Raw genomic sequence first — 71,779 nt, forward strand, 5'->3', positions numbered from 1 at the left:
GCTAAGCGAAACTCCGCTAGCGGAACCTCTCACTTGTCATCTTCCAAGTGACGAAGCCTCCGCTAAGTGAAACTCCGCTAGCGGAACCTCCCACTTGTCATCTTCCCAGTGACGAAGTCCCCGCTAAGCGAAACTCCGCTAGCGGAACTTCCCAGGCACGTTGCTGAGCACAAACGCCGCTCAATTGGAACACCACCAGGCACGTCTCCGCAACGATGCCTCCTGCTACAAACAGCGGGGGGACTTCCGCCAGCGGCGAATCCCGAGGCTACGCCTCACTGACAACGACCGCCACGCGGCGTTACTGTCAGCTCGTCCCTACGGGACACGGGGACTTGTCAACAGTCTACGACGGCCCTGATCAGGCACTTTGACCCCCGTCACTTGGGTACTAAGATTGGGCTCGCTACCCAACACCCTCTGCTCAGCGCAGCTCCCCCTCAACAAACAATTTACCGACCATCCGGAGGTCCATCTTAGCCGGGGAGTGGGGGACTCCCTGGGGGGCCTAGCAGGGGCCCACCCGAAAGGGTATAAAGCGTTTGCTCAGTAAATCCATGGTTGACAACGCACTGACGCTAATTATGCTGTTACAAGTCTAGCGGAAGATAACGCTTCTAAACCGCCGAACAACTCCCCAACCAAGATTGCCCTCCTTGACTGGGGACTTGGGGGACTTGTACATACATGTACATTGACAAGCATAATTAGCTATAATGAGCTACGCTCATTGTACCGCCAAAGGTACTGGTTCCCGCCAATGGGGTAACCCACGGATACATTGCCAGGCGAGCTACCGCCTGAGCCTCGGATCACCCCCAGATCACCGCCGACGCGCCGCCATGCGCCGTGTCAAGATAGCATCAGAAGCTCCTGAAGCTGGGAACTGAAGCACGTCAGTCCCACATCGAAAACATGGAAGAGCTCGGCCTCTTTCCCACCTATAAAAGGTTCTCTCCTCTCTCCTCATTAATTACGCATTCAATACTTACCTACTGTTACTTTGTCAACATAAATACATTGACTAACTTAGGCATCGGAGAGTTGAAGGCCGCCCAGCGCGGTCTCCCTCTGACGCCCTTTGTATTTCACTTGACAGGTAGCGGAGGCTTTGGGAATACAACAAGTATCGATCCGCCTCTCGGATCAGCGTTAGTAAGGGTTTGGCTACCGCCAGACTGAGTACTAAACAGTTTGGCCACCGCCCGACTGTGAGTACTAGCGGTTTGGCTACCGCCAGACTTTGAGCATTAACATTAGTTGTTCGCTTGAACTATTTACGTGATTTAGGATTGGTCGAAATTGGTATATAGGTGAAGGATAAAATATTTGGTCTAAGGAAGTTACTAACTTAGAATTGTCGAGTTTAGGATTCCAGTGACCCACGGCTTGACAAACGACGGTGAGAGCTCAGAGATTGTCAAAGCACGGATTCCAGGTAGGGGGGACTCACCTACGCCTCGCTAGAGTAGAGTTTTCTATATATATTCGTTTTAAGTATTGCATGACTTAGGCACGGTTTCGGTTTATTTTATTATATTATAGGATTAAATACTTGTTACTCCTCAAACTTTTCTCTGAAAAACAGTTTTGTCCCTCGTCTTTCAAATTAAACTGGATAGTCCTTATTCTTTCTAATTCTCACACAACAGGTCCAAAACAGGTCTAAAATGACTATTCTACCCCCAAGATCCTTTTTTTATATTTTTCTCTCTCTTTTTCTAATTTTTCTCTCTTTTTTATTTATTTTTTCTGCTTTTCTCTCTCTCTCTCTCTCTTTTCTCCTTCTTTCTTCGTTCTTCTCTTCTATTTTTTTTTCATGAGCCCAACTAGTTTAGCTTCTTTCTTCGTTCTTCTCTGCTCTTCCACGAGCCCAACAACTTTCATACCTGCAAGAATGTCCAATTCCAAACAAAAAGGCCGGAAAGCAGCCCAAGTAAAAGGATTTCCGGCGAGCTACTGTTCACCTTCGAATTTCTCCTCTACCGGTCGATTCAAGCTGCAATAAGCATACCCACAAGATCAGTGTTCTTCTAAAAACAAGATTCACCAAGGTTTCCAGCCGAAAAATCACCGGAAACCAAAAACCCAACTAAGAAATCGAAAATTTTCGGTTTTTCTCTCCTCCTCTTCGATTTGCTTCAATCCAAGCCTAATCACCTAAAATCTTTACCAGAGATGGAGGAGGAGGAAGAGAGGAAGCTTCGATGGCTGGCGACGAGTCCAACTGGGGTCCGGCTGCGGTGATTTCGCCGGAATTTGGGTCCGGTCCGAGGAGAAGAGAAAAGAAAGGGGGAGGGGGCTGGAGGTGAATTTGGGTATGGGGTTACTCTTGGATTTGGGAGTGTGAATTTGGAGAGGTGGAGGAATTTTGTGGGGAGGATTGGCTCTAGATTAAATTAAATTGGAATATGGAGTAAAGTAAGAAGGGGAAAAAAAATAGCAGAGAAGAACGAAGAACGAAGAACGAAGAAAGAAGGAGAAGAGAGAGAGAAAAGCAGAAAAAATAAATAAAAAAAGAGAGAAAAATTAGAAAAAGAGAGAGAAAAAAAATAAAAAAAGGATCTTGGGGGTAGAATAGTCATTTTAGACCTGTTTTGGACCTGTTGTGTGAGAATTAGAAAGAATAAGGACTATCCAGTTTAATTTGAAAGGCGAGGGACTAAACTGTTTTTCAGGGAAAAGTTAGAGGAGTAACAAGTATTTAATCCTATATTATATTTTATCTTTTTTTATCGACACGGAAAATTATTAATAACGTGTCGAGGCCGTGCCATGCGGTTGAGTAAGTTAGATGACATGAGAGCGAAGGGTTGTTAGATCATACTATGTGTAATCAATACAAATCACATAAACTGAAACCTATACTAGATCAAAACATGTATATGAATTACTGCAAATTACCAGAATGTGCAATTGAAGTCGGGATTGAAAACAGCCTATCAATCCTGATCTGCAGAAACTAAGAACATAAGAACATGAACCCAGAAAATTTACACGATGCACTCTCACTGTCAATGATAGCCTTCTCCTGATTTCACCTTTATGTTCTCTTAGTATATGGGACTAAAAACAAGAACAACTCGTGCATCAGAAGGGACCAATCTGACATTTTTCGCAACCTTGCAAATCAGTTTCATCCATAAAGAAACTGCTGCAATACCTTAACTGCTTATCAAACCTCAACTGCTCTTTCAACTGCAATATTATTTGAATTCAAATAATGCATAAGCTTATCTGCAGAATTAATTCAAAGCTTATACATATGTATTTTAAACTCGGGTCACACTTCATGTACTTGTACTGCATTTACACAGCATATAAATTCCCAAGTGTTGTCAAGTTCCATAAGCTGCAATGCTTACAATCTCCCACTGAACTTGACACTACCTGAATAGATATATTACAATACAAATATATGAGAATGACCAACTGAAATGTGCACTGTGAGTTTAAAATCTACTTAAGTCATTCAAACTCAATTGATTAATAATCCTGTCAATTATGCCTGCTTCAAGGAACCAAAGAACAACATGGTGAATGAGGATAGACACCGGTATTCCAAGATCACCTTGTAACAAACTATAATCACATGAATTTCATCCATAGCAGTATAAACATACCTGTGTTATGAATGCATTCATCCACACATATGTATGTTTAAAGTCCTACCAAAATTTCTAAATTAATAGAATTGGCAACCAAATTATATTTCACACTACTTAATATTGTCAATCTGCAAGATTTGCTATACATTGATAGCCAACTGGATTTGTACAACTTGAGTATGCAGATAGACAATAAGGTGAAATTGCATAAATGTAGATGAACTACACATACTGATCAATTTTCTCCAGAACAATGAAAACCACTCTATAGAATGATAAAGGAATGGCAAACATCCAACTGACCTTGTATAAGTGATATTTTCCATGCTTTTCTTCAAAAAGGCATTCTTGGGGCACTAATCTTCATGAAACTCATTTGCCTTAGACACTGTTAACTTTCCTATTGTTTACTCCAACAAATAAATGTTGCTGCTAAAAGTAACATATCATCAACATTCATGATCAGAAAAATGAAGTTTCTCCCACTGGTCTTTAGAGATATACACTCATCCAACTTGTTTTTCAGAGAACCAAACTTAGTGATCATCTTCCACAAAACCTTCAAGGTGCAGCATTTAAATTTCTGCACTTTTCATTATTCATAGAATGCATTGCTTCTAAAACTGAAATGGGATCATTCTTTTCTTCTAAATCAGTCACCATGACGATCGGATACATGTAATTATCATCTGATGTGGCTGGTTTTCTTGCTCTTAAGGATTTTCTCAAGATTATAGCTTGTGATGCTTCTGCAATTTTCATGGTTTGTATTGACCACCTGCAATCTGCTCATTTTGAGCATTTGTTCCAGTAATAACATTATCCATAATTGAATCACGTTGTGCTGCACACTTAGATTTTTCTCCATTGTCTAGGATTGATATATTGCTGCAATCCTAATCTAGTAATCTGGGAGTGATATGTTGCTGCAGTATCCTCCACCAAACTTTCATCAGCCCAAGAGTAAAGATTTTGATATTCTTTGTGGAAAATCTCTTGTAGAATTTCCATTTAATAAGGATCTTTTACCACTCTTGTTTCTCTGCCAAAGATACAACATGTACAGAAAAGAGGAACATAGATGAGAAGGTTTGCTCAGAACCTCATTATTCTTCAGTACATTCACCTTCTAGTTCTTGTTTTTCTACTTCCCTGTATCCAATCTAATCTCTTCAAAGTATTTTTCCATCAAGCGTTTCTCCTGCACAAATTTCACATTGGATAGAATCTTTGATGACAAGTCAATAGCCTGATCGAAACCATTCTCTCCTCCACAGCGAACACTCACCACATTTAGTATTTTAGCCTGCAGACATTGATCGAACTTTTCTGACCCCCAAGCACAGTTTTGAAGTTCGCTGATCCTGTCGGTATTAATCCTGCAACATTGACATTTTCTGCTGCCTTAGCAATATAGTTGTGACGTGCCTCCTCTCTATGATGATCAAAACAAAGAGATGATTGCCCCTTCTTCCATGTTTCTTTGGGAGATCAACATAAGAACCTTATAGAATATCTGTTGATATATTTATCTTTTCCTCATCACTGGTTCCACCACTCCCACGTGAATCAAGGGGTTGATCAATTATCAATTTCAATTTACAACTCTGACTATCAATATGGTCATCTTTAGTTCACATGTTGTTTACCTTACCATCATGACCCAGGGATATAGCAACTATCTTACTGCTTTGATTAGCTTCCTGAGTCAGCTTTCCACTAGAGTCTCTTGAATGGTTTATCACATCTTGAGTCAGTAAACTTTGTTGAATAAGAAGGCTTTCAGGCAGCGCTCTTTACTAATGCCAATGGAATCATCATTGAGAAGGGCATAAAGGTCATTGCCAATGTTAATCTCATCACCATCTTCTTACTTATATTCCTTGAAAACACATAACGACAACAACGATGTTCCTGGAAAAGTCAGAGTATCTGGTACTATCTTAATTAACATTTCATTTATGAAAACAACACCAAAGAGTGAACTAGCAAAGACAGCTCTAGAGAACATAAACAAGGATACACAACAGTCTTGATGGTTGTCATGAAAGTTGCTTCGCCCTGATGCTTAGAGTTAAGTTCAAAACCAACTATATGAAGCCTTGAAAATACTAAGTAACCACCAATTCAAAGCCAAAATAGTATGTGTATTCCCCATTTCTATTCTAAAATCCAAGCTCTCAAGAACAAGTACTGAAATCCAACACCGCCATTGAAAATGGACGAGACTATTCGCTAACTTGAAAAGCCTAGATAACTTGCTGGAACATGAACTCCTTTTGTTGACTTCATAAACATACTGAGCAAAAGCACCACAAGAAGAATTATGTCTAGGAAATTATTAACGCATGATTAATGCATGAAGAAGGAGGAGTCAAAAACTGAAAACTGGAACTCTCAAACTCCTGATTTCCTATAAAATCTGGTCCGTAAATCCTCCATCATTCAGTTACTCTAGACCTCTAGTGCTCTTCTTACTCAAACTTTAGACCCATCCAATGGTGTCATGATGAACTGCACTAACATTGCCTTGTCCGTTGAAGCTATACATGAACATTAACATTTCTGTGCAAATATAACTAGGACAGATACTGCACTTGCAATCCCAGAATTCCAGAAAACAAAACTTGAAGAACAACAAACTTACTTGAGGAACTGGATTCGTTCATTTTAATGCTTCTCCTTGCCTTTATTTGCTGTCAATTCTCAGATAGAATTCCTTTAACTCATGATCATAATCTTGTACCCCCAAGTTTAACTCAATGTTCCTCTACCATTTTCTAAAATTTGAGTCATCCTGTAGTTCAACCTGATTGATGCTCAAATGAAAATGAATAGATGTATATGAAATTGATCAGTAAAATCATTCTAGTTTATCATAATACTAGAATTGTCTGTATGTCCCAAATAAAATGAAAATTCATGATTTGAACATTCATTTCACACCAGATGCATATGTTCAGAAAATAAAACTCAATCATTTTCAAGATTTTGACATCCTTTGGGGTGTACTAATCTCCAATGATATCTGAATGTTCAATTTTCACCATATACAAAATCAAGAACCAAATGTTTGATACCAGACTTCTTTGGAAATAAGGTTCAAATTAAATTTTAAGTTGCTTGATTTTATTGTTGAAAACCAAACAAGACAATTAATCTCCTTTACACTAAGCCATTTTGACAGCATGTAGCACTTGAGAGATTAACTGATTTTATATCAACAATGTGATCATGACTAATTTGAAAGTCATTTAACTGAAATATGTATGTATATATGCAGAAAATGAACTCTTCTATTTTCGAGATTTGACGTCCTTTGTGGAGTACTATACTCTAATAGTTCTGAATGCTCATTCAGCTAATATATACAAGATTATGAAACCAAATGTTTGATGCAGAATTCCTTTGGAAATTAGGATCAAATTTAATTTTAAGTTTCATAATCTCTCTTTTCTGATGAAATTGAAGACAGTTTCATTGCTATCTACATGAGACTATTTTGATAGCATTTTCATATGCAAAATGCAACTGAATTCATTCTACACATTTCATCAGTGTATTTGATCCTTTAGCATCTTCATATATGAGACCACTTTGGCAGCACACCACATATGAAGTTTTCAAAATCAATATCAGAAACTTTAAACATGCATATCCATCATTTAGCATTTCAAAATAACATGAAAAACATAAATATGCACTTAGATGAATATAATGTAGTCTTCATATAAAACAGGTCCTGTAATAAACTTAGGTGTTATAGGAGTCTGCTTTTGCCTAAAGTAAGCAGATATCAGAAATTTCTGTGACTGACTCCTGACTTTGGAAATTCATAACTAATCCCAGAAAATTCCGTTTTGTGTGATTCCAGTTCCAAATGACTCTTTAAGATGTCTACTAAAACTCTTTAGAAGGAACTGACCTCAAATTCCCAGTAGATCAGTACAGTTTTGCAAATGCAAGTGATTGGCTTGAAATTGCAGAAAATCTGAAAATGGCTAAAATCTCTTTTCTTTGGCCAAAAAAACTTTTCATCACCCAATTTTGCAACCAAGAAAAGAATTGTGATTTCTAAGCAATGCTCTAAGTCTATTGCTCGGATTGAAAGCACATCAATTAAACATGATACAATGCTCAATATGTAATGTATGAAAGACAAAGCCAAATATGAGATTGTAAATCAACAGCAACATGAATCAAGGCCAAACTACAATCTGCAGCAAATTAAATATTAAAACTAGAAAACAAAACTGATAAGAGTATATGATACTAACACAATGCAGTTCCAGAATCCAATGATGTTTCTCCAAGATCCACTCATCAATTATAATCCAAGTAATACATAAACACATGCTAATTAACTTAGCCACACACTAACAATGTAAGCAGCATACATTAATATCAATAACCAAATAAAATTACAGTTTCACTATAATACCTTAAGGGAACTCACCAAATCGAAAACTGATATTTTGGATACATATCTTATCTGCTTATAAAGCAAGACCTGGATCGACACCAACTTGGTAGAAGCTGCACTATTTGGTGATCAACAAAAGTGATAGAATTTGGTAATTGCCTTAATTGCTCTTTGGTCGTTTTCTTCTCCTCTCAATGAATGAGGGTAATGGATAATAAATTTGGGAGAACCCAATTTTATTTACATCAATCCAGAGCAAAATGGATTTGCAAAGGTGAGAGCGTGCATGTGTGGATAGATGCATCAGATATGCAATATACATGTAGATAACTGTATGCGGATTATATGAACAAAAATTCCCAGAATTCACAATTTACTGCAGTTAGTTTCTTCAACATGTAATTGATCTATGTATGGCTGCTCTGATACCAATTGTTAGATCATACTATGTGTAATCAATACAAATCACATAAACTGAAACCTATACTAGATCAAAACATGTATATGAATTACTGCAAATTACCAGAATGTGCAATTGAAGTCGGGATTGAAAACAGCCTATCAATCCTGATCTGCAGAAACTAAGAACATAAGAACATGAACCCAGAAAATTTACACGATGCACTCTCACTGTCAATGATAGCCTTCTCCTGATTTCACCTTTATGTTCTCTTAGTATATGGGACTAAAAACAAGAACAACTCGTGCATCAGAAGGGACCAATCTGACATTTTTCGCAACCTTGCAAATCAGTTTCATCCATAAAGAAACTGCTGCAATACCTTAACTGCTTATCAAACCTCAACTGCTCTTTCAACTGCAATATTATTTGAATTCAAATAATGCATAAGCTTATCTGCAGAATTAATTCAAAGCTTATACATATGTATTTTAAACTCGGGTCACACTTCATGTACTTGTACTGCATTTACACAGCATATAAATTCCCAAGTGTTGTCAAGTTCCATAAGCTGCAATGCTTACAAGGGTGGCACTGACTTCCTTGGGTTCGATCCCCTTAACCTCCGGAGGGTTAGTTACGCCGGTCGTTCGGGTATCCCGGTCATAATGACGGGCTCGGTACGTGTGTGTAACTAGGTAGTGGACACTCTCGCTACGCTTACCTGGTAATCATTCTAATTAAGGTAAGGCCGTGTAGTGGGTCCGTGGGACCGGTCATCTGGTTATAGAGATACTGGGATCCCGTCTATGAGTCGTATGTTTTATAATTTTACGTACCGTACTTATACGTTATAAGGTATATGCATTTCTTATTTTATATCACGTTTTACTACATGCTATTTATAAAACCTAGTGGGGTTGAGCTCCTCTACTGGGCGATGAACGTATGTGATGCTCACCCCTACTTTCCCTCCAGGAACTGAGCAGGAGCCAGCTGAGGACCAGACTTAAGACACTTGGGTGTTGGCATCGTCAAGTTGTGAATAGCTTCTTTTGGACTTGACTGTTGGTCTGGCAGGTGTTGATTAGTCTCCCTTCTTTTGAAATTGTGAATGTGACTTTGTTTTGTTGTGGGAACCTTGTAAATTTGTTATTATCTGCCTGCCTATCTTTTGGTGTGTGTTACTTTGCGTGAACTTGAAACCCGAACCTTGGACTCGTGACTTTGTGGAATGTAAATAAAGTACTCTTTTGTTGTAAAATCTTTACGCTTCCGAATCGTACTCTCAACCTCAATTGTAAACATTTTTCTCACCACAATTCTAAAAGGCCTTGCAAGCTTTTGTGGCATGGGGTTGTAGCACAAGCTGCAGTCTCGTGTTCAGAGGCTTGCGGCGCTGTAACGTGATCCTTCCGGGGCGTTACAGAGACCATGCTAATACATCGGCATTTCGTTGGAGGCAGCCAATTATATCCTCTCGTACGTGACCGTCGAGTTCGGCACCAATCTTCACTACTCTTTCGGGATGATCATTTGAAAGGACAACAACGAGCAACTTTTCCACTGGCTCGGGTTTTAGCTTTCTTTTCTCTTCACACGTCTCTTGGGCCGGGATCACCTCATTAGTTAATTGACTGGCCTCTGATGATACCATCATGGTGTCCATCATTTCAGGTCCCACACTTTGCTTGGAGTTTGTAGCATAGCAAGCTCGTGCTAGTGCCTGGTCTCCTCTAACTCTTCCTATACTGCTTGACGTAGGGAAATTCAATGTTAGGTGACAGTATGAGAATCTAGCCATCAGGTCCCCGAGTGCTGGTCGTCCGAGAAGGACATTATAAGCTGACGGGCAGTCGTTTATCACAAACAAGGTTGTGCAGGTCCCAACATTGGGCCAAGTCCCTAAAGAAAGTGTCAACCACATGTGACCGATAGGTTGGATCTTCGCACCTCCGTATGCGGTCAGTGAGGCAGTTCCTCGTGTCAGCATTCCGGGCTCGACCCCTAGCTTTGCAAACGCTACAGCCGAGATAATGTTTACCGCACTACCGCCGTCAACCAGGACACGAGCTACCTCGCAGTCCGTAATCAAGGCCGTAATGATGATTGGGTCGCTATGTGGGTAAATCAGTCCTTCCCCGTCTTCATCAGTGAAGGTGATGGGCTCTGGTACTAGTCGTCTCATCTTGGTGGGTCTAGCATCCACCGAAAAAATGTCTGCGTTAATCGATCGAGCATATGCCTTGCGAGACCTATTGGAGTTTCCGGCCAGGGTTAGGCCTCCGGAAATCGTGTTGATGACTATCCAGGGGTTGTTGGGGCGTGCCTCCTGACCAACGGGCCTTGGATTACCAGCTTGGTTTCCTTCTTTTTTGATGAAGCGTTGTATGCTCGGGGCACCCCTATCTATCAAAGCTTGGTATGCGTCTGCCAAATGCATGCATTTCTCTAAGGTGTGTCCGTATTCCCTGTGGTATTTGCAATAGTGAGACTCATCTATTCTTCCTTTCGTCGGAGGTCTGATCTTCTTAGGTTCCGGAAGGTCTCGTGAGACGACAGCAAAGATCTCCGTTTTCTAGCCAACTAGCAGAGTGTATTTCCCATATCGCGACAGCGGTACTTTTGGCTTAGTTCCTGGGTCTCCTCCAGTGGTGGTGGGCTTGGGCTTCTTGTTGTCGTTGGTTTGGGTTCTCACTCCAAAAGAAGTATCATTGGTTCTCTTTGTTCCCATGGCAGGTTGAGGGTCCATGATCATGTCTCTTGCGCAATTAAGGTTCTCCGCCCGAGAGTAATTCGTTGCCTCGCGCATGAGTGCTTTGAAAGAACCTGGTGGGTCTTGCATGATCTTAAACAAGAATGGACAGGAACGAAATCCTCCCATAAGGGCAGCATATGCTATCTTCTCGTCTGCCCCCTCACATCGGTGGTAATCTCCTTGAAAGCGGATTACGTAATCTCTCAGATTTTCCTCGGGGAGTTGACGTATCTAGGTGAGGTCGTTTGGAGTGTAGACCCGGTTGGAGACTATCATGAACTCATCGAGGAATGCCCTACGCATATCCCCGAAACTTCGGATCGTGCCAGCTGGAATGCGACGAAACCAGTTAAGGGCTGAACCCTTGAGTGTTTGGGGAAAGGCTTTGCACCGGTCAGCCTCCGTCGCATCTTTTCCGTCCATGGTCAACCGGAAGTTGTCCAAGTGGTCATAGGGGTCAGTTGAGCCATCATAAAGATCAATCTTTTGGAACTTGGTATGCTTGGAAGTTTTGCCCAGCATTATGGACTCCGTGTATGGAAGTGGAAGTTCCTCTGAGCCAAGATCGGGAATGTAGGGTAACTTCCCTTTGTCCATTTGATCCATACGTCTATACACGGTCCCGAGCTCTCCAACTACAGCTTGCCTAACTAAGGTTGCCATGGATTCTGCCATCAAGGGCACTTGTGTTGCCAATACTGGTTTGACAACCTTCTTACGCCGACCACTGGATGTTAGAGCCCTCCGAGTCTGGCGCCCCAACTTTCTCATTCCTGGGCACCTTTGATCTTCATCGGAGTATAATTCTCCGTCTTCAAATGCATTATCATCAGATCCACTCGTCCGCTCATCGTCACCGTCCAGCCCTTCCTCAGATTCTGAGGATTTCTCGTGATCCTTGTTTCTGTTGAAGTTGTTCTCGATACGTCGAGTCCTTTCTTGCTGCGCAAGAAGTTCTTCTTTAGCCTCCTCCAACTGCCTCGTCAAGCGCTCATTAGTGACTGCCTGGCTTTCACAATTCTGGTTGATCAAGGTTGTCTGTGCTTGGACGTCATTCAAGACACGGGCAAAGGCTCCGAGCCTGTCTTTGATGGCTTTCGTGCGACGGATCTTTATCTTGGACTTTCGAGCTTGATGTGCAAGCCTCTTGTGGGGGGTTTCTGGGCCAACATCCTTGGCTTCCTCTTCGGAATCTGTCTGTTGGTCCGACTTCGGCTCGTGTTTGTACTCAATGTCGTGATCAGACTCTGGGTCTGGTTCCGAGTCGTAGGTCACCATCTTTGATGTGGTAAAAAGAGAACAAATGTGAGTAAGCAAATGGACTCTACGAAAAAGGAAAATAAGGATTTCAACCGTGGAGGGGGAGAAGGTGGAGACACGTGCTAAGCGTCCAGCCTTCCCACACACGGCGCCATTTTGTTGATGCAAAATTTCGTTTGCATCAAGTCAACAGGGTTCCGTTGAAATCCGAGGTGGGGTAGTGGGGTAGGATCTTGGATGTGGGGTTTATCTTCTCTCCATAGGGTTGACTGGTCGATTCAACATGGTGCTGGCCTGTCAGGCTCCGATGATCAAATCAGAAAGTGAGAAGGAGGAGAAGTTTTTTTGGTATTTTTTGGAAAGTGATCAAGAGACCCCGAATGAAGGAAGAGTCCTTCTTTTTATAGGGCTTGGAGGTAGTTGAGGTACACTGTTGGAGTATGGGCTTGGCCCCGAAAATAAGGGTGTCAGCTCCTTTTTTGACATGCCATCAGCATGGGTTTGGTCGAGTGGGTGACAGATGTCACCATTTTGTGGTCTCTTCTAATCACATCATCTTCAACCCACGTTCATGGCCATGCTGGTCATGGGATTGTGACACTTGTCCAATTAGGTGAGATTTGCTCCTTGATTTGAGTAAATCAAGCCCTTGTGATTTGTGAGAAATCTCATGTAGAGGGAGGCTTTGACAGTCCAACTGAGCAGTGCTGGTCGATCATGACATTGCAGGCTTGGGTGATGACCGAGCTATAAGAGTGACCTTCCAGTTCTAAGACCCATGGCATTCGAGTAACGAGGGTTGGAAGTCGAGGCTGAGATTTATTTAGTTGTAATGTATGATTGAACATTTTTGTTCGACATTTATTATTTTGTTGTCGTTGAAAAGTCAGAATCCCTCGTGGACACTTTGACTTTTCAACGCATCTTACGTGTACAAGGTTTGAAAAGTCATAGACATTACCCTGTCCAAATTCCGACACGAACACATATAACAACATAAATTCACATTAGAGCCAAGAATAGTAAAATAAACATTGAATGGTGATACTAATTCTATTGAATGCATGTTTGTCTGCAACTCTACAAGTGAGATTCTCACTACCTTGTTAAGGACCTACAAACATGAAGATTCAAGCCATAGTCTTTCGAGGCATAGAAGAGATCCAAAAGGTTGCTCATCCACTCCAAAAGATCCTGGCATTAAGCATAGGCGTAGAAAGATTTGGAAATTTTGTTTTTTTCTTGTACTGTAAGATATATATGCAAACAATTTGATTCATTTGACCCTCTAAACAATGAACTTTGGTGCCCAATAGCTTACAACACTCAATATTTCTAGTATTTCAATCTTTCTCTTCTTATTCATGCTTAATATTCTTCTGTGGATGGATTGAAATTTAGAATCACAAACATAGTAGAGCTACCAAACATAGTAGAGTTGCTACGACATTATGGAACAATGTTATGTAACAAAAGAGTTCATTTGAGTTACTGATATGCAAATAGTTGATTTTTCTCGACACATGCGAGGGCCAGCTACCTAAAGGAAAATGGGACCTGTCAACTTTGTACGATGGCGCCGAGTGTGTTATGGTTTCGCTCTGCGTGTTTGCTCTGGAGTCTGGAGGATGACACCTACTTATTTGATGTGCACAAAGAGAAAGAGTTAAGAGAGAGGGAGTTGATGGGTTCTGCTTATTTGGCCCACCGCATCCATCCGTCTGTTTTGGTAGTTGGTTTACCCGAAAGCGAATGTTGAAAGCTGAAGAATCTCTTCTTTAAAATTTGAGAGATTAATCTCCCAATTGTTCCCTGACACCCAGTAAGACTTCAATTTTGGGTTTGTTTTGAAGGACTGTGTGTGAATTAATTTCGGGTTTTCAGGGTCCAATGGCTGCTAACAAAGTTTCAGTGGGTTTGGACAAGGAACTGATACATACCCTTTTCTTCATTGCTTTGACTTCGCAAATGTATGAATGTGGAAAGGAATTCAGGTGTGCCAAAGATTGGATTTTGGGTAAGTTTTGGGATTTTGTGATTGAAATTCTTAGTGGGTATTTGGAACCTGTGTTTTCTGTGAATTTGGCTGCAATCAATTTTGGCATATTGTCTAATTGGTCAGTCATGAGTGTTTGCTCTTATACCTTTGTTTCATTTTCCTGCGATTTTTTTTTATTTTTTTTTTTATTTATGGTCGAAAGAGAGACTTGCATTAAGTAAAGGCAAAAGCCCAAACAAGAGCCAGACAAACGTCTACAGCCCATCAACATGAGGAAATAGAAAGTCGAATTCTCCTACTGACACCAGACTGATACAACAAAGGAGGGAAATGACTCAAAATGGAAATACACAGCAGCTGGCTAATCGAAACTGGAGGACAGGGAAGACCATCGTTCCGGAGTACAAGAGTCATAGACGGTGGTGGCCTATTGGCCCATCTGATTAGACCCACCGCCTGCATTCCAAGCGAGGCTGCCGTATGTGCTGCCATGTTCGCTTCACGGGGAACCCATTCCCACGAGATTCGATTGAAGAAGCGGCTCCTCCATCGAATCTCTTCAATAATAGAGGTAATTTTCCAGTTTCTATTCGTAACATTAGATTTCAAGGCTGATATTACCTCTAACGAATCAGATTCAACTCGAACAATCCTCAGGTTTTGGTCGATAGCCATTTCAATCCCCGAAAGGATTGCCTTAGCTTCTGCTGCCTCAACCGATCCCTCATAGCAGCACTGTGCTCCACCCGCCACCACTGAGCAATTTTGATCACGAATCACAAAACCCAGACCCCCATTTGAAGAATTGATCCGAGACGCATCGCAATTGATTGTCATCCAATCCGGAGGAGGGGGTTTCCATCTTGTAATGCACTCAGAAGCTGAAGCCGGAGGGGGTGTAGTTGCATTCATAAATTCAGTAGCTAGGTTCATTCCAGCATCAAGAACAATGGCAGGAGAGGGAATCCGATGCTGGTAAACAAACTGACATCGAGCCTTCCAGATTGCCCAGCTCAAGAAGCAAATTAAGGTAAGCACCCATCTTTTCTCATTGGTTTTTGTGAATACCCCAGCAATTCGTAGTAACCAATTGTCAATAGAAGTAATCTTCTGTTTGTCAATTTTTAGTCCTAAAGGGGAACCAAACCAGATGGAATCAACCCAAGGACAAAGCAGAAGGATATGCTCCATAGATTCTTCAAATTCTCCACATATGGGGCAGGTAGGATTAGTTGTTAGCCTCCTCCGAACTAGGTTCTGGAAAGTAGGGATAGTAGCATTCAAAACCCTCCAGAAGAACAACTTAATCTTAGGTAGAGTAGGGAGTTTCCAAATTAGTTTCCAGCATTTCGGGTCCACAACATGGGAAGATCCAGTGCTTGAACAAGAAGAGGTTGATTCATGTGAATGAATCCAGTGATACCCCGATTTGACAGTATAGCTTCCCGATTTATTCCATGGCCAGAGAAGACGATCAGGTCCCTCCCCTCTGCCAATAGGAATTGCTAAAATGTGGTTGATAGCTCCCGGTTGGAGTAAATGAAGAATCTGGTCCAAATCCTAGTTTCTAGTCTCCCAATCAATAATTTCACTGACCAAACTAGGAGCACTACTTGGAAGAGCCCCCATAGTTTGTACCTGCCCAAAATTTGGAGGGGGGATCCAGCGATCCAACCAAATATTGATAGAAGAGTCATTGATGACTTGCCAGCAAAAACCATTTAGGAAGGCATCTCTAGCATCAATTAGGCTAGACCAACCCCATGATGCCCGGTACCCTTTCACCGCCTTCGAAAAATCACAGTCAGGAAAGTATCTTGCCTTCATCACTTTAGCCCATAATGTATCTGGGCTCTGCAATAGACGCCAGCACTGTTTAGAAAGTAATGCAAGATTGAAGTTGTGAAGGTCCCTGAACCCGAGTCCACCCTCAACCTTCGGCCTACCCATGTAGTTCCAGTTCTTCCAATGAATCTTTGGACCTGACTCCGTAGAACCCCACCAAAAATTGCTCAAGGCTGAGTTAATATCATCACAAATTCCTTTAGGGAATTTAAAACAGGTCATGGGGTACGAAGGGATAGCCAAAGCTACATACTTGAGCAGAATTTCTTTCCCGGCAAGAGAGAGGGAATTCTGCTTCCATCCCTCCAATCTCCTAGAAATCCTCTCCTTGATAAAAACAAGAGCTTCTTTTTTTTATCTGCCCCATATAGTTGGAAACCCAAGATAGGTGCCTGGGTTCTCGACAACATCAATCTTTAGTAACATGCACATTAACCTCTTCATCTGATCCGGGGTGTTCGGAGAGAAGAAAATGCTAGATTTCTCATGGTTTATTTGCTGCCCTGAAGCTAAGCAATACTCAGTGAATAAACGAGAGAGTTGACTACAATTCATAAGGGTTGCTTTCAAGAAAAAGAGTGCATCATCGGCAAAGAAGAGGTGGGAGAGGGTAGGACAAGACCTGGTTAGTTTAATCCCAATAAGACTGCCTTCATTCACAGCTTTAGTCAGCCTAAGTGATAGTACTTCACTAACAATGAGGAAGAGATAGGGGGATAAAGGGTCCCCTTGCCTCAAACCCCTACTAGGGAGGAAGGCCTTTCCTGGATTCCCATTCAAAACAATAGAGAAGGAGACCGTTGTTACACAAGCCATGACAAGATTGATCCAACTTTGAGAGAAGCCAAACCGGATTAAAGCTGCTTCTAGGAAATCCCATTCGACTCGATCATAAGCTTTATTCATATCTAGCTTAAGCCCCAATTCATGATTGCCACCCTCTCGTATAAGTCTCTCAGGAACAAAGGCATTTTGATTTAGAGTGATTAGATCTGTGAGCAGGGGCTTCAAGCGATTAGCTAGCAGCTTTGATAAAATCTTGTAGGAGTTGTTGCACAGGCTAATAGGCCGAAAATGGGTAGTTCTTTCCGGGTTCGGGATCTTTGGGATTAGCACAATATGTGTTTGGTTAATGCTCTTGAGATTTAGTTGGCCTGCCAAGAAGTCACTGGAAGTACCCGACACCACCTCATTCACAATTTTCCAATACTTGAGATAAAATAAACCCGGAAATCCATCAGGTCCAGGGGATTTCAACGCCCCCAGCTGAAAGGCTGCTTCTTTTACTTCATCAAGAGAGAAAGGAGTTACAAGACTATTGTTCATTTCCCTTGTCACAACAGGGTTAACCCCTCTAAACACGTCACCCCATTGCCTCGGCCCGGCACTCTTGAAAATTTGCTGGAATTGAGTTTCAAACTCCCTTCGAATATGGGTTTCCCCCACTACCCAAAAACCAGAATCATTTTGGATTTTTAGGATTCGATTCCTTTGCCTTCGATGAAGGGTAGAAAGATGGAAGAATCTAGAATTTGAATCACCCGCTTTCAGCCAATTCACTCGAGAGCGTTGATGCCAATACTTCTCTTCTTTAACCCACAAAGTCCCCAATTTATTTGTTAGGGCCTTTTGCTGTTCCGTGCTTGTAAAGGGAGATAACGCTTGAAGCTCCTCCAGTTCCTCCAAACATACCTTGATTTCAGCTTTGTTGCATCTAGGAAACCGGTTCTTACTCCAAACCTTTAGTTTTGACCGACAACGATCAAGATTTGAAGTCCACTGGGAAATATTTGCTAATGAAGGAGTCTTGCGCCAGCACTCTTTAATGATTGAATAGGAATCAGCCTCGTCTACCCAAGTAGCTTCAAATTTGAAAGAAGGTTTTGGTTTTGCTAGAGTAGGGTTGGTGTCCAGAAAAATAGGATTGTGATCTGACCCAATCCTAGCAAGATGGGTTAGACTAGTATTGGGCCACCTTAGTAACCAATTCTCCGAGACCAAACACCGATCAAGCCTTTCTTGTAACACCACCACCTCATTTTCTTTTCTAGCCCAAGTAAATGACTGACCCTTAAAGCCAATATCCAATAACAGATTGGCCGAGATGAAATTATTAAGGTACTGTCTGCGGTTTGTGTTCCAGGGAGCGCCACCTTCCTTTTCAAAGTGAAATGCAATCTCATTCAAGTCACCAATTACCAGCCAAGGTTTCCCATCAGACCGACCCTTTCGACACCATGATTCCCAGAATAGGGCCTTGTCCACTCCATAAGGGGGACCATACATCCAAGTCACCCTAATAGAGTCAGAAAATCCTGGGATATATAGTAATATCAGTATCGATAAAAAACTTAGAAAAATATGTAACATCAACCATGAAATCCGAATTCCACCATAAGCTTAAACAACCTGCAGAGTTAATCGGGTCCACATTGAAACCCATATTGTAGCCCATCTGTTTTCTTATTTTGTCAACGTAGGAATTACTTTGGTGCGTTTCAGAGAGAAAAACAAAACCAGTACTGTGGGAGTGGGTGATCTCCCTTAGTGTCTGTACTGTCAAGGGCCTCCCCAAGCCCTGACAGTTCCATGCAATGCAATTCATTGAGATCTTGCAGCTGATTTCGGCCAGCCGCCACAGCCCTGGAGGTGGGTTAAATCCTCCATACCATTCGATTCAAAAGTAGGGATAGTAGAATCGCCTACATTTTTGCAAACCAACAAACTTGCACTATTACCACTTAGATCATCAAATTGGGACCCAAGATTACGATCAGTAGCATTGGGGTCTCTTACATCCTCACTTCCAGCTCCAGATCGCCCTTTCCCTCTTCCTCTTCTTCCTCTTCCCCTTTCTCTGCCAGTCCCATTAGAGAGACGAAGCCCCGGACTATGAGCAATCTTAGTCCTCTTCACAGCACTCTTGGGTATGGTCAGATCCTCATTCTTCTTTTTCTTCCTCTTATTCGAGGATTGATCCATGAGCAAGGCATAATTTTGTTGGCTTGTTGAAGGAGGGTCGAGCTCTATAATCTTGACTGTTGATTGCTGACTCACTGGTTTGAAGGGGTCAGTAGCCAGAGGAACTGGGAAAAAAGGGTTAGCATTAAAGTACTCTTCCTTTTTCTTAAAAGCCCATGGAGGAATGCATTCCGGGTCAGCTCAAGACCCATGATGAAGCCTGAGCCCATCCATAGCCCGTGTTATACTCCCATTTCTAAACATAGCCCCATGTGCATCAGTATCAAACAAGTTGGGACCCAGATTGAGTGCTTGCTTAGTCAACCTTGGTCTCTGTATCACCATGGGGGACATTGAGTCGTCAGCTTGCACAGTGGAATAGTCACTTTCATTCCTAGTACCTTGAGCCATCCTTGTGTTGTCACTTTCAGTCACACCCTTCGAGTCTAAATTCAAAAATTGACCAATTCCTCCTCCCCTTGATTTCCTGCTGAATATTCTGGTGGTCGGAGCATAGGGGAACTCCGGTGGAAAGGTTTTTTGTGTGAATACGGCTCTTTGGGGAGGATCTGCAATTAAGGAGTTATCATACTTTACCCCTAATTTGATGAGTATAGGGTTTACTTGATGCCTGCAAGCTGTGATCATATGTCCAAGCCTCCCACAATGAAAACAGAAGTTCCGAAGTTTTTCATACTGTAATCGGACTTTAGAAACAGATGCATTACGTCTGGGTAATTGCACAAACGTAGCCAATGGCTTCCTTGTATCAAAATCAATCCTCATCCTCAAGTACCCTCGATTTCCAGCAACGAGGGGGCCTTCCACTTCGACTACTGACCCAAGCAGACCACCAAATTTCCTTCCATTGTTGACAGTAATCTGGTCCAAAGGAATCCCATGAGCCTGGATCCAGTAAGTGGCTCGATGGGGTTCAATTTCATCAATGGACTGATATCTAGACCAGTGCCGAATAGAAAAGCAATAACCCTTGACTATCCAGGGGCTATCCTCCAACAACTTACTGGCAAGTTTCTCCGATCCAACGGTTAAGCAATAAGTGTTGCTCTTAACCCGGATGATTCTGATCTGGCAAAGAGTTTTCCAAATTCCCATGAGATTAGCCTTGACACCCCCCAATCCTGGCTCTTCATCAGCTACTAAGATACCAAGCAGATTGATACCATCCTCAATATCTAGGAAATCAACACTGGACTCAAAGTTGATTAACATGGCCTCAATGATACCTTCGTCCTCATGAGGGATTTCATTTTGAAGGTGAGATGAAGAAGCCATCTGGTCAGTAGAGAAAGTGCACCGAAGTATGCTCTATAAAATAAATTGTAGAGACAAAGCTCTTAAAGCCACATAAAGTGGAAAGTTCCTAACTCAAAGCGAGTAGGTGAGCAATAATTATATTTGAGAGAAATCACTTTTCCACACAGTGAAAGCAAACAGTGCCACGAAGTGGTTCTAGTTTTTAATAGATAACAGTATCATAGCTCAGGGTCAAGAATCATTCTCTTTTGTAGGCTCTTATCTCACAAAGGAGCAGAACCAAAGCGCAGAGTAGATAGCTTCCCTTCTTGGTAAACAAGGAGGGCTCGACCCTATGAATCAACTGTTTGCTGCTAAAAACCAAACTGGTACTTACCTGTGAGAGGATTGATGTAAATAGCACAACAACTAGTCACCGGAGAACAGGCCGGAAAGAGGGTGTGTTTTTAGAGAGAAGGAAGACAGTCTCTCTCATCTTCGGTGGGAAAGATATCTAGTTCAACAAACCATTCCTGAGAGTTTAGTAGGCAACAAGATGGTCCATTTTTACTCTTTGAGATGGATTAGTTCTTTTTTGCTATTGAGTTGTTGTCCTGGAACTCATGCTTTTTAAATAATTGTGCGCAGATTTTTGGTATGGCAGAGGAGGAAATGGAGTACAGGGTTGAGTTGTTTAACAAGCAAGTTTTCTGCATTGTATTTTAGATGAGTAATGGGGTTTTTGCGAGGTAGTATTTGAATCCAATTTCTTTTCAATCTCAGCTCCAATAGTTTGAGCAATTAGTTCCAATTTCTTTTGAATCTCAGCTCCAATAGTTTGAGCAATTAGTTCCAATTTCTTTTCAATCTCACCTCCAATAGTTTGAGAAATTAGTTCGGGTGCTTCTTTGCCATGCACATTGTCTTCTATTCATTCATTTATTTTGGCTTTTCACATATGCTTTTTTCTATTTACAGTAGATTTCATACTGTATTTGATGAGCATATCTGATCATTCTATAAGTAAATGTGCTTCAATAATACTTTCTGCACCTACACTTCTAGCTGGTTATAATAATGCTGGCTTTTGTTCTGTGCAGAGAGAAAACCCCTCATGATTTTTATAATTTGGACAATCATATACATCAGTTTAAGGGAAGTAGCGCGAGGTAAACATCTCAATCTCAATATATGGTTTATTCCAAAAGAACCGATTAGAATATATTCTGTATTGGCTTTTAAGAGAACATGATTTAATCTCACAATTTCTTTTGCCAATTGGTGCAGCATCGGAGCCAAAAAGGTGAAAGCTGAATGTCAACAGTTCAGGGAATATTGTAGGGCAGGAAATGGAGAAGGGTACGTTATCCATTGATATATATCTTCCACTATAAAGAATCACAGCTGGGCTTCATATCCTATAACTAAAGCATATAAGCAGAGAAAGATATTTTACAGCAAACAAGCTTACTGAAACTATACCTGGATGGGTCTTCAAACGAATTAAGACAGTGTATGAAATACTAAAATGTAGCTTCTATTTTGTTTTACTTATAAGATTACTGTTTTGTTATGATTAGTTAGTTGAAATTTGGTATGCAGCCATGCAGGGATTCCTCTTACAACAACTTCACTGGGAAAGCTCAAGCTCACTTCCTACTGAATGTGATAGAGGGAGTTTGTGAGTATGATATATGCTATACATGCATATCTTTCTCTTCAATCTTAGCCAATCACTTTGTAGAGTGTGATCAAGACTGCCTTGGTACTTTATTGCAGAAAAGCATGAACTGGAAAAATGATTTTGGGAGTTGTGAATATTTGGTTCTTTGATTAAATAGATAGTTCTTAGACTTACTCAAATATTAAAATGATGGAGCTGATGTTTTGTTAAGAATTCTCTCTGATTCTCTCTATAATTCATATAATTGAACTTTGTGTATTGATTTGACTGGTTTAATCAATGGCAGTGTTGGACAATGGGAATCAGACCTAGGAGAACAGTTTCATATATGTGAGCTTTGATTTTCGATTGTATTGTTTATTAGGTTTTTTGTTTTCGCAAGTGTTTCTTTCTGATTCTACATTTTGTAGTCAGTTTCTGTTCATCTGTGGTGTTACATTATTTAGCTGTTGAGATCTTTAGCTAATCTGCCTAATCACTTCGGAATGAAACTGCTGTGTGATAGCTTATAGTTTTGGAAGGATTTGAACTTTTTAGACATGCCAAATGTTAGTGTAAATGAGTAAAGTAATGACAAAAAGAGAGCACATGAAGAAGGTTATTGGAAGTTTGTGGCTGCATAAGGTTGTTATGTTGTTTGATTTGTATAATTGTTGTTTACCTCCAAGGGGAAGGACACCACAATCAGAGACCATGGTACGGTGCTATGAACCTGCAACTATGAAATACTTGGGAGATTACCCTGCATTGACACCTGATGAGGTTAGTTTGTTGTGTACATTTGGACGTCGGGTTGTGGATTGGTGTAGTGAACGTGTAGTAAGCTATTATAGAGTCTTTGCTAACTTCTAAATGGATGGGTTCATTTGATGATGTTAAGGTGATGAAATTGATGTAGTTCTCATTTTTGTGCCTGATTTGATATATACTCAAGAGTTTAGATGATAGAAGAGATGGAACTCAGCATATCCCAACTATTGGGAAATTCATGGTGTAAATCTTTATTTCAGGTCAAGGAGCGGGTAGCACTAGCAAGGAAGACACAAAAAACATGAGCAAAGAGTAGCTTCAAGCAAAGACGCCTGTTTCTTCGTATTATTCTCAAATATATGATAGAACACCAAGACCTTATAGTGAGTTCAGTTAGAAAGAAAACAATTGATAATTCTCTTGAATGCAGTTATACTACCCGCAACAAAGCGCGGGCTCTCTAATGAGAAATTTTGATAAATGACCTCCTTTAGGAGCTTGAATTGATTTTTAACCATGTTTTTACAAGGAGTTGAAAAATGACCATGTGAATGAATCAAAAGTCTTAACTGCCCTTATTTTTGTTGAAGGAAAATCAGCTTTGTGTGCCTAATCAAACTAGGAGTAGTAATAGGAGAGAATGTTCTAGAATTCCTTGTCCTATTCGAAATAGTATTCCTTGTATCATTAGAACATGTACTTTGTAATCCCTATATATAGGGCTCCTATTCTTAATAATGAAATACAATTCTCTCATCAATCTCTCTCGAATCCTTTATCCTTAAACACGTTATCAGCACGAGCCCTAACCTTGAGATCAAAAATCCAAAACCAGAAAATTCTTCAACATCACCTTCTCCACCGTTGCACCTAGCCCGTGCTAGACTTGCCGATGCTACCCACCTGCGCGCCCCTGCGCTGCACGCTGCCCCTGCAGCCCTTACGCACCCGTGTGCCGCCTACTTCCCCTGCAGCATCGCCGCACGCCTGCTGCCCCTACAGCACAGCAGGACGCTCGTTCCTGTGCAGATCAGCCTGCTTGCAAGAACCAAAACATCTTGATCGGGATCTCAGATCAAAATCCTTCCTTCATCAAAGTTGTTCGCCTCTGTCTCTTCTATCTGACCTCCGAATTTCAGCCATATCGGAGTTGTTTTGAGACCTGTACACCAATCGAAGTGAAATCTGTTCAAAGGCAAATCTGCTCCAAATTTCAACAAAAATCCTTGAAAACCGCCGCTGCCACCTTCAAGCATCACTGCAGCAGCTGCTAGCCCACGCTAGCCTAATATGGGTGCCTGCCCCTGCAGCGCCTACGCACCCCTGCGCACCCATCCGTCGGCCAGCTCCTCGGCTTACCTCGGCCAGACCTGTATCGACCACACAGCAGGGATTGAAAGATAGTTTGCAATTCCCGACCCAGGATTGATAGCACATCTGCAATCCTACACGCCTGCATCAACACACGCGTGTATTGAGAATTTCAAGTTCCGAAATTCATGAGTAAGTTTTCACAAGTAAGTTGTTCCCGTTTTTGAAATTTAAATTTACTTTTCTTCGGGGACTTACAAAACCCCTTCTTCTACATCCCACCTTTCTGTAACGTGGGTTCGATTTGCTAAAAGCGGAATCGTGGGGATTCACGCTACATACGAACTAAGAGAGTTCGTGATCTTCGGACTATAACAATGCGATCCAGGCTGAATTAGATTCTCTAGCAAAGAGACATGTATTTGGGCCTATAACGCAGACACCCCCAAATGTAAAACCTGTTGGCCATAAATGGGTCTTTGTTAGAAAGCGTAATGAGAAAAATGATGTGGTAAGATATAAAGCCCGCCTTGTGGCGCAAAGTTTCTCACAATGCCCTGGAATCGACTACGATGAGACATATTCTCCCGTAATGGACGTTATAACGTTCCGCTACCTTGTCAGTTTGGTAGTTTCTGAAAAACTTGACATGCAGCTTATGGATGTAGTTACAGCATATCTCTATGGGGATCTAGATTCAGAGATATTTATGAAGGTTCCAGATGGACTTCAATTACCCAAATCAAGTGGCTCTAAACCACGGAGCGCGTTTTCAATAAGATTAAAACGCTCACTATATGGATAAAAACAATCCGGACGGATGTGGTATAACCGTCTAAGTGACTACTTGATTGGGAAGGGATATATTAACAATGAAATATACCTATGCGTGTTCATTAAAAGAACAAGTTCCGGATTTGCAATCGTAGCAGTTTATGTCGATGACATGAACCTAATTGGAACTCTACATGAGTTAAAGGAAATTGCTAAGTATTTGAAATCCGAATTTGAGATGAAAGATCTTGGGAAAACACGGTTTTGTCTCGGTTTAGAACTCGAGCACCGTAGTGATGGGATTTTGGTCCATCAATCTGCATATACTCAGAAAATTCTAAGGCGCTTTAATGAAGATAAAGCGAAGCCTGCGAGTACTTCCATGATCGGCCGTAGTCTTGAGCCCAGAAAAGATCCGTTTCGTCCAAAGGATGAGGACGAAGAACCATTAGAGGCCGAAGTGCCCTATTTAAGTGCAATATGCGCATTATTGTACTTAGCTCAATGCACAAGACCGGATATCTCATTCGCAGTGAACTTGTTAGCTCGACATAGTTCTGCGCCAACACGCCGCCATTGGATTCGTGTAAAGACAACTTTCGATACCTAAGAGGTACGATTGATATGGGCCTATTCTATCCCTACAGAGAGAAAAGGAATGACGGAAATTTGGGATCGAACCCCAAGAGGCAAAATGCTGCAGTCCATGGAATTGTCGCCGGCCATGTTGCCGCCGCCGTTCATGGTGGCCGGCGTCCCCCTACTTCCCTCCATCAAAACAACAATGATGTCTTGATGGGTTTTGCTGATGCAGGGTACCTCTCTGACCCTCACAAAGGTCGCTCCCAAACAGGTTATGTCTTTACCATGGGAAGCACTGCGATATCTTGGAGGTCTACAAAACAGACCCTTGTTGCTACTTCCTCAAATCATGCAGAGATTATTGCTCTACATGAAACCGTGCGTGAATGCATATGGCTACGATCTATAATTAGACATATACGAGGAAGTTGTGGTTTGAAGTCTACCACAGATGAACCTACATGCATTTATGAGGATAATTGTAAGACCCCGGAAATTTGTTATTAATTCCTAAATGTTTCCTGGGATTAATAAAGTGTTCGTTTGTACGAGTTCGTGGTTTGAGGGTGGAGCGGAAGTGTTTCGGACGAATTTTATTCGGAAAGTATGATTTTAGGGGGTTACGAAGTTTGACTTTTTGTACGTTAGGATTCTGTGAAAACTTCCTTCACGGATATTGTAGAGCGCGTCGATACGAGTTCGTGGACATGTGGAACGCAAAAATCGGGGTTCGTATGAAGAAGTTATGGCCGTCGGAAAAAGTTTCCATTTTGGTATATATGGGTTTTTTTCCGAAAATTAATCAGAAAATCTGAAGTTTCCATTTTGGGAAACTTTTCTCTCTCTTCGGTCCCGAGCTCAGTTTCGCCTTCTCACCTTCGCCGGCCGATTTCTTCCTCCTCCAGCCACCTTTTGCTTCGATTCCAAAGGGAATCCTGCTCTCCTCAGTCCCCTCTACACGTCTGTGGTGGTGATTCGTCGTGGGAAGCACCGTAGACGACGCTACAAGGCCGGGACGTTTGGCGGCGGCGATGCTTCGAACCCAGATCGGAGATCACTTTTTCGGCCACCATAGCCGGTGATTCTTGAGAGCTTTTGCAGCCCATAGGACGTTGATGCTTCCCTCCAAGCGGCTTGCAACGATTCAAAGTGTGGAGGTCGAATTTTGAAGATTGTGATTCTAGGGTTCATCAGTTTTCAAAACTTGCGAGGTAAATTCCGGCCAAATGGCTTTGATTCTGACTTTGTGCTAGTTATGAATGTTTCAATTGGAGTTGAGATGAAGAACTTTGATGTTGGAAGTTTTGTCAAATTTTGACTTTGGTTTGGTGGCGGTGCCGCCACTGTGGTGGTGGTTTCCGGCGGCGTCCGGCCACCTCTGGGGCAGTTTCTGCTCCTCAGTGCGATCTACTCGTCCATACGAGCATTTCGATATGTAGTTTGTAATTTTTGGAAATCGTATGAGCATGTTATGAATTTTCTAAGTTTTAGGGTTTTCGGTTCGATCGGTTTTCTATCCGTGAGGATTCGGCTGTCCGATCGACTTGTAGTTTTGATATAGTGATCGTAGAAGTGTTCCGAAGACGTTGGATGGTCTCGGATGAGGATCCGACTGTTAGATCGTCATATAATTGTGTTTTGTGAATTGTGTGGTATTGAGTGTGACCTTGATGTGATTAGGTGATTGATGGAATTGCGTGAGCGGAGTTTGGATGATTTTGTGCTTGTCTTGGTATTTGTGTGAAGACGCAGCTGGAGTTAGAGGTGGAGTAAATCTCACGTGGTTCATTTACGAACGGATTTATTTATTACTCGGAATTACTTGTTTAATTGTTAAATCATTTTCGAAACAAATTATTTGTTTTAAAATATATGAACTTGATCGACAACGGTTCATGGGTAGGTTAAAACAATGTTTTGATATAAAATGATTTTCGAGAAGTATAATTTATAAAACTATAGTTGGTATTAGTGGTCATTCCTGCGTGAATGACTACGTATATATATATTTACGTGGAATATATATATGGATGGTGTGGTGTTGGGATATGTATATGTTTGATGATTTATATTGTTGAAAGAGTTATTTGGAGTTGTGATGTGACAATTGTGAGTCAGAAGGTTTCAGTGGTAAACCTGGGTTTATTCTGAGGACCGAAGGGTCCGAAGTTTGAAGGTTACAGTGGTAACCTGGATTTCTATTCTGAGGACCCAGTGGTCCGAAGTTTGAAGGTTACAGTGGTAACCTGGATTTCTATTCTGAGGACCGAAATGTCTGAAGTTTGGTCGTAAGGTTGAACCTCGGCAGAGGTGACACGTTACGATTCAGTTATTCTGATGACCGATGGGTCTGAAGTTTGGTCGTAAGATTGAACCTCGGCAGAGGTGACAGGTTACGATTCAGTTGAGCTCGAGTCTGTCGTAGTTCAGAGAAGGTTTTTGGGGTTTTTCGTTTGTGTTTACGTGAGATTGGGATTTCTATGAATTCTATTGTTTTCTTTTTATGTAATCTCCAGAACTAAGTTATATGCTGGGATTACTACTTTTTGAATTGTTTGTTTTTATGTAATCTCCAGAACTAAGTTATACGCTGGGATTACTACCTTTTGTATTGTTTGTTTTTAATGTAATCTCCTGAACTAAGTTATATGTAGGGATTACTGTCTTTTGAATTGTTTGTTTAATGTAAATTCCTGAACTAAACTCTATGCAGGGATTTATATGATTTCTTTTGTTTGTTTTCATGTGATCTCCTGAACTAAGTTTCTATGCAGGGATTACTGATTTTGCTTAATTCTTATTGTGGGTATAGTTGTGGGTTGTGATCTGTAGGGATTGGAAAATGAGTTGGAGATTGTGGGAAGTGAGATAAAATGAATTGAGAATCAGAGCATGTGGGTTTTAGTTGGGTTGAAATTATTGAGCATGATATTGATTAATTTGAACTTGATGTTTTTATTGTGATAATTAAATATTGTTGCTTTAATTATCTCACGAATTGAGAAATTATAAGCATGAGTGACATGAGTCATTTTAATTGAGTTTACTCATACGGGCTGAAAGGCTTACCGGGTTTGTTGTTCACATTCCCGGTGCACTATTCTATGGTGTAGGGGTTATTGTGCAGGTTTGAATATCGAGAGATCATTATCAAAGCTGAGGTGTACGTTCGATAGCGTGGACGTGGAAGGGTGCTCTTAGTTTTAAGTCTTCCGCTGGGTAGTGAGTTGTGGTGGGTGTGTTTACTTATTGAATTGTCATTCAGTTTGATTTGTAAACTATCTGTAGTGTAATATGTGACTCTAAAGAACGAGTCGGTATTGACATTGTGAGTTCAGTTTGTTTGTTACTTAGTTTAAATGAAAAAATTTCTATATGTGTTTTCTTGTGTTTGTTCTCGCGTTTCGGATTTGAATTTAATTATTCAAAATTCGGGGCGTGACAATAATGCAGCTTGTATTGAGCAAATGAAGTTAGGTTTCATCAAGGGCGACAACACCAAGCATATATCGCCTAAGTTCTTTTATAATCAGCAACAACAATCGCTTCTAAAGATTGAAGTAAATCAAATCCGATCAGAGGATAATGTAGCGGACTTATTCACTAAGTCGTTACCTAAATCCACCTTCGAGAAACATGTGAAGAGCATCGGATTAAGAAAGTTATCCGAACTCCCATGATTGTAGCAATCAGGGGGGAGATATCGACATCAGGGGGAGTTATGATATCTACATATTCGATCTCGAAGAGTTAAGGACGTGTTGTACTCTTTTCTCCTCCTCGAGTTTATTTTTGTCCTACAGGGTTTTTTACTCGAGCAAGGTTTTTAACGAGGCAACTGATGAAGCGTCACCACCAAGTTTGAGCGGCACAAGGGGGAGTGTTGAAGGAAAATCAGCTTTGTGTGCCTAATCAAACTAGGAGTAGTAATAGGAGAGAATGTTCTAGAATTCCTAGTCATATTCGGAATAGTGTTCCTTGTATCATTAGAACATGTACTTTGTAATCCCTATATATAGGGCTCCTATTCTCAATAATGAAATACAATTCTCTCATCAATCTCTCTCGAATCCTTTATCCTTAAACAATTTTAAATTTGTGCAACTCATATCCTTTCTCTCATTTATTTTATTATCTTTCTCAATTCTCACGATTATGCAAGCTTAACTTCTGATACACAAGATAACTATATATATATATATATATATAGAGCACATATATATGGTAGCCACATCTCAACCCACATAAGAGAACAAAACTTAGTTTAATAGGAATCTGCTATTTATATAGCGTTAATAGTCTATGCTATTAAACAAGACAAGACGTATATTCACTTGATGCACATCGCTCATCATACCTTCCAAATGAATAGGCAGTTGCCAGAGGGTCTGGTTCGATCCCATAATCTGTTAATAGTCTATGCTCAAGAACATCATCATGATTATACACAAAGTCGGGAATCTCAATCTCTCCCGTAGTTATATCATCCCAAATGCATGTACTGCAAGTGGCTTACATACTTGATTTTCCAATATAGGACTCCACTTAAGAAATAGCCAAGAGTGGCAAAGACAAGCCTTGAGCCAAGTCCAGGGTGAATGAAGTACGCAACTTGAAGCCTATCCTTCAAATGAGAAGGAAGTTCTTCATAAATCCACCTCAAGATAGTTATTCCAGGGGTTATCCTCGTTTTGCACATGTACCTCTTCTCCTCTTTTTTATTTTTTTTATAACTTTCTCTCTTCTTATCCCCCCAGCACATCATCCAAGACCCTTACTCCAATATGTTACATCAAACAATTGCTGGATAAATTGCAGGTGATCGATAGAGTAATTAAATTGCTGATTTCTCCACAAAGCTTTGCATTCTGACCCCAAGGTCCTACATGAACCTCCGAGCAATACCCACATTCCTTCACACTGCATTTCAACATCAGCTTTGTCACTCCAGACTTAACAATTTCATATGCATCTAGTGTACGTCTCCTGTGCAATCCTAGGAATATCTGATGACAGTAGAGGTACAAACCATTCAGAAGCTCTACGTGTATCAAGATCAGCAAGAGCAAGTGAAGATGGATTTGCAGCATGCCATTACTCGGGCTCCTCAACAAATCCACCTCGATCAATCACTTTCTTTCCGATCATTCGGTGTCCACGTACACCAGCTTGGATGCGCTGCTCTCTAGCAATTCCTGTCATATTGGAATTTAGTTTCATGCTCAATGCGCCCACCCAAAGGGTCATAGAGATGGTATGCTTCAATGGGTACAAGTACGTACGTACGTCATTGATCTTGAATGACTAATCCGATCTTGAATAAATAATGAAGCAGGTTTGGAAAAGAGAGAAATTTAAATGAGGCCATTTGGGACTTTTAAACCCTTTATATGGTTATTTTTCAAAATTTTAGAAAACTTGGTTAAAAGTCAATTTGAATGTTTAAAATAGGATATTTATCAATATTATGATCCTACTACTACACGCGAGTAATCAGATCGATACTTCGTTAATGACTGTTAATGCATACTCCATCAACTCTTGCTGAAATGGCATATGGGATTGACCTTTTCAACTCAAAAGAAAATCATTTTCTTGCATTATAATATGAGTCATAGAATCAACATCCAAGTCCAAGTCTATATTACTAGATCAGTTCTCCCCCAGTTTGATCGCATTCTAGTCTAGAACTCTAGATAGCTCATTGTCCAATTTGTTGTGCATTTTGTCAATTTACTATATTGGACTATTGGGAAAGCTCATTGTCTAATTTGTTTTGTCAATTCATAATTGAATTTGTTTTGTCAATTATGAATTGACAAAACGTGTACTATTGGGAAAGCTCATTGTCCAATTTGTTTTGTCAATTCATAATTGAATTTGTTTTGTCAATTCATAATTGACAAAACGTGTACTATATTGGACTATTGGGAAAGTTTTAATAGTAGAAAATAAGAAGATCAACGTAATATATTACCCTCCCAACTCTGAAAATCAGAAAAATTCCACTGTTTCACACCTAGAAAGTTGCTATTGACCAGAAAATGTTTTTGAAAGCTCTGCTTCTCTTCCTCCTCTTTCAGTTCTGCACTTCCAGGGACACCATAAAAGGGAATGAAGAACAATTGAAAGATGTTGATGGAGACTATTTAGTGTCCAAAGAAAGCAAGTTTGAATTGGGTTTCTTCAGCCCCGGAAATTCTAGCTACAGGTATGTTGGAATTTGGTATTCTCAGACTAGAGTATCCAATAAAACGGTGGTGTGGGTTGCAAACAGGAACAATCCCATAAATGATACCTCTGGTGTGCTCACAATAGACAGATATGGAGAACTAGTCCTTTATGCTTATAACATGGAGAGCACTCCTATTTGGTCTACTAATGTGTCGCGGTCGGTTCAAAATGCTAACACAAGCACTTTATCTGCACAGCTTTTAGATACAGGAAATTTAGTTGTGTTCCAGGCTGATAATAATGAAATCTATGTATGGCAAAGTTTTGATTATCCTACTGATACTTTAATTCCAGGTATGAAAGTCGGGGTGAATTGGAAAACTGGGCAAGAATGGGTTTTAACATCTTGGAAGTCACAAGATGACCCTGGAACTGGGGACTATACCTTTAGGCTCTATCCATATCAGATCGCATCCCCCGAATTTTTTATGTACAAGGGTTTGAGTAAGTATTACCGAACTGATCCAGGGCGTTGGCCTGGTTTGGTCACTAGTCAAGAGGAAACTTATTATTCCATGAATGAAACCAATGCAATTACAAGATTAACAGTGACTAATTCTGCGTTCGAGCACCTTCATTGGGATGATGATGGCCTTCAATGGAAGGTAGACCTATCTGCACCGAAGTCCCGGTGTGACGGGTATGGAAAGTGTGGTGCCAACAGCAGATGTAGCCCTGACAACGTTAGTGTGTTTGAGTGCGAATGTTTATCAGGGTATGTGCCTAATTCTATAAGTGATTGGAATCAGAAAAATGGGTCAGGTGGATGTGTGAGTAATCGACTTGGTTTGTTGAAGTGTGGACATGGAGACGGGTTTGTGAAGGTGGCAAGAGTTAAATATCCAGACACATCGATAGCAGCATGGTTAAAATCAGGAATGAGTGCCAAAGAGTGCGAGCAGGAGTGCCTAAGAAATTGTTCTTGCAAAGCATATTTGAGCACTGAAAATGAAGGGATTGTTGATTGCTTGACATGGTATGATGACTTGATGGACATTTTAACGTACACAGAGTTTGGACAAGATCTCTACGTTCGTGTGAATGCAACTGTGTTAGGTACTAATTAATCTGATTGCAATAGCAAATTCAACTAACTACATGTAAGTTTCGAGAATCACAATTACTTGTTTTCCATGCTTATGTAGCTGCAAATGCCGGAAGATCACAAGGTTTCTTGGAAAGGAGGGGTATGCCGGCCATTCCAATACTGTCTGCTGTGCTGGCATTGGTACTAATCATTATGCTTCTCTATTGGTGGCGTAAGAAGAACAGGAACACAAAAGGTGAAAGAAGTTCTCATCTATTTTGATTAATTAGTTAAACTGCTTTAATTTTCAGGAGCTGGTAACACTTGTTCCGTCTGTAAATCACATGAAAGAACTTTAACATGGTCATCTGCATCTTATAAACATGGACTAAAGTGAAGATGTTAACAGCGAGGATAAAATGATGTAGAGAATAATTATTTATTGTTTAGGCATAGATTTTGTGGAGGCAGAGGAGCTTGAGGAAAGTCAGAGACACCCCGAATTGCAATATTTCGATCTTGACACAATAATAGCAGCCACGGACAACTTCTCTCGTGTCAATGAACTTGGCCATGGTGGTTTTGGCTCCGTTTATAAGGTAAGCAACAAATTTAGATATCCTAAACATATCTAAGCTCCAAAAATCCCTTTTTGTTTTCTAGCAATATTAGGTTCTGGCATGGCCTGGCTATTTCTTTTACTATTCTTAATTAATTACTCAAAAGTTCAGTTGCTCCTCAAAAGTTGATGACTATTTGAAAGATTGATATTGTATTATAACTTCAGGGTCAACTGCCAAATGAACAAAAAGTTGCTGTGAAAAGATTGTCCAAAACTTCAGGACAAGGGATTGAGGAATTCAAAAATGAAGTTGCACTTATAGCAAGACTTCAACACAGGAATCTTGTGAAACTTTTAGGCTGTTGTATAAAGGGAGAAGAAAGGATGTTAGTCCTAGAATACATGCCTAACAAAAGCTTGGACTCCTTTCTGTTTGGTATGTGTAGAGGAAATAATGATTGGTCCAGGCCATTTCTCATAAAAGAACATATTTGAAGCTTCTTACTAAACAGTACCATTTGCATTTTGATGTAGATAACAGAAGACGGTCCTTCTTGGATTGGAAAAAGCGCTTTGAAATTATCAACGGGATTGCTCGTGGGATTCTGTATCTTCACCAAGACTCAAGATTGAGGATTATCCATAGAGATCTAAAAACTAGCAATGTTCTACTAGATGATGAGATGAACCCAAAAATTTCTGATTTTGGCATGGCTAGAATATTCGACGGGGATCAACTGCAAGATAAGACGAAACGAATTGTCGGAACATAGTAAGAATAATAAATATCACATTTAATCTTCATTATGCTATTCTTTGGCTGCTGTAACATTCTATATTGTTTATATACAGTGGCTACATGTCACCGGAGTACGCAGTATTTGGGAGATTTTCCACGAAATCTGATGTCTTTAGTTTTGGGATCATAATGTTGGAGATTGTAAGTGGGCAAAGAAACAATAGTTCTGATCTGGAGGATCCTTCCGTGAACTTGATAGGACGTGTAAGCAACACATATTTTTCTAACATTTTATCTCCTAGTATTTTTTTTTTTTAAAACTAAATTTCAACTGCAGGTTTGGGAGCTCTGGAGAGAAGGTAGAGCATTAGATATTGTTGATTCGACACTGAAGTCATGTCAGCCTAATGAAGTCATGAGATGCATACGAGTTGCGCTCTTGTGTGTACAAGAAGATTCAAAGGACCGACCTGCCATGTCAGCCATTGTTATCATGTTGAGTGGTGAAGCATCTCCTCCATTGCCTAAGCAGCCAGCATTTGTTTACAGAAGAGATTCCGGCACTGATGTTGATCCATTATTTCCAAACCGTTCTTCTTCTATAAACGACCTGACAATAACTACAATGGAAGCTCGATAATTATACAAACTTAAAATTCTGACAATATGTACCTGCATGTTTTTAGTTTAATAAATTTTTCATCAGAATTTTTTGTTTTTAATTTCCTATCCATCTTCTATTTGTTTCTGCAAACACCAGCTAAGGTTAGGATATTACGATCCAATCTAATCCATTTCCTAATATCAATCTATTCCAGTCAAGGGTACCAAACGTGGCCAAAGGGTTTTCTGCATTTAAAGATGGAAAAAACATTAAGTCAGGATTTAATGATAAATAGAAGGAAACCACTAGCAATGGATGGATCAGCTGATCAAAGATAGGATTACTTGTGTTTGTATTTTTTGGTTTCCAAGTTTGTTAAGGAAGTATACTTCCCGAGTGATTAGGGGAGAGACTGACTTTTGTCCTAGCAACTTTGGATCCTATAAATTTCTGCCTCTGGGCAATTTAGATGTATTCTTGGAGTGCGATTGAGTAATGCTAGCAATCTTCTGGTGCTTAGTTTTTCAGTGAATTGCAAGCAAACTTTTCACTAAACAATCTCTATGGCAAAAGTTAGCAGAATCAATACTGCTCTGCTTCTTTTCTGTTAGTTGTGAACCTACTAAGCTCCAATAACATCACCAAAACAAGAATTTTTATGAGGCAAATGAAGGTACACCTTTGAAGCCTAGTCTTGAAGTCTATCTGTTTGCTCTTTTTAATGAAATTATCTATAATCTAAAGGGCGTGGACTGTTCATTCGCGTGGCCACTGTTCATTCGAGCCCCAATTGAATGACGCTTTTGCCCTTCTCTTCTTCTTCTAATTACGGGTTACCATGCTTCTATACGTTTCCAGACGTCTCTATATGAGGCAACCGACCTCATACTTTTCCAGAAGTCTCTATCTATCTAAAGGGCGTGGACTGTTCACTGGGGTCGTACTGTTCATTCGCGTGCCACTGTTCATTCGAGCCCGAAGTAAATTACGCTTTTGCCCTTATTGTTTTTTTTTTTTTTTTTTTTTTTAAATTACGGGCTGCCATCATTCTGTAATCTTCTATGCGTTTCTTCAATAACCTATTTTTGCTCAATTACGGGCTGCTTAACGAGAAGTTCGATTGCTGGTATCTCCGTCTTAACGCAGTAGAAGACACCGGAGTCTGAGACCTCGATGATCGATTGGACCGGTCTCAAGTATCGTTCGAAAGCCTTCTTCACTATTCATTTTGGGAAACTTTCAAACTTTCGATTTTGTGAAATTGAGCTCACTTGATCAGATCGGAGGATCCGATTGAGCAATCAGAGATATATGAGAGATTAAGCTCCAGGTAAGCTTCTTATTTGATCGAATGGTTTGGGTACGATTGATTGGGTTTTCAATTTCGGTGCATGCAACTTTGGGTGGTAGAAAATTGAAATGGAGAGGAAATAGCTTTGTTTGGATAGATAGTTTAAAATTAGGTGAGAGTTTGAGAGAGACCGAGATTGATTGGGTTAGGGATAGGGATAGGGTCTGGATTCGAATTTTGTAATTGGATTCAATCTCTAAGAGCTTTTGCTGGACTTCCACAGAGTGAGAGACAGATAGGGAGGGGACTTTTCTCTGCCAATCAGAAGAAAATGATTTGCTGAGGGAAAGTCTAGAGAGGAGGAAGGGATGTCTTGGTCGATTTCAGTCTGTTCCCAATTTGGGAATTTCTGTTTCACATTCAAAGTTTCAATCTTTAAAGGTATCAGCTAACTTCATTATATAAATTTTTCGGTCAATTTTGGGTATTTGGTTCAAACTTATCAATAAAGCATCAAAATTTTGACCACAGTTGATTTTGATTTTGATTTTGATTTTGATCAAGATTGAGATTTTATTGATTTCGATATGTCATTGAAAGGGTTTTCATATTTTTGTTTTTGCAGGCAATGGCAGTCTCCCCAAGCTAAAGACTCCCCCTCTGAGGTAAATACCCATTTTTCCCTTTCTTTATTTACATCTCAAGGTATGTGCTTTTGTTCTATTGATCTGTTTGGCTGCTCAGAAACTGAAAGAACTGTAATTTGGATTTCACAGCACTTGGGAATTCATCAAAGTTTCGTTTTTGATTAAAGGTTTCAACTTCCTTGCCTCTAGAACTGAAATGAATGAGTATATTCATAGTGTTTAGTGATAACTAGACATACAATTGCTTAGTAATTAATGTAAATTGTGATCATAGGAAACAAGAACAGCATAATGTTATGATTTTGGACAGAAGTTGTTTACTTTTAATGGGAATTGATTTCAAATTATTCCTTCAACAGCAACAAATAGTGATAACCTTTATGCCCAAGATTTAGATATAAGAAAGAAATTATCTGCATTCTAGATGTTTAATAATTAAATGGGTAAGGTTGGGTGATCTCACAAAGTTCAATTTCTTTATTACTTGACAGAATTATTTGTTTGCTTTCAAGAATCTTATATTATTTCTCTTCAACAAAAATTATTAGATCTGTAATTGGAATTTAATAACTAAAACTCTGCTTGATCAGGAGTGTATTGAAGCACGGTTGAGATATCTCAAAAGCCAGAAAGAGAAACTCAAATCTTGCATTATATATGACTGATCTTCAGTGCTTTGTAAACTCGAAACAATTTTAGGGACATGAAACTTTGTCTTTTATTGTAAATTGTTTGCAACAACAAACCCCGCAGCAAAGCGCGGTACCATTACTAGTTAATATGAAGCCTGGACCAACTTCAGAGAGGAATTTTGGTCTCTTTCAACCAAATGGAACTAAAGCCTACAATCTGGGCTTGACCTCAACTACTAATTCAATTCATACGACTAATTCCTCAGGCACCAGGGTAGCAACAATAGGAAGCTGGGTGTACTTGATCATGTTTGTTGCTTTGCTGACCTTCGAAGTATGAAATTGGCTTCTCTGCTATAACTATAATTTGCTAGAAAAAAAAGTGCATCATCTGGCCCTTAAAACTTCTTGATGTTTCTTGATGTGACATCAGCTGACCCTTAAAACTATATCTGACGGTTGTGATAGAATCCAAGCAAATTATAGCATGTCATATTATAGCAGAGAAGCCAAGTCCTCGAAGTATATAAGAGCTAGAAGACCAAATAGGTAAATTGGAGTTGATCCTGTAAAACAGTTTAGGAGAGATACGATCATTGTTGTAAAACAGTTTGCTTCACTACAGCAAAAGGAGAAGGTGCTTCGTTTTCTATTTAACTTGTTTGTTGGAGGATTTAGCCAACGACATTCCATTGGGATAAGTGTGTCTTAATGGAGCAAATTTCATCGGCAAATTTTTTTGTGGGAGGTTTCAACTTTCAAGCGATGAAAGTTCGTCGGCAAAAGTTATATATATTTTTTATTTAATTTTTTAGGAGCTTTTTGCCGACAATTATGTCATATGGATATGCGCCACTTGCTGGACAACAATATTTCGTTGGTAACTTTCTAGAGTTTTTCTCATATGAAATTTCGTCGGAAAAAAGTGCATCTCATTTTATTTAAATTTTTTGTAAGAAGTTATCGCCAACAATGTGTTCATAAACATTGTGTCACTTCTTGACTATAAAATTTATTCGGCAGAAGTCTGTTTCTTATAAATTGTTTTTATAGAAGGTTTTACCAATAAATATCCCGTCAACAAAATGAATCCCTTCATTTCTATTTCATTCTATGAAATGGAAATAAAATAAAAGGCTAGCTATTCAAAGACATTGAATATGTTATATATAACTTATTGTTTTAGTAAAATAGATTCGAGAGAGATTGATGAGAGAATTGTGTATTATTATTGAGATAGGAGCCCTATATATAGGGATTACAAAGTACATATTCTAATGTTACAAGGAATACTAATCCGACTAGGATTAGGAAATCTAGAACATTCTCTCCTATTACTACTCCTAGTTTGATAAGGCTCACTAAGTTGATTTTCCTTCAACACTCCCCCTTGTGCCGCTCAAACTTGGTGGTGACGCTTCATCCGTTGCCTCGTTAAAAACCTTGCCAGGTAATAAAAAACCCTGTGGGACAAAAATAATCCTGGTCGAAGGACAAAAAGAGCACAACACGTCCTTCACTCTTTGAGATTGAACATGTAGACATCATAACTCCCCCTAATGTCGATATCTCCCCCTGATTGCTACAATTATGGGAGTTCGGATAACTTTTTCAATCCGATGCTTTTCACATGTTTCTCGAAGGTGGATTTAGGTAATGACTTAGTGAATAAGTCCGCTACATATCCCTTTCCAATCAAGTAGTCACTTTAGTGAGCGTTTCAACCTCGTTGCAAACGTGCTCCGTGGTCTAGAGCCACTTGACTTGAGAAAATGAAGTTCACAAGAACCTTCATTATATTCCGTATCTAGATCCCCATAGAGATACGTACTGACCACATTCGTAAGCTGCATGTTCAGTTATTCAGAAACTACCAAACTGACAAGGTAGTGGAGTGCAATGACATCCATTACGAGAGAATATGTCTTCTTGTAGTCGATTCCAGGGAGTTTTGTGAGAAACCTTGCGCCATAAGGTGAGATTATCATCTCTTTTTCTCATCACGCTATCTAACGAAGACCTATTAATGTCAACAGGTTTTATGTTAGGAGGTGTTGGCATCTCAAGCCCGAAAACCTTCCTCTTCGTTAGTGAATCAAATTCAACCTGGATCGCATCTTTCCATTTAGGCCAATCTGCTCTACATTGGCATTCCTTTCAACGGAGTAAGGTTCGATGTCATTGGTCTCAATAATTCCACGTCCTCATGTACACTAGTGTAGTTTGTAGAGATCTCTATATTCTCAGGAGTTGGTTCTAACATTGAGGCGTCCCCCAAAAATGTCTCTTGGACATAACCACAATCCAGAATATTCTCATGAGACGGATTTTGAGTATCAATGATCAATAGATCAAGTTGTGCCGAACTCGCTCTCTTCCTAGGGCGAGAATCCATCGAACCTATAGGTCTCCTACGCTCTTTAGCGGAACCCATGGCCTATGATGCCACTATGCCACATTGTGGCGTCACTATACCACCATCTATGGTGGTGGTGCCGTGCCCATCTCTTCTGGGTGGCGCCATGTCCTTGTTTGGCTCCAATTTTGCTGCAGCTGGTCAACAGTCTCTTTTCTGCGCTGGCGTGTCAGCACCGTTCGGGTGCGGTCGTCGGGGATGTCCCTTGACCTGACTTCTTTTCAAGTGATTGTGGACGAGGAGAGCACCAACCTCGTCATGGGGATTCTTTCTGCCTCGTGTGGAGGACTTTGCTGAAGGTTCTTCTTGTTAACACAATCGATACTCAATGTTGTAGATCGAGCAGAGCGACATCACCGGGAAATGTTGAGATCTTGCTAAAGCGTGACTTTAGCTTGGCTGGGTTGCTAGGGCGTTACCCTTGCTTGGCTGGTTCGGTAACCGTTGTGGTCGCGGCACTACTGTCGGCTCCCGAGGAGACTAGGACCGAAGCACGTTGACAGAGGGTTTGGTGGCACTGAAGGTCGGCTTCTGAGAAGACTAGGACTAGGAGTGAGATCACCGCTAAGAGAAAGAGAAGGAGAGGGAGAGGAGTTGCTCTTAGAGAGGTTTGCTCTAGAGAGAACTTAGATCATCTTAGAGATGTTGTTGTTGTGTTGTGAATGTGTCTTTTAGAATGAGAAGAGAAGGTGTTTATATAGGGAAGAAAAAGAAGAGTGAAATGATGAGTGGAAGAAAAATAATGAAAGTGGAATATGAAAGTGATTTGTAAAATATGGAAAAGATAGAGAAATGATGAAATGAAAGCAAGGCATGAAGGTGCAACAACATGGAAGTGATGATGATCTATTAAAGAGATTGTCTTGAAAAATATATCCAAGGAAAAGAAGAAAAGCATCTAGCTTTCTTCATGTGGGTAGGAAACATGAACATGTGAATATTGAGCTGGTTTTAGGTCAGTTTCTGCCCCTTTATTCCTTCAATTATTTCTCCAACAAGACTTCATTATATTCCTTCGACTTCTTCATATGAAATGTTCCACTATGAGTGTAGATCACCCTGGTAAAATTTCAGATTTTTATTCCATGTGGTTGGGCCGAAAATGCTGCTGGACCTCTTACAGGTCCAGTTTTCCAGTTTTGCTTCTGTAGAAAATTGGGCTGATTGTTTGAAGGCCTTCCACTCAACAAAAGTTCTTGCACTCTTCATAAGAAATGATCCTTGGGCTGTCTAGAATGGATATGGAAAGTGTCAGCACATTTTGATTTCATTTGGTTAGTCTGCCACCCCTCCTTCCTTGTCTAGCTCGGTTTTTCCTAGCCGAAGTAGGAAAATATGCTAAAGTTGACTTGTCATACTTCCATAGTAGGCTTTATTTAGCCTCTAAATATATATTTCGAGCTTGTCGACAATATATAGCTTGAGCCACTGATATTGGCTCAATTTCTCCAATACGTGCCTTGTCAGGCCAAAATGTTCATTTTGGGTCCAAACATTGCCCCCCAGACCTCGAAGTCAAAGGTCCTCGTCTTGACTAAAGAGGTCTTGAATCAGCACTCCTCTTATAATGTCGTTGCTCCAAAGCCACTTGTATTGGCTTGACTAAAATTACTTGAACAGTAGCCTCTCTCCCTCTTAATTATACATAGCGAGCATACATATATTAATCGCCAGTCTTCCTTCGCGAACCATCTTTTGCGAGGCCATGTAATTAAAATCACTTCGCTGCCAACAATTCGCAACCCAGCTTTCGCCACAATTATTGGCAAAAATATTGAGTTGACCTCCTCCACTGCTAATACCATACTAGGCATATTAAATGCCTCTTGTATATGTGCCTAGACCAATACCAATGGCCTCTTAAGTATATTAGCAAGTTCCAGCCACCATTAGGCAAGAACACAATTTTTTGCATCCTCCGCGACACACAAATTTGAAACTCTTTTTGTATTTTTTTTTTTTTTTTTATTTATTTATTTTAATAAGACATTGTGAATCAAGGTTTAGACATGCGGCCCAAGTATAGTCGTCTAGACACAAATTTTCTTTCAAATCCTTTGGGCAACCTTACTGAAATGGCCAGGTGGGGGAGGGCGAACAAGAGAGGCAGAATCCATTTTGGCATGAGCTACTCCCACATAGTGGTTTAGGCCCATTTGCACGCACTTCTGGATTCAAGAACCTGTCATGAACGTTGTCCCTTTTCTAGACACCATTTCACATAGGCTATACTTACTAAGATGAGAAAGGTCATAAGTGTGAAGACAGTTCAACAAGTGTTAATAAAAGCCGCCCTTAACCTTAAGGGACCTGAACTAGGCACCAATAAGGAGTTTAGGCCAATATTAACAAAAGAGACTTCACCTATTCCGTTATGATTCACAAATGACGAAAATAAAAATGAAAACTGAAAATTGACGGGAAATTTAAAAACAAAGAAAGAAGTTAGCAGCACTATATTTGGCTAACCTCCAGAAGGCCACGGGGGAGGCCATCTATGCTTCACTCCAAGCTCTGATGTATCAAAATTTGTAGGGTAAAAATCCCTCCTATGAGAGCTTGTAGAAAAAGAACAAAGATACTTCTCGTTGAAGAATTTGGAGGAATTTGGCTCGTGAGAGGGGTATTCTTGCCCCCCAAGTATCTTTGTTGGTTGACGAGACATGATCTCCAATTGTAATTTGGAAGATGACGGTGTCCCAAGATCGGCTTTGTCGCCAACTGTCGCCAACTTCTCTTGATCAAAGGGATGATCATGGGTCATATCTTGCCCCCCATGCATCTGATCAGTAGCCACATATTTGGCTTGATCAGTGGAGACATCAGATATTTGTTCAGAGACAATTTTCTTGTCTGAAGAACAATCTTGTTGATGACGTTCTCCATAAGTAGCCTCTATGTAAGGCTGTGATTCACCAGTGAGACCCTTAGGTTGATTGCCACCTATAGGCAAGTTAGTCTCAGAAATGACCTCTTCGCGAGCAGCTTCTTGATGTTCCAATTTGTCTTGATGCGAACTGACTTGAGTAGCCAAGCTGGAACCTTCTTTGCACAAGGTCGCGAACTCCGATGAGGTCTGTTTGTGCTGGGTCGCAACGACATTCATCGACTGCTGGTGGTTTTCTTGGGCTGGTTGGGTCACGTCGGCCAGCTGCTCCCAAGTCTGCCACGAATCTTGTTGGGCTGATTGGAAAAGTTCATCCCTCCTCTTCTGCTGCGCCGCCAGGACCTTTTTCAAATTCGCATAATACGAAGCAGTGTTCTGTTGAAAGATAGCAAGTCGCTCCTCTATGCTCGCATTCTCCGGAATGGGAATGGGCACATAGCCTTCTATCGTCGCCATGACTTCAGGAATTTCTTTTGGTAAAGATTTTCCTCTGGCATCCCAATGATGGTGAACACAAAAAAACTCTGGTGTAGTCCCACTGGGCGTGCCAAAATGTTTGGCTCCAATTTTGTTGCAGCTGGTCAACAGTCTCTTTTATTGCGCGGGCGTGCCAGCACCGTTCGGGTGCGGTAGTCGGGGATGTCCCTTGACCTGACTTCTTTTCAAGCAATTGTGGACGAGGAGAGCACCAACCTCGTCGTGGGATTCTTTGTGCCTCGTGGCGAGGACTTTTGCTGAGCTTCTTGTTAACACAATCGATACTCAATATTGTAGATCGAGCAGAGCGACATCACCGGGAAATGTTGAGATCTTGCTAAAGCGTGACTTTAGCTTGGCTGGGTTGCTAGGGCGTTACCCTTGCTTGGCTGGTTCTGTAACCGTTGTGGTCGCGGCACTACCGTCGGCTCCCGAGGAGACTAGGACCGAAGCACGTTGACAGAGGATTTGGTGGCACTGAAAGTCGGCTTCTGAGAAGACTAGGACTGGGAGTGTGATCACCGCTAAGAGAAAGAGAAAGAGAGGGAGAGGAGTTGCTCTTAGAGAGGTTTGCTCTAGAGAGAACTTAGATCATCTTAGAGATGTTGTTGTTGTGTTGTGAATGTGTCTTTTAGAATGAGAAGAGAAGGTGTTTATATAGGGAAGAAAAAGAAGAGTGAAATGATGAGTGGAAGAAAAATAATGAAAGTGGAATATGAAAGTGATTTGTAAAATATGGAAAAGATAGAGAAATGATGAAATGAAAGCAAGGCATGAAGGTGCAACAACATGGAAGTGATGATGATCTATTAAAGAGATTGTCTTGAAAAATATATCCAAGGAAAAGAAGAAAAGCATCTAGCTTTCTTCATGTGGGTAGGAAACATGAACATGTGAATATTGAGCTGGTTTTAGGTCAGTTTCTGCCCCTTTATTCCTTCAATTATTTCTCCAACAAGACTTCATTATATTCCTTCGACTTCTTCATATGAAATGTTCCACTATGAGTGTAGATCACCCTGGTAAAATTTCAGATTTTTATTCCATGTGGTTGGGCCGAAAATGCTGCTGGACCTCTTACAGGTCCAGTTTTCCAGTTTTGCTTCTGTAGAAAATTGGGCTGATTGTTTGAAGGCCTTCCACTCAACAAAAGTTCTTGCACTCTTCATAAGAAATGATCCTTGGGCTGTCTAGAATGGATATGGAAAGTGTCAGCACATTTCGATTTCATTTGGTTAGTCTGCCACCCCTCCTTCCTTGTCTAGCTCGGTTTTTCCTAGCCGAAGTAGGAAAATATGCTAAAGTTGACTTGTCATACTTCCATAGTAGGCTTTATTTAGCCTCTAAATATATATTTCGAGCTTGTCGACAATATATAGCTTGAGCCACTGATATTGGCTCAATTTCTCCAATACGTGCCTTGTCAGGCCAAAATGTTCATTTTGGGTCCAAACATTGCCCCCCAGACCTCGAAGTCAAAGGTCCTCGTCTTGACTAAAGAGGTCTTGAATCAGCACTCCTCTTATAATGTATCTTGTAAAAATGGTATGTGGTGTCATTGGTTTCTAAAAGGAAATGCTTAGAAGATACTTGGATTATTTCTAAGTTTAAGGTATCTTAGAGTGCTCTACAGTTATACGAAGTTTCAGCCTTTTAGGTTATTACATCTGCCCTACTTAAGATTCTCTCTTGCCAAATATAGATCCGAGCTAGCCCGTGAGCTGTGACCTGTTGGTAAGTTATAATTCCAACATTGTAAATGTCATGTGTTCGATTCTCACTGACGTATGTACGGGTGTGGTGGACTAATGTTTTTTATTTTATTTTATTTATTTTAATATAGTTCCGAGCTCAATATATATTTAGTAGTTTAACTAAGAGAAAAAAGGAAAATAAAATAAAGACTCGTCTAAAATATATAAAGGAAAAATAGGACGCCAAATCTGATCTCAAACCCGCACAAAAGCAGGTGTTCGGGCTTTCTTCCCTAGATTCTGCGCTCCCGGATGACCCAACACCCAACGTATAGCGCTCCGTCCATTTCAAATGCCTAATTTTGCACTCTCTCTCAAACTCTCACAGACACACACGCACTATTGCAGCAGCACACAGACCCGACCTCGCTTTTTGGGTCCAAAAAAAAGTCAGGTATATAGGGTTTTTTTTTTGGAACACTTCGGCATCTCAAAGCCCCACCGAACTCCCGAACCTGCTTCTCTCCCGAGTCTCGGCGTCTCCGGTGTTTCAAGCTCCACCCAGCCCCCACTGCCGAGCTCCACCTCCAGCCTTTCAAGTTTCAAGCCCTACCCAGCAACCTGCAACTAGCAATTTAGCAAACCCGTCTCCGGTCTCCGAGTGGAGGCTCCAGGTATCTCTCTCTCCGTCTTCTTCTCCTCATCGGCTCCTCCTCTTCTTCTTGACTTCTTCTTAATCTGAGTTTCTGAATTCTGATTTTTGGTGATATGTAAATTGGGTATTTGGGTTCGATTTCAAATTTTCGATTTGATCTTGTTGGTTCTGATGTTTTGATCTTGAATTCTTGATGTTGATTGTTGAATACTTGAATTGTTGGACAGGGGCGGACAATGCCGAATTGCTGACCGGCACTTCAAGTCTTCAAGCTGCAAGTTTTGATCTTGAATGCTTGATGTTGAAATGGGTTTGACTGTTTGATAACTCGATTTCCATTTAATTAAGGTAATGGAAATGGGTTTGATAAATGATAACTCATAACTTGATACTGATTGAGTGATTGGGTAGTCCGTAGTTAGAAATGGGTTTGATTTTGATACCTTGATTTCCATTTAATGGTAATAAAATTCTTCTTCAATTGCAGTTTGTAACAACTTGTATCAGACTATCAGTTGCACTCGGTCACTAAGGTTAGTGAGGAGAAGCAGAGGCCACAATTCCGTTGAGAAAGGTTGAAAGAAAATAAGGGTAAATACCGTCATTAAATATTTAAATCTTGCTATTTTGATAAATGTATTGGAATTACTCTCATAATTGAAATTTTAGGTGTTACATATATGTGAATTATAATTGTATTGGCATAATGGATTGTATGGTCCTTCACATTGAGAAAGAGTATGCTGAATCTATTGACAACAATGAGGTGATTAAAGAGTTTGACGCTTCATGTACTCGTAGAGTTAGATTTAGTTAGTTATGCTCTCGTATTATATTGCATTGCACGTTTATTTTATTGCTGAGTTTATTGTTTAATTTTGTATATGCATTTGAGGGGTAAGGCTCATTATGTGCCTCCCTGACTAGGTGTATCTTTTTTTTCAATTAATAAAATTCTCTCGCACCGTTGAGATTCTCTACCATTTTTTTTCCCCTTTGTTAACAAGTTCAAGCCCCACCGAACCTCAAATCCTGGATCCGCCCCTGGCCATACATATATAATTTTGGGCATCACCTATTCGTATCCAATTTACAGTCTGCCGCCATTGTTAGGCCAATTCAATCTCACCTTTATTTCTTTCTACTCTACTACTTGTTCGTATCTTGAAGAATATTGTGCATATTCTGCTATTACTGTTGTTGTTGAAGAATTGATTATGTATTGAGTGACAGATCGATAGGTTCAATGTTGTCACGGTCGCTTATGTTGGGAGAGATAATTTTGATGATACTAAAGATATAATGAAGTGGAGTATCCTTAACACTTTGTGTTTTGAAATATTACAGGTTTCGGTTTCTGTTAGCAAGTCATTATGTGTGATGTAAATGATGGTCTGTAGATTATCGACTTTGCTGTTGAACGTATGCATATCTTCATTTTGTAAAGTCCGGCTATTGGGGAGAGCGGAGGCCGTTATAATTGATGGTATAAGATTAGGGGTGATTCCAGATGTAGTCACTTACAATACTTTGGTTCATGCATATTGTCAGTTTGTTAGCGTAGATGCGGCTTATTCCGTTGTTCATAGAATGAAAGAAGCTGGGATAAGTCCGGATGTCGTTACTTACAATTCTTTGATATCCGGGGCCACCAGGAATCGCTTATTATCTCGAGTCCTGGATCTGTTTGAGGAAATGTTACAGGAAGGTATACATCCTGATGTGTGGAGTTACAATATTCTGATGCACTGTTTCTTTAAGTTAGGGAAACCTGATGAAGCCAACAGAGTCTTCCAGGATATTTTACTTAGCGACCTCACTCCTCATGCAGCTACATTTAATATTATGATTAATGGTCTTTGTAAAAATGGGTACACGGACAATGCTCTTATGTTATTTAGGAATTTACAACGTCATGGATTTGTTCCCCCGTTAGTGACATACAATATTCTTATCAGTGGGCTTTGCAAGGCACGTAGAGTGGGGCAAGCGAGGAGAATTCTAAAGGACCTTGGAGAATCAAGTCATAAGCCAAATGCCGTAACCTACACTACAGTTATGAGTTGCTGCTTTAGGTCTAAGCAATACGACCAAGGGCTTGAGATTATGTCAGAGATGAAGAGTAAAGGGTATACATTTGACGGCTTTGCATACTGCACAGTCATTGCCGCTTTACTTAAGACTGGAAGGATGGAAGGAGCAAATGCTTTCATGGAACAGATGATGAATAGTGGCATTGAAATGGATTTGGTGTCTTATAACACCTTACTTAATAAGCTTTGTAAAGAAGGCAAGGTTGAAGCTGCCTATAAGTTGTTGGATGAAATAGAAAATGGGGGCCTTTTGTGTGATAAGTATACCCATACAATCATGATTGATGGATTGTGTAAGGCGGGCAATATTGCTGGTGCTCAACAACATTTACATTATATGAATATGATGGGATTCCAGGAAAACTTGGTTGCCTTTAACTGTCTGATTGATGGCTTGGGTAAAGCTGGTGAAATTGATCGTGCAATGGAATTGTACAATTCAATGGAGACTAGGGATTCTTTTACCTATGACTCCTTGGTGCTCAATCTTTGCAAGGCTGGAAGGGTCCTTTGTGCATCTAAGCTTATGATGAAATGTTTAAGAGAGGGAATGATATTACTCTACTCTACCAGGCGAGCACTCCTTGATGGGCTTCGTTCTTCAGGGTTTACAAATGAAGCAAGAAAGCTTCAATCAAAAATTCGGTTAGCTCGGCTGTTACGTTAATAATTTGGTATTTTTGCTGCTGTAAATGACATACCCTGAAGAATTATGTGAACCACCGCCCCCACTCTAGTTATTTTTGTAAGCATCTGATGATTTGGGTGATAAGCTTGCTCTACAACATACATTATAAATGGTGGAGAGTACTGTTGAATCTGAAGCAAGGTGGCTTTACTAACCTGTAATGCTCTACATCTAGTCTGCTGGTCCTGCTGGGTTCTGCAACTTTAAGACACTGCTTTTAGTGAACAAACTACTCCCATACCATGTAAGACTGGGCAAGTCATTGACGCCAGTTTCTTCAGGGCCTACTGGTGAGTGTCTTTTCTTACTCCAAATTAATACTCAATAAATTTCCTTTTACTTTTAGACGAACTAATGCGTTTGGAGAATTACTGCAAGAACATCTGCATTATTGTATTCTCTTCCTTTTTTCTCATCTGTTTGAAATAAGTTTTTAAATCTATGCTTCACTTTTTCCAGGGATGCTGGTTTGCATTGTTGAGAGTCAGTTCAGATAAAACTGAGAACTCTAACCCAGAGAGGGAAGCATGTATATTGAATTCTTTTCGTGTGAGTAATTGTTCACATGAAATTAATAAATCGGTTTCTTACGTACATTTTATGGTTGGACCAGACCAGAGAGGGATAAAAGGTTGAGTCCATTTTCAAAAATGGTTTTGATTCCTAAAAGAGAAAAATAGAAGTTTAACTCCACTTCCTACAGTAATGATTACAAACTTATTTCCGTTTTATAAAGATAATAATATGAAGTCATTGAATATTACTTAATATTTGCTATTCTGCTACTTAACTTTCAAATGAAATGATGTTTTCATTTCTTATTGGAGGAGATGAGAGATTCTTTGAGAGCAAAGTACTACTTTTAGAGTGGTTCAAAAATGCTCATTGTTACTTTATTTATATTTATTTTTTACTCGCATCTCTTTCTTCTCTACCAGGATCTCTTATGTTAACTTCTCAATATTTGCAGAATTGCAGATAGTGGAATATTAACTTCAAAAATTTTGTTTCCTTTTATTAGTGTGTCTGCAGTTCAAAAAGAAAAAAAATAGTTAGATTAACTTAGGATGTCATAGACGTTGATACAAGTGGCTCATAATAATAGATTTATGAAATTCGGATTCTAAGCGGAGGGAGAGGGTCCTGTTATGTAGATGTTGTGGTTGTGGTTGTCAGATGTGATCTTATATGTTACCAAGCTGATTTGATGAATCAAGATCTCAATTCTTCAATTCACAGAATCAATATAGGTTAGGTAGAACCATAGAAGAAAGGAAAAAGATATGAAAATATGATACCGGGGTTCCTTTCTATTGAGCATGAAACTTGTTACTGAACATGTAGAAGATGGGTTCATAGGCTAGGCTTAGTTGAGGACTTTTGTGGTAATCATGAGGTATTTAGGTAGTCTTGCTGATTTATATCTTTTCTGGATCCTTTTTGCAAGTATCTGTTTTTTATTTTTGAAAAATATACTATTAAGTGTTCGGGCAAGCTGTGCAGTGTCAATCTGGGGATTTCTCTTGATATAGGGAGCAAGGATTTGAATTCTGACTCAGCTTTCAGTTAATAAGTTTCAGCCAACCTTCGGTAGCTCTGGCTTCTCTCGAGGTTCTGTTCTACAATACTGAAGTTAAAAGTTGTTGATCTTCTTGTTTTGCTATGCTGCTGATGATGTTGGCTACCTGAGCTTGCCGTGTTATGCATACTTAGGCACTAACTTGAATCAAGACCTGAGCTTGCATTGTGATGTATACATAGACACTAACTTGAATCAAGAATCTCTGATTTAAGTTTCATTTGCTTTGTGAATCTGTTTTCAACTGGATTCTTCTACCGCCAAAGAATTTCCTTTGACACATCGTAATATTCTACCATGTTTAGTAAAGTAGTCCTGCAAAACCTAGACCATAATTTCTCTCAGGTTTTTTCTTTTTTATTGTGCAAAGTTATTTGATACTGACTATTGATCACTTAATTTCATTCTGGAATTTAGACAGATGTAATAATAGTAATAGCATCATTATATATTACCATATGTTGCAAGTGATGAAGTTTTTTTTTTTTTCCGATACAAGTGGTGAAGTTGAAAGTTCTAATTTGAAATACTTTTACACTGTTGATCTGTTGGAGCTTGATGAATTGTTTACTTGTTCGAACTGTTATAACTCTTTTAGGATGATGAAATTCACCCGCTAAGTTGTAATCTATACTCATTTCCTTTTTTCATTAAAACTTTTAGCAAAAGGAAAAACTTAAGTTACAAAAAAAAAAAAAAAAGTAGAGTGGAGATTGTAAAATGAGAAGTTTGAATTTTACTCTTAAAAGTCCATATAGCAGATGGTTTACTTGGCTCAACTCGTGATGATGCCATCACATAACCTCTCAAAGGACATCTCCATTTTTTTTGTTGGACATATGACATATTTACAATTGGTGCATATAGGTAGAATATACAAATCACAAATGTCGCATTAGGTTGATTTCTCTAATTGAATAGATGTTGATAGACGCTGAGGTTTAAAGAATATATTGATAAAATGAATCAAGGTGCTAAAACTCCGAGCTTGCCTTGAAGAAACAGAAAAACAGGACAAGTCTATGGTATACAAATACATTAATTTGTTCTACCTCCAAATGGGAGCACTTTGTTCAAATCATGGTACTCTAGGTACAAGCAACAGCCTCGAGTACAAGAACATTTAATTAATTACAAATAATTTCTCAACCCTAATAATTAGAAACACCTAATCCTAATTAATTAGTTGTCTCTAATTTTTAAATTTGTATTTAGTTTTCAATTAACTCTATGCTCTTTCAAGTTGAAAACTGTCATCATAGATTTCGATCGGTTCCTGAATTTGGGTAGTTTGTATATTGTCAACTAAATGTTCGAGTTAGGACCTAGCTATCTGCAGGTTTAAGGCTATTTGTTTCATTACCAGCTAATTTTGATAGATCGAGAAATTCTAGAATTAAGGTTGTCAATTCCAACTCAACCTGATAACACGACTTGAAACCCACACAAAATTAAACGAGTTGAAAATTAGAAATTTGCATGTCAACCCGACCAACCCCACCCCCTCCCAAAACCCAAGCGCACAATGTGGCATGATCCAAAGTATGGAAACTTCCCCTAGCTTGCCACTATGGACAAAAAGCAGTTGCTGGAAGCGTGAAGCAACAATTAGACACGAGGTGACACGTGTCCTATGTATGCTATACGTACTTGACTGTGGGATTCAACTGAGGTTCGTCCAGATTCTAGGGAAAACAATTGGCTCTGCAACTGCCATCTCAGCATCACACCCTCAATTGCAACGCCAAAATTTCTTCCACCTCAAAAACCTTCAAAAATTCCATTTTTTCGTTATCCAAAAATATCCGACTTCAATTAATTCATCGATTATTTGACTCTGTTCTCATTTTCTTTCTCCTCTGTAACAAGGTTGAGTTTCATGTCCAATGGCTCAGTTGCTGTCCCCTGTTTTCACTGAAGCTCTCAAGTTCCAGAACCCATTACTACCACCGAGCTTGTGCTCAAGAAGCCCATGGCGCGTGTTGGCCAGGACCGGCAATAATAGCTTGAGTTTGATGGGACATGCTGGGAAGCGAAGAGCCATTGGCAGAGTCAGAGTCGCAACTGAGGGCTCTACTTCAGTTGACGCTTTGGCTGATGACTATTACTCTGTCTTGGGTTTGGTAAATGCTTCAAAACTCATCTGGGTTTTGTTTGTTTAGTTCTGAGAGCGTATTGTTTGTTTGGTTTGATGGGGTTTTGTTTGGATATGCAAAATGTTGTAGTCAGTGATGCATGTGTAGTTCTGAATTTAGAGACTTCACATCTGGTTGGCAAATTGTATATCTTATAATGGTTTTCTTGATCTTTGTTTCTTTTCTACTGTTTACTTGTTGTGGAATGCATGGATTTGTATATATGATGTCATTGGTTGGGTTTGTATATGTTACTATAGCTTCCAGATGCAACGCCAGCACAGATCAAGAAAGCCTATTACAATTGTATGAAGGCTTGTCATCCTGACTTGAGTGGTGATAATCCGGAGACAACAAATTTCTGTATGTTCATCAATGAGGTCTATGAGGTGGGTTTCCGTAAAGGTTCTGAGCTCGAAGCGGTTAAAATGTTTTGGTCTTTTTTGTTGTTGTTGTTTTGTTTTTGTGATTTCACTAGAATTAAAGCATTTTAGTGCAGGTTCTCAGTGACCCTGTGCAGCGCATGGTTTATGATGAAATTCATGGTTATGCATTGACTGCAATCAATCCTTTTGTAGATAACTCTGCACCAAAAGATCACACATTCGTTGATGAGTTTAGCTGCATAGGTATGCCTGTGTTAAGAGGCTAAGGGGTTATTCCATGTATGAATTTAATTGGAGCTTGCTTTCTAGGACATTCGTTTAAAAAAGAAAAGAAAAAAGAAACTCTTGAACTCCTTGCTACCTTTGAGTACTGATGTTAGTATGGCGATCTATAACCTATTTATCTTTTCAGGCTGCAAAAACTGTGCCAATGTTGCACCAGATGTCTTTGCAATCGAGGAAGACTTTGGAAGAGCCAGAGTATATAGTCAGTGTGGAAATCAAGATTTAGTTCAACAAGCAATTGATAGTTGGTAAGTCCTGCTTCGTGGTCATGATAATATGATGAACATTTGCAATGAAAGTTGTCAAGTTCAGTTTCCAATCTTCTTTGTCAATTGAATTCAATGCCAGCTTCATTGTTGTGCAAGCCTTAAAAAACTGGTCTCAGATATGGGAGGATAAACCTAAACAACATCTAAGAATATTAAGGAATAATGTATTTTTTTTGTGGTCATTGTTTGCTTGTAATTAGATACAAAGTAGGATACACTTCCAAAATGAATGATAATTAGTTTCACTTGTAATATAGGGTTGGCTGCTGAAAAAGTTACTTTGTATATGGTTGAGACAATCTATCACAGCATCACTCCTGGTTCAAAATTTTCATCAATATTACTTCCTATGCTTTCATGCATGTATGTGCTGTTGTCAGAAACTTGACATTTAGATTCAAGTTTCAGGTATTAAGAAACTCATTAATTGCAGTTCCAGATGTCTTGAAGTTGCTTCAACAATAGACTTCAAACTGTTAGTTAACAAAATCTTCTTTATTTCAGCCCTGTTGATTGCATCCATTGGACTTCTGCTGCACAACTATCATTGCTTGAAGATGAAATGCGCAGAGTAGAAAGAGTAAATGTAAGGCAAACAATCAGTGTAAATTGTATTTTCCATATGAGTTCCTTTTTTTATATAACCTTCTGAGTAATGTCGCCATTTTGAAGATGCTTTACTTCTGAGCATCTTTGTAATCTCCTTGATCACAAGTTATTTGTGGTTATCAGTTCTGTGTATGTATAGCTGTCTAAACCTTCTTAAACCAACAAAACTGCATTTATATTGGTGGCTAAAAGAGTTTTTGTGAATGGTCAGGTCGCACTGATGCTTGCAGGTATGGGCTCAGCATCAGCAGATGTTTTCAGAACGGTACATTACTATTTCTATTCTAGATATGCATTTTCTATACAAATGAAGCCAGTCTTGAAATTATGAACTAAGAATATTGTGTTGTATTTATTTATTTAATTTTTTTTTTTTTTTTTGAAATTTCTCATTGGTCTTACAGTCTTATGTTATCGAAAGACAAATGGAGAAGGATGTAGAAATATTTGTTACATGTAATTATGCGTTACCATCATTAACTCTTGGTTCTAAAACTCTTCTTCCTAAAACATCTTTAAAAAGACACTCATGTAAGGCATCTCTTTAGCATTGTGATAGCTGGCTGAGTTGTTTTATTACTCATACATCCTTTATACTGTGGCAGGCAAGTTCTCGATGGCAAAAGAGGCAAGCAAAAGTCTTGGTAAGAACTGATATTTGTTTGTGACCTTCATCTATTTTTCTATGTTCTGGTCTCACAAATTACAGTATTAAGCCATGTTAAGTCATGAAAAAGAAATTTGAAATGTCAACACAATAAATTTTTGCCCTTGGATTTCATCCAGATACATTTGAATATGAAAGGAAGTTATCAGTCTTGTCTTTTTAGATACATAATTGATTGGAATAGTTCAACCCAGCTAAAAATCACTGTTAGGTTGTTATATTCAAATTTCTCCCGAGAATTTGAAGCTAGAGAACTTCATGCCTATCACATAGCTTTATCGTATAGAGTAACCTGGCGTACTTTTGGAACTTATGATTTACTAGGAAACAAACTTTTATTACGACAGATCGTGAAGATGCTACATCAACTAGTTTGAATCTAGGAAACATACTTTTTTTGTTTTCTAGACTTGATAAAAGACCAGAAATACTTATGTAACCAATGTGAGCTAAGCAGCAGTAAACAATATTGCTCCCAGGATACAAGAATGAAAAGTAAAAAGACAAGGACTGGGGAATGTTTTTCACTTTAGGACTTTTTATGGAAAGTTGAATTGGGGTGGGAAGGGGAGAAGTAGGGAAACAGGAAGGGTACAGTTGTGACTCATGTTTAATCTGTGGTACTGGTTGTGTCAGTTGTATGAACCAAAGGTGTCCCTGGATAGTTAAATAGTCTGATATTCTAATCCAAAGAGATGTGTTCATGAATTGCCAACTCCTATATATGCTGGTCTTTCCTCTTGGTATTAAAACTCTAGATGGCTGTCTATAAGTTTAAAAGTACTGATTGCATTCTACTCTCCATTTGAATACATGGATATTATTACAGGCACAGGCTAAAGTGAGGATGACAAAGCAGAAAGATTCAGATAAAACGGAATCATACTGGGATAATGTATGGGGCAAACCCAAAGACTACCAGAGTTCAGGTATAAGAAAGTTTTTCTTTCAGTAAATCTCATAATAATTATACTAGATGACAGTATGCTACTTAATGTTTGATAGATATACAGAATTAAAAAAAAAAATTTGAATTTACTGTATATGAGTGTAGTTCACCTCCTCCTTCATGTATCACACTCTCACTGTTTTAGCCTCCTTCATGTATGATCCTAAGAGCTTTGGACATCTGGATGTGTTTTTCATCTCAAAGAAAGTCAATCTCTCTCAAATATTCCTCCCTTTCGTCACTACCTTTTTATAACACCACTAAGAAAGCTTTCCAGAAAATAAGAAAAAAAAACAAAATTACTGCTTGTGGAACTATTAGTGCCTCAAATTTGATCTAAACTACCTTTGACTTAGATATTTCAGTGATTGCTAAACTACATGTTTGATAACCAGTGGTTATAAGGTATCGTACATTCTTATTCTATGCACATATCCAGCCGTGCTACCTTCCATGGAGTTCTTCTACACCGCTTATTTTGGTAGATGCTTCTTGGATCACAGCATCTTCTGGATCTACTTTGTTACTGGTTTTTCCTACCTCAGCTCGTAAAGGCTTTCAACATGATATAATTTTTAACTTCAAGCTTGCCATTAACTAACTCATCAAACAATTTATAATGCATGCTAGGATTGTAGGCACTTAAGAGTTAAATCTGGAGTAATGTTTTCTGTTTCCATTTGTAACTTTGTCTGCATTGTTGTGGTCTATTTAACATTAACTTTGCCTTTTAGATGTTTGTGTATGAATCAAAAATTGCAACATTAATTTGTTTTCCTTTTTTTTTTTTTTTTCCTTGTTGCAGAGGAGGAAACAAAAGAAAGAGCAAAGAGAGCTGCCGCTGCAGCTCGAAGATGGAGAGAGTACTCAAGGAGGGGTGCTGATAAGCCTCCTAGCTATAAACTTCCAGAGGCAATCTCCAACAATGAAAACTGACCATTAGATTTAAGACCATTAGTATTCTTATAGTCAATTGTAATTAATTGATCATATAGCCTATACGTCTTGTAAATTTGTAATCCTGTAAAACTTGAACATATATACAATATGTATAATCAGTGTAGTTGCTACAAAATTACCATACAATGATCTCTAAGGAAAAGAGATTTAGAGAAGTACACGAGTATCCTCTGTTTATGTTCATTTCTATTTGATTATAATCTATAAATTCCTGGAAGCTTTGCTTCAAACTACAAAGTTCATGAGTGGGAGGTTAATAGACCTTCAAAGTTACCCATTTGTTTTACCCTTCAACATAAAAACCTCGCACAACCAACCTTCAGAGATGGACTCATCCCCATCCAGACGTTAGGAAGCTAGCTACTGTGATTACCAGAGGAACGATGGCGTCTAGGATAACCCTACAAACATGTGGTTGCCTCACCCTCCCTCTCATTCTCCTAACGCCATCGATTGTTGCAATCATATTTTGAACTTGCTATCTATCTATATATGTGAAAACATGTGTTTTGGTATTTGGAAGAACCAAAAGATAAATAAAAATATGTTAAGCTCAACCTTTCGAGGATTTGTGCTCGACTGTTACAGCGTTGGTGATAAAGAATAGCAGCTTTGTGACCTGCTGGGGGGGGGGGGGGGAGCGATTTTGCATTGTAGAGCTACATCGTAGCAAAGATGCCATATGATCCCAACGGAATATGCTCTTTAAACCCTATATATATATATATATATATATATATATTGATTGGTCATTCTTGACTGGACAGGGTCCAAACAGATTTAGTACACAGTTGAATGCATGCAGCTTCAATAACCAGTATAATAATCTACTGATGTTAACACAGTTGGATTTAGAGCCCAGTTGGAGCTGTTTAGAGTTGGCCGGTGATCAAAGTAGACCAGTAACCCATAATACAAGTTTGTTCCATACAACAATTATGAGCTACACATGATCAAACTTCAAATACAGACGATGCAAAGCTGCATAAACAAAACAAATTTAGATTTTAATAGTCAAGGCCAAAGTTGACTACAAAGTCAATGTAAATGTTCTGTACACATTAGAAGTATCTGCAACTCTTTTTTGGGTCTTTAAGTATCTGGGATTAAATACTTTATCTGAATTATTGATATCAAAGGCAGCATAAGAAGACCCCAAGAGCATGGCGCATCATCTGTTTGGTGAGGAAGGTGGAGAGGAGATATTAAGCGATGGCTGCCCCCACCATGTAATTTCTCTAACAAGAAATCTAATACCACCCCACATTTCTTTCTTTATTTCTTTTCTTCTTTTTTTATTTGGTTTGTATCATAGAATATAGATATTATAGGAACAGAACAAGCCCTTGTACATGCACAGTATTAAATGTATTAACGTTCACAAATCACATGTGAACAGTTGATTTGGTTTATGAAAATAATATACTAGTATGCTTGTTGATGATAAAAAGATAAAAAAAGAAAAGAAAAAAAAAAGTAATTAAAAACACGTCAACAAGATTGTTCTTAATCAGTTTCAGATTATCAGTATTTTATAACTTAAATTTAGGTATCAAAGACATCATGATTAACTTCGGATTATTTTTTACTGCCAGTTCACATAATGAGTAAATATATTACATAAGCGCTACAGTGTTACACATTGTGATTAGTTACCATTTTTTTTTTCTTACATTAGTTACCAAATTTTGTTCACCAAGTAATGTCATTATAAGTATATATGATTGTGTATATTCTTAACGAAGCTTTATAAAAAGGAGCAAGGGTATAGTGAACATTACGTGATAAGGTTGTTTATTTCAATGATGCGTGTTTCAACTTTGAGGTTAGAAAGCCAAAAAAGTTGGTATTTAAATTTTGAGCTCCTCGATCTTTTCGTTTAGAACTCAAGGGGCGCGGGAATCACGTTGGAGCTCACTTTCTCTGCATTAGGGTTAAGATCCACACAGTGCTCAAAGTTGGGAGCCAGTCTCCATGTGAAACATTTGTTAGTGGCCTAATGGCTCCACGTTTTGGCCTTTAGCAATGGCAATCATTGTGACCATTTTGGTTTGGTTTTTAGTCTCAACTTGACAACTTGGTTTGGAATAGGGGGGAGGATTCAGTGCACCGATGTGCACATGCACCGACATAAATGAATAGTTAGATTATATTAAATACACATTTAGATTATTAATAAAAATATTAATTATAAATATCAAGGGTTGAGATCATCTTATAAGTGTTGGGTCATTTGCACCGTCGGTGCATAGAATAATTTCCATTGGAATAGGTTTCAAATTCAGACAATCAGACATAGTTGAGATTTTCATCAGTATCATCTGTGAAAGAAACCGTAAAATATGATATTTGAAATTAATATTGTTTTTTTTTTTTGATTGAAAAAATTAATATTGTGTTTAGTCGGTTAAAATTTGTGAAACTTTTTTTTTTTATCGTGTACCTATAATTATCTAACACTTGCAATTTAAAATGTATACTCTATTCAGTTAATTTAGTAGACCAAAAGAGTACATAATGTGGAAAATTTATCTTGTAATAAACACGTTTTTGTAAGTGAATTAAATAATACTCATACTATACGTATTTTGTAAAATTCAACCAGCTACGAGAAGACCGATTCGCTTAATCTATCTTGACTTTTGATAAATGAATTAGTAGTGCATAACTAGAGCATTTGCGATATACTTTCTAATGTCAATAACTAAAACATATATATACAATTTAGTTAAAAAATTCGAAATATGAAAACACACAAAAGAAAGAATCGCACTCAGCCACTCAGTTTGTTACATTTACAAGTTCTGTATTGACTGCCACATATTGTAGCCTAGCTGAAAAAGAAATTATTTCCAAGAAATTTCTAGTGAAAAATGGAAAATGGAAAAAACAAAAAGAAGTCTCTGCCAATGTTATCTTACGGTTGATGCAACTGTATGAGCCCAGAACTTGAGATGATGCTTCATGTCTTTATCAACAGCAGATGGAACTCTCCAATTCATCAACTGGTCCTCTTTTCTTTGATATTCCAAAGCATCCCAAGCTTCAGACAGATAAGGCCTGGAAACAACATGTGAATGATGATGACTTCCATCAATCCTCTTCTCTTCATCTCTATCTTCTTCCCCACCTTCATCACTAACTCCTAGTCTTTGCAAGCCGGGAATTATCGAAACCAGCTTCAAGTCCTTGTTGTCTTCCTCAGTGAACACAAACCCCAGATCCATAAACCCTTTAAGCTCGTCAAACTCGAGGTCCGACAAGCTCTTGCTGCTCCCTAATCTTTTCCTTGTTTTTGATCTTTCACTGTGCAACACCCTTTTCTTCAGTGGTGCTGACCCAACCTCAAGTACTTGTTTTTCAGGAACACTCTCTCTAGAGAAGTCTATGAGTACTTCTTTGCCGGAGGGGATTGTCTGAAGCTTTCGTGACCGAGTGGGGAGAACCGAGTGGGGAGAGAAGCTCGAATCGGAGAAAAGGCTTGACTTGGTGTCCAGGAATTGGTCACTTAGTGACCTCACGATGAGGGTTGGCAATCCTGAAGGGTTTGGTTCTTGGAGTATTTGATCTTCTTGGTCCAGTTGGAGACTTGGGATGTTTGCTGCTGCATGGGGTTTGGAACTGAAAACTGCGTGTTCAAACCAGTAGGAATCAAAGAGGTTGAGCAGAGGTACTTCGTCTGCAGCCATTTTTGTTGGCTTTAATGGAAAGTACAGAGAGTTTTGAGGTTAGAAGCAAGGGTGAAGAGGTTGGTTTGCCAGTTATAGATAAGAAGAAGGATGGGGGTAAGGTTGACGTCGTACTCGTACATATATGTATATTGGGTATTGGCTTTACCTTATTTCAGGCTGCAAGTGTTGTTGTTATATATTATCGAGCTACGCAAGTTGCTTGTTTTCTGTAGTTGATACAAGACTTATGTAAATGTAGTGGGCACATTTATATGCCATAAACTTAGGGCGCTCCAGCACATTCGCTTCCGATTCCAATTCGCTTCTAGATAAGAAAGATGAGGGTGTAGACGTGCGTGGCCAAAAGTACTCGTGGCAAATGTCGAATAATGATTTACTTGATTTGAAAACGAGTCTTTCACTCTTTTCAAATCAACCATGTAAATATCTAAATATACCTAATAAATTTTTTACGCCCAATAAAATTGTAAAATCTCTAACTACATGGTCTACACTCAACAAGTTTTCCGTTAATATCTTTTTCGTTTAAACCAACAAACCCTATGTCAAGCAAACTCTACACAGCAGCCAACAAGTTTTTTCTTTCTCTGACTTAAAAGAATCTCTTCTTCTTGAAGTTTTTATGTTAGCACTTGATACATACATCATATCTCTTGGTCTATGCTCTTAATTAAGGTGAAATCGAGAATAACATTTTGCCGTCTGCAATCAAAATAAAGTGATAGGTGATGTCAATTTCTCAATATGCTGCTTGTTATACCAGATGTAATTTTGGCTTTTGTGTTCTAATGATTAAGTTAGGCATAATTGGATTTGACTTGGTACAAATAGAACAAGATGACCACGCAATCTGTCTGATCTATTCTCGAGATAGTTATCAAGATGAAAAAAGATAGGAAGTTAGGGTTTAAGAGGGATCTCTAAATTGCAGGGAAAGGAATCTCCTAGATGGCTAACTAATTCATAAGCTCGGTGGCTCTATGCAGATAAGCAGCAACAATACAATAGCTGTGTGATATATAAACTCAGTGTTCACTACATGAGCAGTACAAAGGAGATCCTCAGCCATCCTTTGCCGACAATTGATCAGGTTCAGATCTTTGTGGAAAACAAGTTCTATCCACCCTTCATATTCCCAGAAGCAATCCAAACTCCATGTATAGGTTTAGGGATAAACGTAACATCTTGCTTCCATTAGGTCCAGAAAAGATTCATAATTCATGTAAATGAGAGCCTAATTCAAGATGAAGCAATTATAATGAAAAGTGAAATTTGGGTTCAAGGTTTTTTCCGGAAGAAAACGATGTTACGTGAACACTGAACAACTGTCTACTAGGTACAAATAGAAAAGGGAAAATGATAATTAAGGTCATCTATACGTGTTATGATAAATTAGGTTACATAAAATCATTCTTGTTAAACCATTCCATCTCTTAGTAACATGACCTTAAAAAGACTAAAATTTACATCTCATGCCATCATCTCTCTCCATCGTCAAAGCCTTGGAAGGCGACGTGGCCACTGATCAAGCCCATACCGCCCCTCTCCCTGACGTCATGAAGGCCTCGATCTGACGGATATCATCACCTTCGTCTGCCAATCATGCCTACGCTGTCTCGAAGAAGGCAGGTAACTAGACCTTTGCCAAGTCCTGCATCCGGAACCGGCTGCGCTGTCTCGCATTTTCCGGGTGGCGAGACCCACCACGTCGGGCAGAGTAAGGTTCAATCACTGTCATATAAGAACGCAGGAAGGTAAAAAGGTAAAATTGTAAAAAAGAGTGGTGAAAAATGGAGGGAGGGTGAAATTCTGATTGAGTTGCGTGGAGGGCAGATACCAGAATTTTGGTCACTAACCAGGTCACATTATGAGCCACAGTCAAGGTTGCACGTCACAACCTTGTAGGTCACATTATAGGTCACTGATCAAGTCAAATGCATTGTAAATTTTTTGCAGGAGATAAAAATAGAACATTTTACAGTACATGATTAATGACATGGTTAGTGACGATAGTTTATTTCACAGTTCATTAGTTTATGTCACAGTTCATCTCATGTCATAGTTAAATTCTTATCTTATTATATATATTGCTGCAATGTGGTTGATATAATACAAAAGATGCTCTATAGTTCTCATTCTTTGAAACATGTGCCTTGATACACACACACAAAATAAAAATCTATATGAGCCAATGAGCCATACACTAATATGCTATCAAGCCTTGCAGTCATCAATTAATCAAGCTTTGACCATTTAGGATAGAGGGGTGAAAGTGAAGAAATCCTTGCCATCCTTGGGACTGAAAATTGGGCGTACCCTATTCATCCACCCAGCATAAGCACTAGCAAAAACAATATCAACTTCTACAATCTTATCTAACAAAACACTATCTTGACTTCTCATTTTGCAATTTCCGACGTAAGGAAGCTCAAAAACTCAACCAAGATGCCCAATAACACAACAAAAAAAATTATCAATTTCTAATGCAAAAGAAGAAACAAATTGGCACAAAAAACTTCAACAAAGTGGCATTGATCTCGGAGGACAACTTAAACAATTTCCTATACTCCATGTAATTGTTCAAAATCAAAGTTTCCCTTAAATCACACTCCATGAGAACCAGAATCTATTTAATTTTGGCAAATCCAGCTACACACAATCTTCACCCACAACGGTACTCTGCCATTTCAATCCCACCTTCATAGACAACATGCAGCTCCTTGTTTTTTGTAGTCACCATATGGAACATGGTCATTCACAAGCCTCTTTTGGGTCGAAACATGGTTTTTTAGTTGCATCAGCTCACTCCCCACGCGCCTTACTTCTTCAAAGATTCTACAAACATTCACCCACCACTTATTTTTGCAATCAAAGCATCACCTCTGTTCTCTATTGACAAGTAACCAAATCGACACCAAATTACACCTCAGAGGTCGTGTCGCGCTGCGTGGAGTTCTCCATTTTCGGGAGGTCTGTGAAGTGAAATCAAGATCTGACCTTAGAGTGACTTAGCGAGAGAGAGAGAGAGAGAGAGAGAGAGAGAGGCCCCAACCATTCTCAGATTCTCCGGCAGCGATATCCAACCTCACATTTCTCCCCAAAACAAAAAATGGCAGCCACTCTCTCCGTCGGCTCATCCTTCCCCCGGCCTCCGATCTGCCAAACCGGCCCGACCCACATCTGAAAACTCGACGACCAATTTGAACCGTGGAGAGGCTCAATCATTCTCTCTCGTCAGCTATTAGCTTGGAGTTTTGACTTGAGCGTTTAGAACTTTAGACTGAGAGGAAAATATCGGCTTGATATGCCTTGAAGGGTAAAATTGGAACAAAAGTTAGGTATTACCCGAAGTAGTTAGGGATAGGTGGAGTAATTTAACATAAACTTTAAAAATATATGGACTAATTTAGGATAACACATAACTTTAACCTAGTTTAATATTTAGTTAGTCAAAATGATTTTATTTTTTATTATTTCTCCAATAGAAAACATAATTTCAAATTTTATGGTTTTTTCAAGGACCAAAATATCTACCATCGAGGAAATTTCGACTGTCCGATATATAGATATTTCGATGAAAATATAGAGAAATGAACGATATCAATGAATTTTCGAGAGAAATATTGGAAAGAGGGTGAGATATATGGAGAAGCTATATATATAAAAATATACATAAAATAACCAAATAACATCCTAGCAGGGATGGTTGGGGTGTTTTAACATACCTTGGCAACCAAGGTTCGAATCACCTCAACATTATGAAAAAACTGTTTAATAAGGACACCTAATTTCAAAAATTTCTCAAAATATCGCGAAATTTAGCACGATACTCTCTTGATATGTTAATTAAATATCAAGATTATGAAAAAACTGTTTAAGGACACCTAGTTTGTGTGTCTGGCCCAAACTCTGTTTACTTGTCTAAGTTATAATAGGGTTCGATTACCTTGTAAGACGTAGATTCTTTGCTTGTTCTCTCTGCATCACTTTTTCCTAAAACACGTTATCAGCACGAAACTCTAACCTTGAAACAAATAGCCAAAACCTAAATTCGAATACAAAACCTTGAAACCCTTTCTGCCTTCGCTGCACATCGTGAAGACTTTGACCCCAGGAGTCCAGAATAGGCAACGGAATCCCAAGAACCGGCCGGAAAAGTACCGAACCGGCCCCAGGAAGCAGAAATCAATCCTCCACCGGTTCGCTGCCTTCCAGACCTCCTCTTGCCACCAAACTTTGTCAGCAGCAGCGTATCGACCTGAGGATTCCAGAACCGGTCAAGTCATTCCAAGAAACGGCCGAAAAAGCACCGAACCGGCCTCCTAAGTCACTGAACCGCAGGCAGAAAAATAGGACAGAAGCAATTTAGGGTAGTTCCGGCCACTACAGGCCAGCCACAGGCCAGAAGCATCTTTTTCAGGCCAACTTCCGGCCTAAAGTTTCGGCGACCCCCATTTGTCCTTTTCAAGGTAATTTTTCATTAAAGTTCCCGCTTTTGCGTACTTTTCTTTAAGATTTCAATTCCTTTTCTTTTTCTCGGGGACTTGCAACCTCCCTTCTTATTTCGTGGGGAGACCTAAGCCGAACTGTGGGGGTTCGTGCTATCTCCAAGCGTGGAGCTTGTTGAGATCTACAAACTTAGTTTGTTCAGAATTTATGATCGACCACTTACATCATTCTTTCGATCTAATCCAATACCTCTTGGAATCGAATTTCTTGGGAGCAATTACGCTCAGAAATTCTTAATTTCTTGGGAGCGACTACGCTCAGAAATTTTTATTGTTTTCGTGGTAGCCTTTTTGCTCCGAAACTAACCCTTTTTTTTTTCTTATTCTCTTTCAGGATGAGTAACTTGAACAAACTGGACTTTGCTCTATTGGGAACAACTGGCTATAGATATCACAAGTGGGTTCATGATGTCCACCAGCATCTCAAGGCCCAAGGAATCCTGGATACGATTCTTGAGCGTAGCCAGGACATCTAACTGTTGAGCGAGCTCAAGCTTTGGAAGAGAATAGAGCAGTCTTGGAGGCAAATAAGGCGAAAGTCATCATCCTAATGACTCGACATATGGATGATTCGCTCCAGTAAATGTATCTGAATGAAGAAGACCCCAAAAAGCTGTGGGTCTCACTCGAAGAACGCTTTGGCAACGCCCGTGACTCCCTGCTTCCTGACCTAGAAGTGAGATGGCATAACCTCCGGTTCTATGATTTTAAGACAATTCTTGATTACAACTCAGAAGCACTTCACATTAAGTCTTTAATGGAATTCTGTGGTAAAGAGATCACAGATGCGATGTTGATTGAGAGGACTCTCTGTATCTTCCCTGTCTCTGCTTTGATGGTTGCTAAGAACTATCGAATCGATGTTACTGCAAGACGGATCACAAGGTTTCATGAGCTCATTAGAGCTATGAACATCGATGAAAAGCATGACAACATCCTTGTGAAGAACTATAATTCGAGACCCGTGGGAACAGAGCCTATTCCGGAGTCTAATTATAGTTGCGCCCCTAAGAGACGGCGCCAAGAGCGAAACCCTAAATCTAAGGACAATTCTGAACGTTCTGGTCTATATTCTCGCTCTAATGAGGAAGGTAACCGCCAAAATAGGCGGACACGGAATCGAAGAGGTCAACGCAGAAAGAGAGAGGGAGGCAATGCCTCTGGCCATGTTGGTGGCCACACCAACACTAAGAGCCATCCTAATGACGCTTTCAAAGCACCTCAATCAAGGGAGTATGAGCACAGAGATGTATGTTTTCGATGTGGAGCATCCGGTCATTGGGCACACATTTGTAGAGCTCGTGAAAATGTTGTCACCGCCTACAAAGCATATCGTGAAGCAAGAGAAGCTCACTACATGGAACAAGAAGATCAAGAAGGTGATCTCAAACTAAGGGTTGAAGACTTCAAATCTGGCCAAGATCAAGAGACTGGCGATTCTGAATGATTTGTTTTGGAGTTACCGAAAAAAGTCAAACGACTACCTTTGTTTTTCATTAGCTAGTATTTGGATAAGATTCTCTTAATGATTAAGAAACAATGATGTACTCCATTGGCTTATGAATAAAATTTCGAATTCTTTTCATTATGACTCCAACTAAAATTCTGAGCATATTACTTTATGACTACGATGGCTGGGCCATCAGAATTTGTTCAAGGACATGGAATGGCCCAAATTCCTCCTGCGAAATGGCACCTTTATTACTGTCATAGAAACTCTCTGAGCTCCTAGGGAAAATCAAACCCTATTGAGCTATTCAAGTCAACGGATTCCATGCAAAAACGCATATAGAGAATGGAAAAGAGTTCCTTTGCACTATCTCTAATGATTGCGAATAAATGCGCATCTTAGAGAAACTTATGTGTCTCTCTAGTGGACTTTTTGTCACCACTATTCGAGTTATTAAATCTAATAAAGTTATGAGAATAGATCTCTTGGATTTAGACACATATTGGTTTTGTCATGATATTATGATCCGTCTGCTAAAGACTTCACACGTACATCCATTCTTTCGAGCGAAACGAAGCACGAATCAAAGGTTGATTCCTGGACTAAGTATGACCGCCGCCGATGCCTCTAGAGTCACCACTGTCCACCGCCAACCTAGGGCTAGCATAGTCCATATCCATGATGCCATGGATGGCGTCCATCATGGTGATGGCGCCCCAAGTGATGTTGCAATCACCAACTTTGCTTCCAATAGCGTTTCAGACGCTTAGGCCCAACCAAAATCCTCATTGGTTGCTTTTAAGGCCTCTCGCTCATTCTACAAAGCATGTTCCTTAGGGAAATTAGGACCAAGACCGTCCTATACAAAGGATACTAGAATACTCATTCTGTTCTTACATAGAATCCGAGGGGATTCTGTGGACCGATTCAACCAACTTGCGGACATTTAAATATTTCATGATATTGGTTGACACGCAAACACACTGGTCACGTGTTGTGCCATTGTCCACTTGCAATGCTGCTTATACTACACTCCTAGCACAGATTATATGGAGACGGGCTCACTCCCTAGATCATCTTATTCATTCAACTGGATTTGACAATGCTAGAGAGTTTACATCGAAGTCTTTCGATGATTATTGCATATCACTAGGACTAATGTTGGACATCATATTCCTATGTACACACCCAAATGGTCTCGCAGAAATGACTATGACGGTAGTCTGGACATTGGTAATGCGCACCAATTTCCCTATATCCGCTTGGGGTGATGCAATATCGCATGCAACTATGCTAATTCGTCTACGACCAACCGCCACTCAATCTATCTCTGCGTTACAGCTAGTGTAATACCCCATAAATTCATTATTAATCTCTGATGATTTTTCAGAATTTATTAAGTTGATTGTTGGGACGATTTCGTGGTTCAAGGGTGGAGCGAAAGTGTTTCGGACGAATAATTACTCGAAACGTTTTATTTTCGAGGGGTCAAAGGTTTGACTTTTTATTCGTTGGGTTTCTCCGAAAACTTCATTCTTGGAAATTGTAGAGTGAGTCGATACGAGTTCGTGGACATGCGGAATGCGAAAATTGGAGTTCATATGAAGAAGTTATGGCTTTCGGAAAAACCTTCCATTTTAGTATAAAGCCCAAAAAAATCCAAAAATTGCAGAAAAGGACAGGTTTCCTTTTTTGGAAACCCGGCCTCTCTTTCTCTCCCCCCGAGCCCGAGTCACCCTCTCTACTTCGCCGTTCAATTTCTTCGTCGTCCGGCCACCATAGGACGTCAAACAACTTGGGTTTTCTTCGTCTCGTTCTCCTCTACACGCCTGTGGGTGTATCATCGCTCGATTCGAGCTGTGGAAGGTGCATCAAGGCGAGGAACATCTGCGGCGGCGCAGCATCGGACCCAGATCGGAACTTCTGATTCCGGTCACCATAGGCGGTGATTCTTGAGGGCATTTGGAGCCCAAAGGACGTAGAAGCTTTTCCCCAAGGTGGTTTGCAATGATTCAAAGTGTGGAGGTCGAATTTTGAAGATTGGGATTTTAGGGTTCATCGAGTTTCAGATATTTCGAGGTAAATTCCGGCCCTATGGCTTCGATTCAGACTTTGTGCTAGTTGTGAATGTTGTTGTACATGTTGAGAGGAAGATTTTGGCATAGGTCTCGCCGCCCAATTTGGAGTTGGACGGCTGTGCTGCCACTGTCTGTGGCGGCGTTTTCCAGCGACTTCCGACCACCTCAGGGACAGTTTCTATTTCTATTTTCGATCTGCTCGTCGATACGAGCATTTTGATATATGGTTTGTAATTTTTGGAAATCGTATGAGAATGTCAGGGTTTTAGCGTTTTCGATTCGTTTCGGTTTTCGATCTGTGAGGATTAGGCCGTCCAATCGACTTGTGGTTTTGATTGTTTTGACCGTAGGAGTGTTCCGGAGACTTTGGTGGTCTCAGACGAAGTTTTGCCTCGATTGACGTATTATTCGATTTATAGTTCATGTGTTTCGAATTTAAATTGATTGTGTGTTTTGTGTTGTATTAAGTGTGACCTTGATGTGATTAGGTGATTGATGGAATTGCGTGAGCGGAGTTTGGATGATTTTGTGCTTGTCTTGGTTTTTGTGTGAAGACGTAGCAGGATATGGAGGTGAGTAAATCTCACATTGTTATGGGCGGCCTAAGCGGGTGTCTGAACGGCCTAGGCGGCTGTAGGTAGGCGTTGGGTGTTTTCCAGAGAGGCCGGCAAATCTGAAGCTACAGTGAATAACGGCGTAGATCTTGACGAGCTCTCTGAGTTTTCTTTGAATGCCCAGACGGTGGATGTCGATACATTTTGTCTGATGCAATCTGTCGGTTTTGAATGTTCTATTTGAACGTTCCAGACCATTAAGAACCACCAGTTGGTCGCAGAGGAACTGGTCGTTCCAACTTCCAAGACGGTTTTGCTGGTGTCCATGTAAATTTTGTTGAGTTTGTGTTGAATAGGATTACGGAGCCCATCAGGTCATGTTTGACTTGCATTGGTATCCGTTAATAAAATATTTATTTAAGAACATTCTTATTTATAAATTATAATAAGTATTTGTATTATCCTTTTAAGCCTATATATATATATATATATATATATATATATATATATATATATATAACCCTACATATATTGGTATATGTTATAAAAATAAGTTAAAAATTAAAAAAAATAAAAACCGCCTAGGCGCTAGTCCCGTGGCCACAGCCCGACTAGTGCCTAGCGATTTTTCGAACCTTGATTCACATGCAGGGATTACTTTTTACTTGATTTTGATTCATAAGTGCTTTACTCTTTCGAGAAGTGGTTGTTGAGATTTCAATGATTTTGAAAGGTCACTGAGGTGACAATTATTCGGTAGAGATAAAAGGAGCATGATTTTGGATTAATGTAACTTGAAATGTTTTAGAACGTTACTTGAGTTTAATTGTTTAGTTGAGCCTTTGTTAAATTAAATGCATCAGTTGAGAGTCAGAGCATGTGGGTTTTAAATTGAGTTAACGTACGTGAGTATGATATGTTATGATATGAACTTGATGTTTATGTGATAATTGTATAATGATTTTGTTAGGTTGAGATGATTTAAGCATGTGTTTCATCTTTGTTGTTTTGAGTTTACTCACACGAGCTTTCATAAGCTTACCGGATTTGTTATTTCAACCCGGTGCACTATTCCATGGTGTAGGGGTCTATCCTGCAGGTTAGGGTGAATGTAGTAGAGCTATGGTCCATTGCCGTTACAGTCATGAGTTTTGGAACTTAATTGTTGTACGCACTTGTTAGTCTTCCACTGTGTAGTGAGTGGGGTGGGGCTGTTTACTTACTGAATTACTTTTTAGTTTAGTTTGTAAACTTGGTGTAAGGTAATATAAGACTCTAAAGAATGAGTCTGTATTGACATTGTGGGGTTGTTCGTATTGATGTCTGAACCATCACGCCTGAAGTATTTGTGATTGTTATTTGTTTATAATTGTACTTAAAAATCGGGGTGTGACAGCTAGTGACTGGGTACAAGTATCTCGTACTTACGCATATTTGAGTGCGCCATTTATGTGCCAATTGCGCCGTCATAGCGCACAATGATGGGTCCTCATAGACGAATGGGCAAATACGTTGGATATGAGACTCTAACAATCGTCCGCCACTTAATACCCTTGCTAGGCGATCTCCTTACCGCTAATAGAAAACAAAGCCTATGTAATAGAAAATAATAAAAATAATATATAAAATTTAGGGTTGGGCCGGGTAGGGCTTTTAGGGCCGGGCCGTAGGGTAGGGCCGGGCTTCATTTGCATGACCCTTACCCTACCCTATTTGAGAAAGGGTAGGGCCGGCCCGCCCTAATGCAAGGGTCGGGCGGGCTTAGGGCCGAAGGGCTAAATGATGAGGCCTAAATAAAACATTTGAATTAAAAAAAAAATTAATAAAGAGAAATTACATCTCATTGTCGAATCTAACTCGCTCTTGTCTTCTGTAATCTTTTTTTAGTCTCGTAAACACAAGTAACGTCCCGCTTAGTCCTCTTGATAAACGTGTCGAACACCCTGAACAAAATAAATATCTATAGGGGAGTTTTCGTTCAGTAGGGCCAAACCTCTTTATATCATTCTTAACTATGTAAACAATCAAGTTATCAACCAATACTTTTTAGGGTCTGTGACCACTAACACCAAAATGGGTTAATTGTATCCCACTTACACCACCAATAGAATTCTATTCCCACTAACCCAACTACAGATTCAAAAGACGATTCTACCCCCGAAAAATTAAAAAATTACAAATGGCACACCAACTCTATCTCGCTCTCGCTCTCTCTCTCTCTCTCTCTCTCTGACTGCCGGTGCCTTCTTCTGCAGGCGGACGACGGGGAGCAACAGAGGACTGCCGGAGAAGACCAAAGATAGGCACGCGACGGTAGAGATCAAGACGTCGTCACCTGGATCTAAAGCGATCGTTGCGTATCACGGTCAAATCTTTTGCGCCGGTTTGAATTGGTACCAGTCACCGGAGGCGTCGTCGCTGTCGAGGATGCGGAGCTTGCTGGCGAGTTTGGGGACGGTGTTGGTCGGATCTGACGGCAATCCCGAACGGCAGACTCGATATGAGGCCACCGTCGCCGAAGTTTTCCACAGGTGGACCAATTACGGCATTCAATTTTGGTTTTCGATTTTGACGGTTTCAATTGGTTCATGACCTCCGTGTAAACAAAACAGCATTTGTATAGCTTTGAAACATGCATGACCTCCGTGTAAACTCCTTGTATAGCTAGCGATTTCATGATGACCGTGTTTGTGTGAAAATGGGTAGCTTGGATCTCATTGCTGAAGGTGGGGTAGCCGGAGGAGGAGGAACCGGTCGAACTCTTCTTTTTTTTTTTGGTAAAATGGGGCAGAAGGCCCAGAAGGAAAGAAAAAAGAAAAAAAAAGAAGTTTTATCGGAGGTAATTAAGGGCTATTTGGGGGCAATAGACGTCTATTGGGGGGCAATAGACGTTTTGAATTGATGTAATCTCCTTTTTTTTTTCTTTAATCAAAGTTATATTTGTGTAATTTTAGAAAAATTAATTCTCATTTCGGTAATCGAAACGTCTATTTGGGGGCAATAGACGTCTATTGCCCCAATAGACGTTTTAAAATTGATATAATTTCTTCGTTATTTTCTTTAATCAAAGTTTTATCTGTCTAATTTTAGGAAGATTAGTTCCTATTCCGGCTACTGAAAGTTCTATTGGGGGGCAATAGACGTCTATTAGGGGGCAATAGACTATTGGGGCAATAGACGTATATTGGGGGGCAATAGACCTCTATTGCCCCTCTATTATGGGGCAATAGATGTCTATTGGGTGCAAAAAAAACTTTCCGGTGAGATTTTCAGCAAATTCCGGTGGGCGGTAGCCGGTGACCGGACTCCGGCGGCAGGTAACCGGAATCCGGCGAACGTTGACCGGATTCCGGCGAAGTCTCCCATGGTTTCTCTCTCTTCCATTTTCTCTCTCTATAAG

At 39.8% G+C, this 71,779-nt stretch overlaps 4 protein-coding genes and 1 long non-coding RNA gene across 8 annotated transcripts; 4 read left to right on the forward strand and 1 right to left on the reverse strand.

The window, feature by feature from the left end:
- Window positions 1-31,593: 31,593 nt before the first annotated feature.
- On the forward strand, window positions 31,594-34,882 carry LOC133724917 (cysteine-rich receptor-like protein kinase 44). Of its 2 annotated transcripts, XM_062151832.1 has the most exons (8): window positions 31,687-31,823; window positions 32,141-32,902; window positions 32,992-33,129; window positions 33,324-33,472; window positions 33,661-33,871; window positions 33,970-34,207; window positions 34,288-34,438; window positions 34,512-34,882. In XM_062151832.1, exons 2-8 carry the CDS (start codon window positions 32,143-32,145, stop codon window positions 34,812-34,814), a joined length of 1,950 nt encoding a protein of 649 aa, XP_062007816.1. In that variant the 5' UTR covers window positions 31,687-31,823; window positions 32,141-32,142; the 3' UTR covers window positions 34,815-34,882. The 2 variants fall into 2 exon arrangements, with proteins under 2 accessions (XP_062007815.1, XP_062007816.1); XM_062151831.1 differs by having other exon boundaries at window positions 31,594-32,902.
- A 964-nt stretch (window positions 34,883-35,846) lies between these two features.
- LOC133737596 (uncharacterized) lies at window positions 35,847-37,854 on the forward strand. The gene is made up of 4 exons (XR_009859873.1): window positions 35,847-36,108; window positions 36,353-36,510; window positions 36,695-36,734; window positions 37,307-37,854. It is a non-coding gene; the product is annotated as an uncharacterized LOC133737596 (long non-coding RNA).
- Window positions 37,855-45,112: 7,258 nt separating this feature from the next.
- Window positions 45,113-49,018, forward strand: LOC133724920 (pentatricopeptide repeat-containing protein At5g46680). 3 transcript variants are annotated; one of them, XM_062151835.1, is made up of 5 exons: window positions 45,113-45,496; window positions 45,705-45,825; window positions 45,965-46,068; window positions 46,825-48,548; window positions 48,718-49,018. In XM_062151835.1, the coding sequence occupies exon 4, from the start codon at window positions 46,864-46,866 to the stop codon at window positions 48,235-48,237; it is 1,374 nt and encodes a 457-aa protein (XP_062007819.1). In that variant the 5' UTR covers window positions 45,113-45,496; window positions 45,705-45,825; window positions 45,965-46,068; window positions 46,825-46,863; the 3' UTR covers window positions 48,238-48,548; window positions 48,718-49,018. The 3 variants fall into 3 exon arrangements, with proteins under 3 accessions (XP_062007819.1, XP_062007820.1, XP_062007821.1); XM_062151836.1 differs by having other exon boundaries at window positions 45,985-46,068; XM_062151837.1 differs by lacking the exon at window positions 45,965-46,068.
- Window positions 49,019-51,625: 2,607 nt separating this feature from the next.
- Window positions 51,626-56,252, forward strand: LOC133724921 (chaperone protein dnaJ C76, chloroplastic). Its single transcript, XM_062151838.1, has 9 exons — window positions 51,626-51,960; window positions 52,233-52,361; window positions 52,472-52,601; window positions 52,771-52,891; window positions 53,417-53,498; window positions 53,733-53,786; window positions 54,127-54,165; window positions 55,018-55,117; window positions 55,943-56,252. The coding sequence occupies exons 1-9, from the start codon at window positions 51,724-51,726 to the stop codon at window positions 56,071-56,073; spliced, it is 1,023 nt and encodes a 340-aa protein (XP_062007822.1). The 5' UTR covers window positions 51,626-51,723; the 3' UTR covers window positions 56,074-56,252.
- Window positions 56,253-59,009: 2,757 nt separating this feature from the next.
- Window positions 59,010-59,786, reverse strand: LOC133728086 (uncharacterized). The gene has a single exon (XM_062155499.1). It carries the CDS (start codon window positions 59,784-59,786, stop codon window positions 59,010-59,012), a length of 777 nt encoding a protein of 258 aa, XP_062011483.1.
- Between the last annotated feature and the right edge of the window lie 11,993 nt (window positions 59,787-71,779).

This window comes from Rosa rugosa, chromosome 1 (assembly GCF_958449725.1).
Source record: "Rosa rugosa chromosome 1, drRosRugo1.1, whole genome shotgun sequence".
NCBI classification, from domain to species: domain Eukaryota; kingdom Viridiplantae; phylum Streptophyta; class Magnoliopsida; order Rosales; family Rosaceae; genus Rosa; species Rosa rugosa.

Coding starts and splice junctions, on each gene's coding strand:
- LOC133724917 (XM_062151831.1), top strand. CDS start 31,657: ATGTTTTTGAAAGCTCTGCTTCTCTTCCTCCTCTTTCAGTTCTGCACT. Junction 33,130..33,323: donor GAAGAACAGGAACACAAAAG/GTGAAAGAAGTT, acceptor TTTATTGTTTAG/GCATAGATTTTGTGGAGGCA. Junction 34,208..34,287: donor AAACGAATTGTCGGAACATA/GTAAGAATAATA, acceptor GTTTATATACAG/TGGCTACATGTCACCGGAGT.
- LOC133724920 (XM_062151835.1), top strand. CDS start 46,864: ATGATGGTCTGTAGATTATCGACTTTGCTGTTGAACGTATGCATATCT.
- LOC133724921 (XM_062151838.1), top strand. CDS start 51,724: ATGGCTCAGTTGCTGTCCCCTGTTTTCACTGAAGCTCTCAAGTTCCAG. Junction 53,787..54,126: donor CAGCAGATGTTTTCAGAACG/GTACATTACTAT, acceptor ATACTGTGGCAG/GCAAGTTCTCGATGGCAAAA. Junction 54,166..55,017: donor AGAGGCAAGCAAAAGTCTTG/GTAAGAACTGAT, acceptor ATATTATTACAG/GCACAGGCTAAAGTGAGGAT.
- LOC133728086 (XM_062155499.1), bottom strand. CDS start 59,786: ATGGCTGCAGACGAAGTACCTCTGCTCAACCTCTTTGATTCCTACTGG.